Here is a 72,089-nt window from a genome sequence, read left to right as displayed (position 1 = left end):
GCAGGGTAGTGTGAAGATTAGAGGCGGTGCTCTCCTTTTGGAATTATAATGTATTATCCTTGGGCAGACAGGCTCATGCGCTTGCAGCATCGTATTCTTGGCAAGTTTGGGGACAAACGTTTTGATAACCTCATATATCCACACTTGTAAGGCTAGTACGAACCTAAATACGGTATAAGAAACATTGACATTCTTGTATTACTTCTTCTTCCCCGTGGCTTTCTTCTTGTCCAGATATATCGACCTAAAGTGTTTCAGGTCCCTATTCAAACCCTTCAGGGTTGCTCTGAAGGACAACTTTCCCCATGGAAATTGGAGGAAAGTGTCGATGTCCTCAACCATGCGGAGTAGTTTGATATTTATTATCCTCCTTGGGTCAAGGGCGAAGAGATAATGGCAAACCAGGTATATCAGCCCCAACTTCCATGCATCTTTTTTATTATAGTAGGACACAAATCTTGAGTGAAGGTCTCCTGTTCTAACAATCATATTAATTTTAAAATATTTTATAACCAAAGGTGGACATTCTTCAACTTGATTGAAAATGGTTTCCTCCATAGGGAATCTCCTAAAATTGAGGCATGTGGCCAAGACATATTCCTTCATCCCGAAGCACTGCTCCTCTCCATTCACGAGAAACTTCATCTGCGTAGAATTTGAGTTGTTATTCCTGAGGAGCATTTGATGGATTATCGTTCTTGAGAACCGTAGTGACGTGGCTCCTTTGAATAAAAATTGGAATTATGTTTGCTCTACCCTTTCCATTAGATCCAATGCAACAAACTTGGTTGCAATGTTTGAAAGATTGATTTTTCATGAGACCCTAGCAACAAACTCGGGAATTATGGTTGACTCCATCTACAAAAAAGGAACAACAATTAAGTAAAAAAACAAACAACATTGGAGTAAACATAACAACTCAAGTAAGAAACATCAGACAATACACAGAAATTGGATCAAACATAACAAACAATTTAAATCAAGTTGCAAGACACTGACATTTCAATATACAGATACGTACAATACTTGTGAAATAACAATGCGCGGATATTATAAACCCTAAACCATGCATGCATGCAGAATAAGAACATTACAATATGTTGATGTAGATATAATACGCGGATATTGATGGAACATCGGATAAACACCATCATATACACACATAAAACATAAAAGCTACATAAACCCTAAAATTTAAGGATTATCCATCAATATATATACACATAAACGCTAGAATAATAAGAACATTACATATAAACCCTAAAAGCTAAGGACTATCCATCAAAATATATACACATAAATGCCAGAATAATATGAACATTACATATAAACCCTAAAAGCTAAGGATTATCCACTAATATCCATCAATATATATGCATATAAGCACCATAATAATAATAACATTACACATAAACCCTAAACCCTAAATTCACCTGAATATAGGAACGAAGAGATGGACGACAAACGATGATGAGAGTCGATCGATGATGATGTTGAATTGATGTTGAACGAAGTTGAACTGAGTTGAACGAAGCTGGAGAGTCGTGAAAGTTGGAGAGTAGAGTCGTGGGTTGGAGGGAGAGAGAGTCGTGAATGGAAAGGATTTTTTTTAAATGGGGGCAAATTAAGTTTATATACTATGAGAGACGCGTTTTACCACATTCGCGCTTCATGTAAAATGCGTGAGTTATTATACGCGTTTTACATGAAACGCGAATGTGATAAAACACGTATAATAAAAATATGAATTTTATCATATCTGCGTTTCATGTAAAACACGTATAATCAACTCACGTGTTTTATATAAAGCACGGATGTGTTAAAACGCTTTAATGAGCAGTAAATGAGCGCGGGAGGGGTAAGACAGGCATTTTGTAGGGCGAAAATCCCATTTTTGCAAGGTTTATGAAGCGTGTGCCATTTTTCGAGGTCATTTTTGTCAAATTTCCCTTTAAATGTTGTTTGCAATCCCGAATGACCACCCATATTTGAATCATGTAGTGTGCCCAATATGTTGCGTCTTAATACCCCATTTTAGCCCACATAAATTCGCCTTTATGCTTATTGATATTGCTCACCACTTTCAAATTCGGCTGGTAAAAGGGACCTAGCTATTACTAGTATAGTTGTCTCGTAAACAAACTCATCCCAACATAAGATTCTTCAATTTCCTAATATCATTCGGTACGTACATTATGAAGGATACTCCATTATAGACAATGTATTAGCTGCCAGATTAGTGTTTTCCCTCTTGTAAGCTATGTATAAACCAAGGAGTTTAGTCAGCCATTTCTACTGTAAAACAGTGGTTACTTTTCGTTCCATAAGAAATTTAAACTCCGATGATAAGTGCGAATAATAAAAGTTTTTCATATAAATAATGTCGCCATTTGGTAACCTCCATTAATATTGCTAGTAATTCCTTCTCATATGTGGACAAGCCCAAATGAGGATTTGTTAAGGATTTTCTTAAGTATGCAATCAGACCACCCTTTTGCATTAACACGGTACCAATACCAGCATAACTAGCATTCGTCTCAAGCTCTAGTGGTTGCGTAAAATCAGGTAAGGTCAGGACTAGTGTAATGATAGAGCCTTCTTCAAACTAAGAAAATGCCTCTTCTGCTTTATTAGTCCACTGAAAACCACATTTCTATAAAAGATTATGTAAAGGCTTACTAATGACACCAATATTACAAACAAATCGTATGTAATACTCAGGCAAGCCTAAGAATCCCCTTAAAGCTTTAACCGATTTCGGAGTAGGCCACACCGATATGCATTCCATTTTTCTAGGATCAACTTCAATACTTTTTTCACTAACAAAATGACTCAAATACTCCAGTTTTTGTAGACCGAATTAGCACTTAGACAATTTGACTGATAATTGATTCTTTAACAGAGTTAACATTATAGATAATTGTGTAACATTTGAATCGAAAGATGAACTATAGATCAGAATATCATCAAAGAAAATCAGGACACCCTATCTCAACCACGGTTAAAATGTATCATTCATCAAAGCTTAAAAAGTTGTTGGAGCATTAGTTAAACCAAAAGGCATGAGTTTGAATTCATAAAGCCAGGAATGTGTTCTAAATGTTACTTTATGAATATCATTTTCTCTTACCCGAACTAGCATCAACTGTCATTAGAGAGAATTGTATTACTCGAATTCATTAAAGTTGGCAGCTAGGTATTTGGGTCCTTTTGCGGTGATCCAACGAGTGGGCAAAGTCTCTTATAAACTTCAATTACCAAATAGTTGTAAAATTCATCTGTTTTTTCATGTATCACTTTTCCGGGCAATGTTGGGTCCTTTGCAATCTGTATGTGTATTGTTGTCAATAGCAACTGATGGGGTGAAATTTTATTAACACTAGAGGAAATTCTGGAAAGACGCATGTTGCGGGACAACGACACAAACATGTTGTGGCTCAAGTATTAGTTCATTGGAAAAATTATACGGTTGAAGAAGCAACATGGGAGAATTGAAATTTTTTTGGCTCACAATTTCCAGAATTTTGTGCTAAATTTCCAGTACAAAAGGCTGGTACATAGAGGAATAGTGCTCGTGTAGACTGGGTTAGACATTCCTTAAGTGGTCAGGATTGTCGTGAACCCAGAGTGCTCAAAGAGATGATTAGTTATGAACTCAGACACTTAATTGGTAAGTCGCGATTCGAGCAGTGTGGTTGAGGTCTCTATCCATCACGGTTAATCTGAGCTTTATTTTACTAATAATGATCAACTATGGAGGAATTTTTGGGCATTTTGAAGACTCGTCTTGTTCTTGATGATTGAAATTAATTACTAAAAAATTTTCCAACTTCATACAGATGATTTGAAACTATTGCTTAGGAGGAACTAATATTGTCTAGCATACATAATTAGAAGAAAATACTATCAGTTCACCACTGATTTCCCCCATTGTAAATAAATCTTCTTCAATATCTTATACACATCATTATAGCCTCTCTCTCCTCAGACTCTCCAGTTCCTTCACCATTTGCCAGTGTTCATGTGAGAGACTAGTTTCTCCATAACTAATCGACATTAACCTACCCATTGTCAACCATCTGCAATAACATTCCCAATACCTATCACTACTTAAAGAGAGAATGTCTTAGTTAAAATGAGTAAACATCATATATTACTAAACCTGCTAAATTCCAGGCTGCCAATTGTCCTGTCCGCTTGCCTAGCGGCAACCAATTCATCTTCCAAAGTCTGCATTGTCAGTTTAAAGAATGCAGTCAATGCGGGTTTTAAACAAGTTCAAAAAGGCAATAGATTATAAGAAAAACCCATACCTTTTGCATTGCTGAATCAATAGAGTATGGCAAAGATCTTAGACTAGTCAAGTACCATCTCCACAAGTTAATATTTTCTCCATCAATATTCTTATAGGAACTCAAACAAGTTGGACGAAAAGGAAGAACTGTATCAGCTGGCAAAATGTTTGATTTCCCTTCCGAGATAATTAACAATTGCACATCTGCCTTCATCTCCATTTTGTAAAACTCAAAGTCGTACTCCACCTACAATAAAAGATGATTAATCGAAATTACAAACATACCAAATGGAATAAATAAGCCAAAAAAAAAAGAACTAGTACATTTTGGAACTCCATGAGATTCTTTAGCAGTCTTGCATTATCAACACCTGAAGGATTAAGCATGCCTGGTTCTAACTTAGTTTCATCAATTGTCATGTGGGTTCCTTCAGCTAGTTGCAAATCTCCCACCCTCAATCTACAAACCAGCAACCATGGCCATAAAATAACAGAAAGCAATAAAAAAAAGGCAAGATAAACATTAGGACAGATCAAATATCTTCATTACCGGTTTATCTCATAATCCTTCTTTGGAGTAAGTGAGACCGTGTTGAGATAGTCCACAGTAAGAGACATAGATTGGGTGTAAGGTAAAAGATTCCTCAACGTGAAGTTCAGGTGATTGCAGAAAACACTGGCACTTTCCTTGCTAAAAGAGGTCAGATTCAATGAAAACTTGCCTACCGCAAGTGAGTCTACCCTCGAATGAACCTGCTCAAGCCGGCAAAAAAAGAACTAAACGATTTAACAAACAGATCCAAGGAACTTATTCCACAAAACAACCAAGGACCTTAAATTATCACGAATTACAGGATGTGAAAAAGTTGAAATTTATATATACCATGGATAGTAGGTGCAACAACATGAAATGAGCAGCCACACCATCATTTCCAAGAATAGCAGTAAGATGATCTAGAAGTGCCGCTCTGATCTCTTTTACTAATTGAGGTTTTGGCTGTGGAAACAAAATCAACTGAGTAAAAAAGTAGTAGCATAAGAGTTGCAAAACACATAAGATAATTCTCAATACTATAGAAAGGACAACAAAAATCACCTCTTCTGCAACAGAAAAAGTTAGAAAGTCTTGAACTGCTAACTTCCTATGTGCAAGACAATGGAGCCGCGGCACCTGTAGTGTTACATCTTAGTTTTACAAGGCCCCAAATGAGAAATAACAATATCTGAAACCTTTATTTGAAAAAAAAAATTAAATGTGAATTTTCAGTGCAACAAATTATAAAAAAAATGTCACTTTCAATACCAGCATTTTAAAAGAGACGTAAGAGAATCCATAAAAATCCTTTGATGTTATCTGTTTAATGGATGACACGTATCCTTACAAATAGAGTTATAAAAGAATCTAATATTCATGTAACATAGGCTTGACTTGTTTCATCTTGATTAATAGCTGTCCTTATGTTGGGGAAAAGTATTAAATCATCTTGTTCATGGAGCTTTAATAATGAAATCACAAAACAGGATCCATTAAGAAGTGTTAATTCTTTCGCAATTGAAAAGAAACATGGTCTCGCAGTTAGAAGAAGTTCAGCAACTAAAAGAAGAAAGTAACCTTGCTAGGAGGCAAATGACCCGATGCATCATCGCAGAATATACCCATCAACTCATCATTATTACCCTCTTCCACAGGTGGTTCTGAATCAAATGTGAGGACACCAACAAACTCAAAAACATCATTCAGTTTCAAGTCACATTCTGCCGAGTCATATACCTGCATAAACAATCAAGAATGAGAAATCAATAACAGTAAGGAAATTGCTCAAATGCCCAAGTGTTTTCAACATGTAAAAAGATTAATAGAATCAAACAGACCTTCACCAAACAAGGAAGTGAATTCCTTTCTGAATCTATCTTTGAACTAGGCGACGATCCTTCAGGATGTGAAGAAAGGGGTCCATCTTCTCGCTTCAAAAATAATAGTTCAAGATGAAGACCAATTGAAAATGTATAAAAAATCAGATATGTTAATCAATGAACTGTCAGAAATTAAAGGAAAAAACAATTATTTGCAGGAGAAAAACCAACACATTTATTCTCTAAAGTACTAACAAGCAATATCTTGCTAAAACTTTCTGACAACTGGAATAAGATACATACTAGATCTCTTTGGTGAATCAACCTTGAAATTTTCCATTACTGATTTTTTTTCTTTGATATTCATTTATCGGACGAACCAATATAAGCAGGCACATGAAAATATTGTAGTATATTTTGGTTTTGCACATTGCAAATGTGTGATGTTGCTATTTCTTGATAACTAGTCTACAATTATTCAATATAGTTAGAAAGGTAAAAGTCGGCAATTATTCAATACATAAATTTTGTTTTTCCAAAAATTATAGACTAAAGACTTTTGGACAATATAAAAGTATAATTCAGGATTCATATCTAATATGTAGACAATTATATTAGCTGAGAGGCTTTCATTTTAGGTAACATAAACAAGATATGTAAATGCACTTGTATGTTTGTCTACCATTTTTTTTGTGGTTGGAAAATCATCATCATTGAGTTCCAAAACCTGCAAAAAATAAATTAGGTTAATCAAATGAAAAACAAAATTAAATAAGTCCTAGAATAGAGACCTTATAACCTCTAAGTTCACATAATAAAAAGTTAATTTCCACCATAGAAATCCTTAGAACAATACCAGACAACCGTAAGTTTTAGAAGTCATTGTTGGCATCGGTTCACAAAGCAACCAAAGCAATCAACATGCAAGACAAATCTTGACTTGATCACACTAAACTTTTGTCTTACATGAATAAAGATTGCATGTATAAATTGGAACGAAAAAATGTATATAGCATGGACTTTGTTGATCTGAGAAGAATATTTCCAATTTAAACATAATGATGTTCTGGACTTAGGTGATGTCATCTTTGTGTATACACATAAACCCATTTACTGCAGTTAGACTTAGGTGTTGAGAGTTTAGGCCTGTTTTATACTGTGCACATGGCTTCACGATGTTGAGGTTAGGGATTTTGTTATAATGGACTTTGTTTGTAGCTCATATGATTTGGATATTTAGAATTGTTTTCAAAGAAAGAAACACTATCCAATTATCCATCACTTTTCTCTACCAGATCACTTAAATCATCAACTAAAAATACAAAAACATCATTACTTTATTTTGTAGAATATTCAGGGTAATTTGGTTGCCAAAATGTTCATATAAACTATTTTTTTCTAAATAAAAACTACATCAAACAATGTTTTTAGAACCTAGATCACACGAGGCTTTGGAACCATCAAGCAATGTTTCCTCAATCTAGTGATTCAATGTAGATGTTAATGCAAGTGCAACACTATGATATACTATTTATTATTTGAAAGGAGTTAGCATCGCTCATAAAAGAGCAGGACACGTTGAGGAGAAGCTAAAAAAACATACTTGTACATCCATGGCTTCAAAATCTGCATTGTCTTCCCTCTGACGTTTCTCCCTTTGTGGAGATGTCAAGTTTGTGCATTGCTTATGCGAATTAGAACAAACTTCTGCCCAGGGATTTAGCCCAGGAACCTAAACATAACATAAGACAAAGATGAATGAAGAAAACCCTATTAACCTCCCTCATAAAACCAAGACATAATCGTTGTACAACACTTACAGGAATACAGTATAACAGATGGCGCTCCCATGGCGGGGTCTCCGATGATGATACTGGAAACTGGGTACTATCAGTAAATTTATTTGTTCTCCATCCCCCTTCATCCTTCACACAAAAACCACAACTTTTCAGAGATTCATAATAGGAGGAATTAATCTCCGCTACCATACTACATATGAACTTCAGTTACCTTCTGTATACCGATATAGAACTCATTACCCAACATATCTTGTACCATTCCTCGAAATTTAACTAAAGTGTTGGGTTTGATCCACTGAATATTTGTTGAATTTAATACTGGAACCTATCAAATGTAAAAATAAATCAATATAAGCTTGACCAAATTTCACGAAATAGCTACTAATTAATTAAAGGTGATTGTTGATGTTAAAGAAATGAAGAGATAGATGGATCGAACCTGAGAGATATTTCCATCTTCAAAAAGAAACTCCCGGAAAAGATCGCAAACACCCCAGTCTTTTCCGGTGAAGGTCCCTGGATCGGAGCCAGCAGCCACAGCCTTCTCGAAGGTCAAACGTATGGCGCCTAGAGGATTAGCTATAAGGTCGTAGAGTGGACCAACCATTGTTAAATCTGCTCTCTTTCTATATAAATATATCTCACTCCTCAAGAACTTCTATCGATCTAAGACTGCGTTGATTTAGGATACTAAGAGGATTTCCGGTATTAATAGGCTATGTAAGAGACGCCTTATTTTCCCGCCAAAAACAGATTGTGTTATATTCTCCCGCCAAATTGGGGATATGTTGTTTCCTTTCATGTACAATTTGATGAATTTGATGAAATAACCCTAATATAGAAATTCGAAAAATGACTTAGATTTGATAAATTTTGAAAAAATAACACTTTCCATCCGTGAAATGTCTCGCGTCTTTACCGCATAATATATAATGCGAGTATTGTCTATTAAGCTTACGTATGTAAGATATTATCACAATATTATAAATTGTGATAATATTATTATTATATTAGTTTTCTTATAAACTCAACGTAATATATATATAATAGACATAATTTATCTAACTCTATCATAACATTCAATACAACTTCTTTCTACAATCTAACATGGTATCATAGTCAAAATTTCGTTTTTAAGCTATAAAATATAATCTTCTGTTGTCTTCATCAATGGTTACTTTAACCATTGATTGAAGGCTCGAATAAACTCTATTAATTATTATTATATTTTTAATAATATTTTTTTTATTTCAAATAATTTTATTGATGTTCTTATTTTTTTCGGTAATCATATTCTCTTAAGTTTTGTTTTCAGTTATTACTTTATCCTAGTAATCAATGCATATATTTTTATTGGTCTTAATTCAATCATATGTGCTTATTTACTGGTTATTTAGTCAGCACACTGCCATCTTTTAATTATGATGGATTTTGTAGATGTCATTTAACTCTAGCATTATATATCCATGAGATTCTACATTTTTCACTAGTTTTCTTTTATGCAACACATTTTCATCCCGTCATTTGATGGATCTCGAGACTCACGAGTAACTTCGGAGTTTATTCGGTTATTATTTCATCTTAGCATTCAATGCCCATGGAATTCTACTTTTTCACTAGTTTATCAGTTAACACATTGTCATCTTGTAACTAGATGGAGGTAATGAGTTTCTGAAGTTTGATTAATACATTATCAACATTTCAACATCTCGTCTTCAACCCTAAGTTGTTCAAACGTTTTATTTGTCTTAATCCAATCATATATGCTTCTTTACTGGTTATTTAGTCAGCACACTGTCATCTTTTGATTATGATGGATTTTTTAGGTGTTGTTTAACTCTAGCATTCTATATCCATGAGATTCTACCTTTTTCACTGGTTTTCTTCTATGCAACACACTGTCATCCCGTTGTTTGATGGACCTCGAGACTCACGAGTAACTTCAGAGTTTATTCGATTATTATTTTATCTCAGCATTCAATGCCCATGGAATTCTACTTTTTACTAGTTTATCAGTTAACATACTGCCATCTTGTAACTAGATGGAGGTAATGAGTTTCTAAAGTTTGAATAATACATTATCAATATTTTAACATCTCGTCTTCAACCCTAAGTTGTTCAAACGTTTTCCATCTTGAGTTTGAGGAGGGATCTTAGAACATAAGATAATATATATGTAAGATATTAACACAATATTATAAATTGTGATAATATCATTACTATATTATATTATTATATTAGTTTTTTTATAAAATCAATATAATATTTATATAATAAACATAATCTATGTAACTCTATCTTAACATTCAATACAATTTCTCTTTAAAATTTAACATCTTTATAATCTAACAACGCGTATTATGTAATACGCATAATGTGTAATAAACGTATTACACATTACGCGTAATATGTAATACGCGTAATGTGAAATACGTGTAAACTCTAATTTATAATACGCGTAATGTGTAATATGTTACGCGTACTACATATTATAGTTCATTTAATATTATAGTTATTTGATTTGATGATTTTTTAGTTAGCGACAGTTTGAAGAAGAACGATGGGAAGACCACCTAGTAATGGAGGTGTATCCTTCCGCTTTAACGCTGCTGAGGTATCTTCCATCTTTCCGCGTCTTCATTTCTCTGCATATTGTTTAGCTGTTTCTTATTCTTCTAATCATATGTTTTTATATGTGAATTATAGTTCTTTAGTTACCCCTTCTGATTTTCTTCATTTACGTTTGTGATTTCTCTTCATGCTTTGAAGATATATAATAGCTAGAATGTTAGGAAAAGTTGAATCACAATAGAATAGTCTCTTTAGATTATGATTTCAAATGCAAATAATTGTACTACTTGGATGATTTAATAAAACCACTTTTGTCTCTTTTAGGTTGCAAAAATGGAAGCTATTCTACATGAACACCAGATGTCAATCCGTGAAGCACTTACAAATATTGCAGAGAAGTTTAGGTACACTAATCTTTTAATTAATCTAATGGAAATGGCCACTGTATTATCTTATGTTGGCAACCTTATTGTTCTCTATCCCTTCTATAGTACTAGAGTTGAAAGGTCAGGAAAGTTTGTGGTTCAAATGAGCAGGTAATGCACTTTTCTTTTGTTTGATCTCCTTATCACTTATCATCTTTTCTTCTCATGCGTTCACATATTCATGTCTATGACCCAAAAACATTATTGGCTGAGTGGTTTATGTAGGCGTAGAATTGGTTTCAAAATCGGAGATATGCTTTAAGGGCCAAGGGTGTTAGAATTGGTTGAGTGAAAAAATGACCTCTTTGACTACAAAAACAAATATGAAATGTATAACTTTAGAAAGATAATTTAAATTTTTTCTAATTTTTTAAAAATATTGTGAAAAATATTTTTTTTATTCATATGGTTTTTCTAGTATTAAAAGGTGTCTTATCTCTTTTTACACTATTAAGACTTGAAATTGTGTTATATTTTGTTCAATTTGGTACCATATTTAGTCTAATTGAATTTGTTGTCTCGACTTTTTATAGTCCGAATAATACTCCTAATTTTAGGTGGGTCGTTTGCTGGAAACGAAATTTATCACATATTAGAAAACACAAATAAAAGGCTTTAAACTACATCGTTTTAATGGTTTTTTTTCAAATGAAACATGTAAGGGCACAGTGAGGGAAACCATAAATCCCTCCCCGCCAAATTAGGGTTTTGATGGGTGATGTTTGTACTTACTGTAGTAACTTTTGTGCTGAAGGAAATTTTTTTATGTTTGACTAAAAACAAATATGAAATGTATAAATTGAGAAAGAAGATTTTTAATTTTTTTCTAAGAACATTCTAAATTATTGTGATTTTTTTTCTATTCCATATGTTTTTTCTAGTATTAACAGGTGTCTTATTTCCTTGTACACACTTGAAATTGTGCTATATATGTTCAATTTGGTACCATGTTTAATCTAATCAAATTTGTTGTCTTGAGTTTTTATAGTCCGTATAATACTCCTAGCCTTAGGTGGGTCGTTTGGAAACATGATTTATCATATATTAAAAAACACAAATAAAAGACTTTAAACTACATTGTTTTAATAATTTTTTTTTCAAATGAAATATGTAAGGGCACAGGAGGGAAACTGCAAATTCCTCCCCTGCCAAATTAGGGTTTTGATGGGCGAACGCTTGTAAAGTTAGTGCTGAAAAAAAAATGGTCTATTTGACTAAAATAACAAATAGGAAATGTATAAATTGAGAAAGATTTTTTTTTTCTAATATTAAAAAGTGTCTTATTTCCTTTTACACAATTAAGACTTGAAATTGTGTGATATTTTGTTAATTTGGTACTATAATTAGTCTAATCAAATTTGTTATCTCGAATTTTTATAATCTGAATAATACTCTTAACCTTAGGTGGGTCGTTTGCTGGAAAAATGATTTATCATATATTAAAGTACACCGATAAAAGACTTTAAACTACATCATTTTAATGATATTTCAAATGAAAATTTTAAGGGCACAGGGAGGGAAGTAGTAGATCTCTCCCCCGCTAAATTAGAGTTTTGATGAGTGATGTTTGTGCTTCCGGTATCAACTTTTGTGCAGAAATAAAAAATGGCTTGTTTGAATAAAAAAACAAATATGAAATGTATAAATTGAGAAAGAAGATTTTTATATTTTTTTTCTAAAATAGTGAAAATTCATTTTTTCAATTCTCTATGGTTTTCTAGTATTAAAAACTTTCTTATTTCCTTACATCATTAAGACTTGAAATTGTGTTATATTTTGTTCAATTTGGTACCATGTTTAGTCTAATCGAATTTGTTTTCTCGAATTTTTATAGTTTGAATAATAATCTTAGCCTTAGGTGGGTCGTTTGCTGGTTATATACTTGTCGATTCTCTTTTTCGGTAATCTTCTTTATTTTTATTCTTTCTCTTTCCTATAAAATGACAAATGTTAATTTTCAACTTTGACTAATGTGTTAATTTTCAACTTTGACTAATGTTTTAGTTTATCGTTGTTTTTACTCCAGTCTCTGCTTCTTTTTCAACCGAGACCAAATGAGTAGTATCCTTCGACTAATAAGAGAAACATAGTATTCTTCCTGACAGAATATGTAAACTTGAGAGAAGATTGAAAAATCACCGTGTGTGTTTGGTGAGAGTATATTCACATATATATACACATGTAGGATATTGTATTATTTCTATTACCTAAAATACAAGATATTATCTCTATTATCTAAAATACATGATCAAATCAATTAGTATCAAATCAACTAATTCAACTCAATTAGTATTATCTCTATTACCCTCGTCAAGCGCTGCGTGGGGTGAAGACACACGCAAAGCTTGGACCGGAGAAATTCAAAGGCCGGACGAGGAAGACTCTTCGTGAAAATATCTGCAAGCTGAAGATGAGAGGAAACGAACTTAGTGGAAATGCGCCCAAATGAGACCAATTCACGAAAAAAGTGATAATCGAGATCAATGTGTTTAGCTCGCTTATGTGCTACAGGATTCTGACTTAAGAAAATAGCACTCTTGTTATCACACAACAGAACTGGCCGAGTAGAAGGAAGAGCCCTCAATTCCCGAAGAAGATTAATAACCCAAACAAGTTTAGCAGCTGCATTGGCCATTGCCCGATACTCGGACTCATAGCTGGAACGAGCAACCATTGGTTGTTTCTTTGCACTCCAAGAAACAAGATTGCCCCCAAGAAATATAGAGTACCCATAAGCTAAGCGACGAGTCTCAACACAACGAACCCAATCCGCATCAGAGTATCCCAAGATGGAAGAGTCAGGACGCTTAGTGAACAAGAGACCAAAATGAAGAGTACCCTTCACATAGCGAAGGATACACTTAACAGCCAAAAAATGATCTTCAGTAGGCGACTAAAGAAACTGACTAACATAGCTGACAACATAAGATAGATCTGGTCTAGTGATGGTCAAGTACTACAGAGCACCAATTAGAGATCTGTATAATGTGGGGTTCTTGAAAGAAGGACCTGTACTGACAAGAGATTCACTTATCGTCAATGGGGTGGAAATAGGTTTCGCCTCAACCAAGTCTGCACGCTCAAGAATATCAAGTGCATACTTGGCCTGACCAACAAATAATCCAGTATCGGTGTGAGAGACCTCAAGACCAAGAAAATAGCTCAAGGAGCCCAGATCCTTGATGGCAAACTCATTTCCAGTATCAGTGACGAACCGACAAAGGGTAGCAAGATCATTGCTTGTGACAATAATATCGTCAACATACACGAGAAGATATATAATGGTCTTACCCTGATGTAGATGAAATAGAGACAGATTAGAACGGCTCTGTAAAAAACCTAGACTGAACAGAAACAAGTTAAAACGCTGGTACCAGGCAAGGGGAGCTTGGCGAAGACCATAAAGTGCCTTCTTCAGTCGACAAACATGATCAGGGTACCGAGGATCAACAAAGCCAGGGGGCTGGGCCATGAAGACAGGCTTGTGAAGAACCCCATTTAAGAAGGCATTCTTAACATCAAGTTGGTGAAGAGGCCATCCATGCTGAACAGATAAGGCCAGGACAATCCTAACTGTGTCTGCCTTCACAACAGGTTTGAATGTATGATGGAAATCCAAACCAAGAACCTGAGTAAATCCCTAAGCCACTAAACGAGCTTTGTGACGTTCGATTGACCCACCTGCAAGAAACTTTGTACAAAAGACCCACTTGGAGCCAACAACATTAGTGCCAAAAGGTCGAGGCACTAAATCCCAAGTTGAGTTTGAGCGAAGAGCATCAATTTCTTCTTGCATGGTAGCAAGCCACTAAGGAAGCTTAACAGTAGACTTGAAGCCACGGGGCTCAAAGGTGACCACAAGAGCTAAGAGAAGGGCAGAAGATGCTAAATCAACTAGATAACGTGGCTTGAAAATACCAGCACGAGCTTGAGTGATCATATGATGAGTAGGTCGAGGAGCCTGAGTTGGAGACTCAATGTCCTAGGGTGGTTCTGGTGCTGGAGGCTCAATGTCAGGAACATGAAGCACAATAGGATCAATAATAGGTGGCTCCAAAGGAGGTTCATCGAGAACCAAGGACGGTGAGCGAGCAACGTCATCAACCGAAACACAATGTATAGGGTGAACAGGAGCCAGAGAGGAGTCAGATGAGATATCGAGAAACGTCGAGATATCTAGGTCAGTGACTTTCGTAACAGATGGTACTCGTGAGAAAGGAAATTGGAGTTCATCGAATTGAGCATGGCGAGTGATAAAGACTCGAGAAGAGTCCGGATCAAAACAACGAAAGCCCTTCTGCGTGCTGCTATAACCTAGAAAGACGCAAGGCCGACTACGAGGTTCCAATTTATGAGCAGCATAGTCACGAAGATACGGATAGACACGCCAACCAAAAGGCTTAAAAGTATCATAACTAGACGATAACCAAATAACACCTGAAATGGAGAAATGTTATCAAGTATCACAAAGGGTAGCCTATTGATGACATAGGCGGCAGTGGCAAATGCATCAAACCAAAGAGAAGCCGACACCTGAGCATGAAATAACATAGATAGACCAGATTCAAAGATATGACAATGTTTATATTCGGCCCTGCCATTTTGTTGTGGTGTATAAGCACAAGAAATCTGGTGATGTATACCCTGCAGATGCATAAAATCACGAACCCTTCCATTTATAAACTCAGTACTCCCATCTGTCTGAAATGTTTTAATGGTTTGAGAAAATTGATTACAAACGAAAGCATGAAACCGAACAAGCACATTATAAAATTCGGACTTAGTACGCAAAAGATATATCCACGAAAAACGAGAGAAATCATCCACAAAAACCACATAATATTTGAACCCATCAGAAGTGGAAATAGGTGCAGGTCCCCACAAATCACAATGAATTAAGTCAAGAACAGTAGTAGCACGTTTGTCATTTAGTGAAAATGGTAAACGCTTGCTTTTGGCCAACTGGCAAGAAGAGCAGAGACTAGGATTTGGTAAAACTGAAGTAATAGATAAACAACCCTTCTTATTTAACAATGAAATAACAGAAACTGGGACATGCCCCAAGCGTAAATGCCACAGATCAAAGTTCGCTTTCAACCTCTTGACCCTAATAGTTGCAACCAAAGCTGAAATACCCCGATCAAGTAGATAAAGTCCCTAATTACGCATTCCCTGAGCCAGGATTTTCTTTGTGAGCCGGTTCTGAATCATGAAAAACTTGTCAGAGAAAAGAACATCCATAGGGTAATCCTTAGTTAATTTACTTATAGAAAGAAGGTTCTTTGTGATATGCGGGACGACAAGTACATCTAGTAATTGAATATCCCCAGAAATTTTAGTATTTCCAATATGGGAGATATTTAAAACATTTCCATTACCAACTATAACCGAACCATTACCAGAATAGGGCTCATGAGTGTCAAGAGATGAAAATTGGTTTGTCATATGAGCCGAGGCACCCGAATCAAGATACCAATTAGGGTTTTGATCTGAGACATTGCAAGAGGAAGTGAACGCCTAATCAAGGTGGGCAGCTGAGTTGGAGTTGAGAGCATTCAAGTATTTGGAGCACTTATCAGCGTAGTGCTCCCCACGACATAATTGGCATCTAGGCGTGCGACGAAACCCACTTCCACCAGAATTGTTACGACTACCAGAATTGTTACGACTACCAGAATTAAATGAAGCACTAGAACTTGAACCATTGTTACCATTTTAAAGTTTCCTCCTGAGCGAGAAGAGTACTGCTGCTGGGAGGTGCGAGACGATGGTTGAGACGACGACTTAGGGGTAACCGTCTGAAAATTCTGGCGAACAGCTGAGAAAGAAAGAGAGGGAGACAAACCCTCCATGGATTTAAGCATCATATTAAATTGTACAGCCTGGTGGAGAAGATCACGTAGAGACGGAACTGGAGAGATGGCCATCCTAGTGTCGACAAAACCTACAAATTGCACCCCTAACCCGCGGAGAAACCAGTGCCTTTTATCGTTGGCATCAATGGGACGGTCGATGGCATGCAGCTGATCACAGAGATGTTTAAACTTCTTTCCATAGTCTTCAACGGACAGATCTCCTCGACGAAGTGATAGCAACTCCTCCCGTAGTTGATGAGAACGGGACGCAGAGGCATAAACACTCTCAAGCGCCTCCCACACTTAATTGGCGGATGTACAATCGATAACCTTTGAGGCCGCGTCGGCAGAGAGAGAGGTATATATGACACTAAGGAGGCGTGTATCTTTCAGACGCTACGTCTTGTAAGCCGGGTTTGCAGTGGCATTGCCGTTAACTGCCGTGATCGTGTGAGATAGCGCCAGAGTCGTACCGTCGAGGTGGCCCAAAATGTCAAAACACTCGGCCATTTGTGTTGTTTGGCGACGCCACATCAAGTATGTGGAGGCTTCAAGTTTAAGTGACATCATATTTATCATTGTGGTAACAGGGAGAGGATCATTAACAGAGAATGACATGATGATGACGAAAGTGACCAATGTCACCAAGACAGAGGAAGAGGAGAACAGGATGTAAAGACAAGCGAGGTAGAATTTAGGGTTTAGGAACAAACTCGCTCTGATACCATGACATAATATGTAAACTTGAGAGAAGATTGAAAAAACACTGTGTGTTTGGTGAGAGTATATTCACATATATATACACCCGTAGGATATTGTATAATCTTTATTACCTAAAATACAGGATATTATCTCTATTACCTAAAATACGTGATCAAATCAATTAGTATCAAATCAACTAATTCAACTCAATTAGTATTATCTCTGTTACTTCCTAAACTCGCACGCCTAGAACCACAATTGTTGCTCACCTAATCAAAATCAAGAAGAAAGCATTCAAGTTTTACCAAGCTTTTTTTCTTTTTGAAAATGTAGTTGACAATGATATAATAGTTACAAGTTCTTTTTGAAAATAATACATTTCTTTCAATTTTATTTGGCTCATTGGATAGGAAAAAATATAGAATTATAGACACTTATTTTCCTATCTTAATTTATAATTTCAAAATAATTATGAACCAACAAATTTATTTTCACTTCAATTTATATCATTTTAATTGAGAATCGAATATGTGATCAATTATTGTCACTTAGTTAATTATTAATTTAATTATAATTATAAATAATAATATGATTTTTTTTTAATTTTAATTAGTAAAAAAAGCTTCTATATCGATCGGTAATACCTTAATTATCAATCGATATAGGGAAATACCAATTTGATTTAATTCGATCGTCACCGGTCGCTAGAAGCTCTCTCGATATTACAAACTTAAGATATTCCGATTAGACTTTAACCAATCGGTATAGGGTAATACTGATTGGAATCCAACCAATCAATATAGGGTAATATTGAAAAAAATAAATAAAAGCAGACTCAACCGGCAGCGACAACAATAAGAAACCCATTTCTTCTCACTAAAAGTTTATCAGTCATGGAATCGCAACCTCTACCTGCTAATGTGATAAGGTTGGCGGGTAAGTCACAACATAGCTAACCACAAACTACAGACAAGAAACATGATATTAAAGTTTTCATTTCCGATTATTATTCTTACTTTCCCTGATGCACCTTTCTACGAAAATACTAACCTAACAATTTCAAACAAAGAGAGAATACCTACAACAATAAAGATATCTTTGTCATTGTATCTTTCAACAAAGAGATCAATAGTGTCCTTGAAAGCCTTTGGATCGAGAGGCAAGGTTGTTATATCCTGTAACATAATTTCTACAAAGAGATACTCCAATTATAGCTTCTATAATACATAAATGTATAGAGAGAACAAGGATGAAGTAAAAAAGACATGACAGAACATACTAGGCTTGGTGAAATCGGAAATTACACGGATCGCGGAAGAAATACGGTCTATGTGGTCATCTTTGTGGTCGAGATCAGAAGTAACATCCATGATTTCGTGCAAGCTTTACGAGCTACTGCCTTCGAGGAGGATCGCAAAGGGTCGAAGATTGAACAAAACGGAGATCAAGAAGACTATTAATGGAAATAGTGATAGGGAAAGAAGAGAAGAAAGAAGGGTTTTAACAACTAATTAATTGAGAAATATTGATTGGTGGAAAAACCAATCGGTACTATGACTAATAAACGCGGAAAAATTGCCACCCATTTTTTGCGGTGATATTTTAAGGCTATACCGGTTGTTTTTTCTACCAATCAGTATTATTAATGGGTTTTTACCGATATAGTATAACACCAATATGTATTATTAGAATAATACCGATTGGTTATAATACCAATTAGTATCTATATATATTAATGCATAATTTCAAAGTGTTTGGATTGTCGGATCGAGATTTATGGTTAATTTGGATATATATGTGAGAGTAAATGGATACTTACGTCGAATTGTGGTTTCACCCACCCATAAACTTAAAACGGTTAAAAATTAAATAAAAAATGCTATATGTATGTTTCGAACTTACAATCTAACAAAAATAAGTAAAACCATTTAACCAACTAGGTTAATAAAACTTTATATTCTAAATTCAACACCAAATTTGATGAACGTTGGACATTTTTAACAATATAAGTTCAACTTTTTAAATAACTAATATATATATATATATAATAATGCTTAATTTCAAATTATTCGGCTTGTTGGGTCGAGAGTTGTGGTTAATTTGGATATATATGTGACAATAAATTAATATTTGGGTCGAATTGTGGGTCGACCCGCCCATAAACTTAAAAGAATTAAAATGTTATATGTATGTTTCGAACTTTAACATAACAAAACAAGTACAACCCTTTTAATTCATTAATATGTATATATTCCATATTTTTATCCACCTCAATTGACCCAGTCGACCTCTCATCGCGTGGCATACTCACTTCGACTAAGCATGACCTCTAATCTTGTGACCTTACACTTTCACTTCAACTAAACATGACCTCTAATCTCGTGACCTTACACTTTCACTTCGGTTAAATCAACAAACTATAAACAATCTTCTTCCATATCGTGAATGTCATTTACCCAACCACTAATTTCATCGCATATTTTAACCATCTATTCCAATCGACCTCTAATTTTGTGAATGACATTTACCCACCCACCAATTTCATCGCAAATTTTAACCAATATCATTTGCATCCAACCATCTCCTCACTTTGATAAACCAACGTTTTTTATTTCACATATTAACCATTAATGTTTTTTAATAGTTTAAAAATTATTTATAATAGGATTTGAACCATGGTCTTTATTATGTAGCATTAACACTTCAACTAGAAAACCACTTAAGATTGATGATTTATATTTATAATTTTATGTATGTATATATAATTTATATAACTAACAATTAAAAAATACTTATATATAATATTTGTATTGTTAAAATATTTAATAAATACTTATTATTTAATATATTTAAATTATTTTTTTTTTTAATTTATTAATTTTTCACTAAGGTTTATTATATATATATATGAATGAATTATTATTATACAATTAATCTTGTTTTTTTATTATTGTTGTAAATAAATTTTGAATTATTAATTTTATTTATTTAGATTTATTATTAAAATAAAAAATGAAATTTGTCAATTTTTTTTGTAATTAACTAAAATATCTTTTTCACTATTAAGGTTTATATATATATATATAGTTGAAGTGAGTATGTCACACGATGAGAGGTCGATTGGGGATTGGTGGGCCAAAGTGAAGGTAAAAGATATTGGTAATGTACCAAAGTGAAAGTTTAAGGTCATAGTATGACATGTCCGATTAGGGTGGATAAATTTGAAATAAGATGGACTGGTCAGTCGAAGTGATGATAAGTAAGTCGGGTTGTTTATTATAAAATATGTGAGAAGATGGATTATTTGACCAAAATGAAAGTAAAGTCTCGTGATGAGAGGCCGATTAAGATTAGTGGGATAAAATGTGGAATGAGATTTTTTTGGTTAATCGAATTGAGTAAGATCTATGAGAGGTCAATTGGGGGATTGATGGGTCAAAGTGAGGGTAAAAGAGATGGGTAACGTTGGAGATGCTTGATTTAATCAAAATGAAATTGTGTAAGGTCACACAATATGAGAAGTTGAGTAGAGTGTGAATAAATTTGAAATGAGGTGGTTAGTTATTCAAAATGATGATAAAAAATCAGGTTGTATATTGTAAAATATGTGAGTAGATGGGTCACGAGAGATAAAAGGTTAGTTGGGGATTGGTGATCAAAATGAAGAGTAAAAGAGATTGGTGATGTTGGATATAGTTGATTTGACCGATGTGAAAGTGTAAGGTCACATATGAGAGGTCGATGATTGGGGTGGATAAATGTGGAATGAGATTGATGGTTAGACAAATTGAGGATAAAGAAGGTTGGTTATATATTGCAAAATATGTTAGGAGATGAGTTGTTTAATTAACCTCGAGATGAGAGGTCGATTATGAATCGGTGGATAAATATGGAATGAGATATACGGTTAACCGAAGTGAGGATAAGAATGACGGGTTGTATATTATAAAATATGTGAAAAGATGAGTTGTTTGATGAAGTGAAAGTAAAGTTTTCGAGAGATTAAATGTCGATTGTGATTGGTGGATAAATATGAAATGAAATAATTTTTGATTAGTCGAAGTGAAAATAAGGTAAAGAGATAGAGGTCGATTGTGAAAGAAATTGATATTGTTGGTTAAAATATATGAGAAATTAGTTATTTGACCGAAGTAAAAGTTAAGGTCACGAGATGAAAAGTCCGATTTGAATTGGTAGATAAATGTGGAATGAGATGGTTGACCAGTTTGAGTGCTTTAAGGTCACGAGATGAGAGGTCGATTGAGCATTAATGGGCTAAAGTGAGGGTAAAAAAGAGATTGATAATGTTTGAGATTTTTTATTTGACTAAAATGAACGTGTAAGGTCACGAGATGAGAGGTTCATTGAGAAAAAATATATGATGAGATATGTGAGAAGATGAGTTGTTTTACCGAAGTTAATAAAATGTGGAATGATAGTGTTTTATTTTTTATTTTAATATATTAATAGTGATTTATTAAGAATTTTAAATATTAAAATACATATTATTATAATTTTTTTTAGTAATTTATTTTGTTTATATTTTTATCCGTGTGAATCGCACGAGAATCTTCCTAATTATTCTAATAATGACGATTGGTATTATAAGTACAACATAGTTTTGATGATGTGATTTGAATAAAACTAAGTTGTGTAATTTGTCTTTATGCAGATACAGCTCATAAGACGTATATCTTCAGACGTTATCTGAAGCATGTGCGAGCAGACGTTGTCTAATTTCATCCAACGTGGTCTAAAGAAGTGCGCGAGCAGACGTCGTCTAACTTCATCAGACGTGGTCTGAAGAAGTGCACGAGCAGACGTCGTCTAACTTCATCAAACATTGTTTGAAGAAGTGTGTGAGCAGACGTCGTCTAACTTCATCAGACCACTGCGTGAGAAGACGTCGTTTAACTTCATTAGACGTGGTCTGAAAAAGTGCACGTTTAGAAGCCTTGCTTCAGTAGCCGTCTGAAGAAACGCTTGATGCCTTGCTTCAACAGCTCTCTAAAGAAGCATCCGACTATATATTCAGCTCATCAATAGTGTTTGTTATCTACAGCATGACAAGTCAGCTCAAACAACAAATGAACAACTGCCACGCATGCCATTATTAAAATTGCACGCGCTGTACTCTCTAGTACAACATGATCTCAGAAAATATTCCGCGCACTATCAATCTGGTACGCCCACGATCCAAACAAACATATTCTTATGTACTATCCCGTACATCTGGCGTACATCCAACGAAAAGAGGACACGTGTTCATGAAGAAGATTTGACCGTTGGTGCAATTCAAGTATAAAAGGCAACTAGAGTACAACGACAAATCTCTCGGTTACTCTCACTTTCCGTCTCTCTTGCTCTCTAAAAAGCTCAAGTGCAAATTGCTCACATTGTGAACATTCTGTAATCAATCTACTGTATTTTCTGTGTGAAATTTCAGTGTTGTAAGTTGAACATAGGTTATTTTGTACAACAAAGAGTTAGCTAGAAGTTCAGAAACAGACTGTCACGTCCCAAAATTCTACTTTTCCCGACCAAGAGCGTTTGGTTCTAGCTAAGACTTAGGACCGAGTGGTCCAATCGATGATCCTACAAATGAAGGATTTATAAGGCATGTACTTTTTCTACTATTTTTTAAACCCACACAATGTTATTTATTCATGTATTTTATATAAACGATGCATAATGTTCTCAAAGCATGTTTTCATTGCAAGTCCATGTTTTCTAAAGAATGATGTTTTTAATTTAAGGGCTATGGAATCGAAGTGATAATCATGAAGGAATTGACGGATACGGGAGGATGGCTACCAGGATGAGCTTTGGTGGTCCGATGCTCCCAAAATATGGCTGACGATATTGACGGATGGATACCTACCTTGGAGGATCAGCTCTCCGGGCTAAGGGTCCCAATATGGCTCAGTATGTAACTGTACATGATTGACTGATGATATTCCCTTAAAAACTCTCATGGATGTAATGTAGTATAAATGTCTTTTAATGTCTTCTTTTAAATGCTTGTTGGTTTTATCGACACATTATGCTTGTGTGGTGTAGGTGGATCCAACCACGGATTTTATGACAGGTGAAGGAAGATTTGAAGTCGAACATGGTGCAAGAGATGCGTGTGGAAGGAGGGACCGAGACCGTAGACCGACTTTTAGATCACCATTTCAATGGTCAGCTTATAAAGGCACCCTAGAGCTTCCGCATTTATGATCGAATTTACGTTAATTTAGGTGTAGGAAATTAGGATTTTAGGGCCTTACACAGGTGGTTGTTAAGTCCTGTGTTTTCTGACCGAATTTGTGTAGTGTTTTATACTAATCAAAGTCTTCTAGTGAATATCCTTCATATTGAGGAAGAAGAGGTGACGTAGGAATTTTATCTCCGAACATCCATAAAACTCTGTGTGTTATTTACTTTCCGCACCTTGCATTCGTTTTCCTGTCGCTTCAAATCTAGTAAGCAATTTCGCACTTGAATCCGTTAAAGAGCTTGCGAAGATTTATGAAGAATAGAAACATATTTTAATCCCTCACAAGATTAACATCGAATCAAAAGTGTTAAGTTGTTAACTATATTCAGAACTCCCTCTCTATAGTCGACACCGATCCTAACAATTTTAATATATTATTCGTGATTTATTAAAATTTTAAATATTGAAATACATATTATTCTAATTTTTTTTAGTAATTTATTTTGTTTATATTTTTATCCGTGTGAATCGCACGAGTATCTTCCTAGTTATTCTAATAATGCAGATTGGTGTTATAACTAATCGGCGGAGATGGTCGTCATTTACACTTTTTTATTGTATTTATACTTTTAACTTATTAATTATTAATATCTTGTTTATAATTTTTTACATGTAATAAAAAAATGTATCAATTAAGTCAAAAACGTGTTAAACGAGTTAAAATATGTTAATTGATTAAAAACGTGTTAAATAAAGCAAAACGTATTGAATGAGTTAACCAAATTTAAACACATTAAAATGTGTTAAATAAATAAAAGATGTATTAAACATGTTAAATGGATTAAAAAGTGTTAAACGGGGTTGAAACGTATTAAATGAGTCAGCACGTAAGTGGGTCATATATGTTCATCAAGTCAAACAAAACAAAAACATGTTAACCATTAAAAACATGTTAATTAAGTCAAACAGATTACAAATTTGTTAAACGGATAAAAATGTAATAAAACTATTTGACAAAAATATTTGTTGAATAAATTTAATTTATCAAAATAAATAAAATGTAATTGGTTACCTAATCTAATCATAATAAAAATAATATGAGTTCAGTAATAGATTGAATAATTTACTTTGTTATATATGACTTGGATAATAGTTTACTACCCAACATTCAAGTCTATATCAAGAAAACTCCCATAAAATTTTAAAAACTAATTGGATGAAGCAAAAAAAACAATCCAAAGTTGAGTATAACCAATATCTTCTTGAAAAGAAAAAAAAACTTTGAACATTCATTGTATTCTGTAAGAAATAATTGATAAGAATATTCTACAAGATCAGTGTTAGAAAAAATTAATTGCTCTTATGAGAGATGAGGAAATTAAAGTATTTTTCTCAATGGGGATTTAAACCCTCTTGGTTTCTCTCTAAATGAATACTCATATTCATGCTTTATTATATTAACTTTTAAGGCTAAATAATTTTAAACTTCAAATTCAAACTTGTACCAAACAAGAGGATTCAACATGGAGCACATAACAAATGAGGTTATGTTAGGTATTTTTGTCCATAATTAAAAATATATATATATATATATATATATATATATATATAAATATATATATATATAAATACAATGTTCCAAACTAAACAAAGTAAAATATATGAAGAAACGAAAACACTAATTCAAGAAATGTGAAAAACACATTTTTCTTAAAATAATTATATCGTCTCTTTATTGTGCAAAAGTTTATCGTAGATGAGTGTCTCACTCTCACAAATACAATGAATCTTGTGACAAAGTATCTGAACTAGGTTAAAAAAAGACGTTGAGAGAATAATCATTTGAAATTCTAGAAAGATAATGAAATGGATGATATATATATATATATATGTTGGGAGTGGTGGGATACATATAACTGGAAATTAAAAAATAACAATAAATTTATTAATCAATTCATCTAGTAATTCTTTTCTTGACTCTTGCCATTTCATCTTATACATTTCATCTTATACATTTGTCATTTCATCTTGTCTTTTTGGCATTTAGCGAAAGGATGGCTTTGGCCTTATTTTCTTTGGTCTTTCGCCAAGAGGTGCGGGATTCTCTGATCCAACACCAAGTCCTAATTGATAAATATATACAAAGTGCTCTCGTGGGCGACGGCTCCTAACGCAGTCTTTGAAAAAAGACATGATATACGGGGATTTCTTTTTTATCCCCGTGGGACCGCGCTGTCTAAGACAACATATATAACTCATCTTAAACAAATGAAGAAAGATGGGAGGACATAAGACTGATTGGTCAAGCCAAAAAGATTGCCGACTGGATGCTCCTACCCCACCATGCCTGGCCCTTTACCTTTATTAGGATTAAAATTTCACCAGAAATTCACATTTGAATTTTATGTGAATTTATATTTATTTGGATTAAATTTCATTTAATTTATTTATCCAAATTCTAATTTCCATTTAATTAATGAAATTGGTTTAATTTCAAAAATCTCAGACATTAATGGAAATTGAAATATTAATCCGGTAAAAGTTCAAAAGTTGAACTCTACATTATTTATATGTAGGTGTAACACTTTGGACATTCCCTCATGATAGCATACAACTTTACTAGTTGATTAGTAGACTCGATATCATTGAATTATTTTGACTTGTGTGTAAATAATTACATATTCTTACATAAAATTATTTTTGATAAATGTCAAGCTCTCATGGTTGTGTCCGTTTTGGTCATGGAACACATGTCTTATTCTCTGAGAGGGTCTAGAATTGAGACATGTAATTTTTTCGAAGCGACTTCATTTCTCCCTCACATATGTGTTATCTTTGTTCACAAAAAAATCATTAAAAACGATATATTTATCCTCATCAAAATAAATATTGTTTAATTATATGATTAATCATCAACAATATTCTTTCAAGTTAGTACAATTAGGTTGTCCCATTAAACCTAGTTTTGAGGTCTCAAGTGTGCATATGTTGATACAAACTTATAGTACACTAATGTCTTAAAAAAATCTTCCAAATTAACTCTTTATTTAATAATTTAGTTAGTGGATTAGATGTGATTATTTTATTAGAGAATATTGTCTAATAAAATTATGTTTAAGATTTGTATATCTAGAATTGTCATTGACTCTAAGTTTGTCTAATTTCAAATTATGTTCACAATAATTAGAATTTTTCGTTTGGAATATCTTCTAATAGATTCATAATTATTCGTAAATGCTTACAATTTAAACATTTTTTTTTAAATATATTATTTACTAACTAGTAGACAAAATATATTTTAACTATTGTCTTCGTGTAAATCATTACATATTTTTCATACACAAAAAAAATTCAACACATGTCAAAAGATTATTAATACATTTTACATTGTTTAATCTAGTAATCATTTTTAGAAAATTTTCACACATACAGTTGCATTTTTAAGTATAAACATATCCATTTATAAACGTAAAGTCTTTCATATTTAATAACATCAATATATTATTTGATAACAAAATTATACATCGTTTAATGCAACTCACATCCTTAGTGAATTTAAAAAAAAAATAAACGATAAAATTATTATATACAAAAAGATCGTAATAAAATAACCACTTTTATTGTATTTAATATATACACAATTGTCACATTCATTGACTTAAATTCACTTAAAATCATAGTATGATCAACTAAAGACTTTATAAACTAAATTCTCTTTTCATTTTATTTCATAAAATCATTTTGAAAACATTAATTCTTTATATGGATGAAAATAATATCAAATAATAGACATTTTATATTTCAAACTCTCAAATTTGAAAAATCGAATTAAACACCAACTGAGCAAATAAAAACAAAATATTTTCATGTTATGTTATTATCTTTGTTAAGTTGCGCAATTTTATCTTTTATAGAGAACATACAAATTCATCTTTTTATTATACACAATAATAATTTGTGTTATTATTAACAAAATTATTTACTTCATATTCGTGTTGGTACCTTTTAAACCACACACATCTGTGTGAATTAATTCAAAATTTCTAATCAAGAAAGACCACAAAATTCTTTTACAAAATTATCTTTTGTTATATTTATTATACTATAAATACCATAATTATTATGGTGAATATTTAATTAAATAAATCATTCCTGCATTATTTCTATATAAGATATTATAATATTTATTCATATATAAATATTTTTCGCATAATTTATATATATAAAACTAACTTGTTAAATCAATTAAAATATTTATTTTAATACATTATTTTAATTAAAAAAAATAAAATATTTTAGAAAAAAATATTTATCATCCCGTCACATGATTTTTTATAAATAAAAAAATCATAACATTTCAAACATTTTTGGTCCAAATCGCTTAAACATTTATTTACGAGTGCACGTTTGCTTATTATCATGTCGACAAATATGTCATATTATTTCTCAAATCAATCAAGCATATTCTTAAGCCACGATATGCCAACACAATTAGTCTTGCTAGGACAAACAAGCTAAGGACAATATGTTTTTTTATTCCTTATTTTAAATCTGACATATTAATTGAGCTAAAGTTTGATTTAATGTGTTTCAATTGCAAGCTACTTTAATTGAGCTAAAGTTTGATTTAATGTGTTTCAATTGCAAGCTCCTAAAGTAGCTGCTTGCCTGCTTGCAACAATAGGAAGTGTAACAGACAACAACTCATTTTTTTTCTGGATTCAACCTAAAAAAGCAAACAATTTAGGCAACCACTCAATATATATATATATGGTTAATTTTAATTGAAATTAAATCATTTATTTTATTCAAAATAAATTAAATTATTATACAAATTAATTATCATAAATGACCATTAATTTTAAAATAAATTAAAACAGTTTTTTAATATTTATATTATAATTATATATATATATATATATATATATATATATATATATATATATATATATATATATATATATATAAGAAATATATATTGATTTGTCTTTTTCCTTTTACCCCCAAAGTAGCACAATCATAAAACTCGACTTAAGAAAACCAAAATGTCACGAGTTCGATTTTATCTGGAAATATTTTATGTTGATATTGAAGCGGGGACTATGACGGTGAGTGTGATACTAGTTCTCCTCAATTCAAACAAAAAATTAGTAGTATTATTCAACTATATCTAATGACCAATTGACCACTCTTTTTAACAATTCAGAGTTAGCCTCATCCTTGAGACAACATTTATTATCTCTTTTGTAACATCACAACTCGTATTTCTGAAACATAAATGACAAAGATTTTTAATATCGAAAACTACTAAATAACTTAACACACTGGAAACTGTTTTAAGATTGTTATGTATTTTGTTTTTAATTAAAAAAATAAAATATAATAATATAATATGAATGCGGACATCCTATTTTTACACCCAAATAATTAAAATAAACATATTCGGTCTAGTATAATGTTCGTACTGAAATACTAGACTAAAATATTTAAAATAAATGATTAATTTGCAAACAGACTCTTGTAGGCCTATTTTGGGTGATTCAAACATCACTTTTCAAAAATACTTAAAATTCGAAAAAACAGACACCTACATGAGAACTAACTCGAAAAATCGTGAAATTTGAATATAATATTGTTGTTGAACATTTTTTACAAAAAAGTTATTAGGACTATTCTTTAAAATTAAACGCAAATCTTTAATAAATGCAAAATTTATAAAAACTAACAGGTTAATGATGTCAAGAATATCAAAAATAATTTAATTAGACTAAAATATCAACTTTTTTTTTATTTTTCAAGAAAAATTGACTATATATCTAAAGATTTGGAGTGTGAAGATATATTAATTCTAAATTAAATCATTATGTATTAATCAACTATTAATTCATCCAACAATTGTCATTTCTTAACCTTCTATCTTATCTTTGGACTATTTTTTAATAAGTTTCACTCCTATAAAATTTTAAATTTTCATGCAACTTTTATTTGGTTGTAATATACTTTATTTAAAATATCATGTACTATATAGATTACCAGTGGTAGTCAATCATTTTAAACTTTTTTTTGTTTATTTTTTTTTCATGTCTGATTATTATAATATTTTTCTTATGTAAGCACTGTAAATTTCAATATACTTTTTTTTAGAATCTAAAAACTAAAACTATTTAATTGAGAGTCAGTGATATAATTTTTTAATTTTTTCTAATTTATGCCATTACTAGATATAAAATTGTATATCTAGCTAGTAACAAAATCAAATGCAATATCATATTCCATTGAACTCACCCATATATATATATATATATATATATATATATATATATATATATATATATATATATATATATATATATATATATATATATATATATATATATATATATATATATATATATATATATATATATATTAAATAATAACTTTTTTGAATAAATGAGATAATCGATTTGGATTTCAGATTATTCTGATAAAAACCTACCTATTTTCACATGCCCAAACATCAGTTAGTTGTGCTGACAAACAAAGTCATTAAATTATGTTTCACACACGTCCTCTAATAAATAAGAATACCCTTTATTAACAGTACACTAGAGTGGGGAGAGGTATGAAGCTAGCTTCCATTAATTTTAAAGAACCAGCCAGAGAACCAACCAACCTCATAAACAAGCCCTTACAACATGAATTTATATAAGCACAACAAACAAACAAAAATGTACTACTAGCTAGGGGGATGATGAATGAAAACATACCAGTTTTAATTAGTTAATATTATGCTCCTCAAGCACCCTTTTGTGGCAATGTTTCAAATGCGGAGACAGTGTTTTCAAACTTGATTCTGTGGAGAGGGGCACCACTTTGTTTAATAGCACATGCTTGTTTGTCTTCAAGGGGGCAACGTGCTTTCAACATTGAGAACACGTGACTGTTTAGTCGCCTAGCCTTCTTCATAGCTTCTAGTAGGATTGCCAAACCACCACCCTTTCCAAATATGGTATAAGAATCAAATTCAGGTATAAAAATAAGAAGGATATCAAAACTAAAACCAACATACATTTCATGCATGATATCCAGAATATCAGTTAAAGCAGTAGGATTTTCGCAGACAAAAGAGGATATGAAATAATACCTGAGAAGACGCATTCTTCTGGGCATGAATGATCGATGCAGATTCTGCTTCGGCAACATTAAGGATTTGACATGAGAAATCAAAGAGTTCAAAATGCAATTGTTGGCCAAGCAGGTATATAATGGTGCAACCCCCCCAAGCTACAGAATCTCCCAGCACTTCATGATTAGTTGACTGTACCTGTTCCTGCAGATTCTCCTGCAGTTAATTCACAATAGCCAGAGTTAGCCAACTTCACTCCACTTGAACTTTAAGGAAAATAACATCTATTGAGATTAATCTCTACACAGAACATACAAGAACATGTTGAAATACGAATTTGGTAATTTATATGTTCTGATTTTTCAATTTTCCTGTAACTTGTTAATTTCAGTAGTATAATGGCCAGAAATTTTTTTAATGGAGATTGCCTTACACCAGGTTAGGAACTTTTTAGTGGGCCTGTACAACAACTTTTTACTCTCTCCTTTAAGAGATTTTAGTAGAGCCACCCTTATTTGATTTCATAATTTAACAACATTTACAATTGGACATATATGCTATAACCACATTTTCACAAAGCATATGTTAAATCCTCTATGAGATAAAATTAGTGCATGGAAGATTGCAAATTTAATTTCAAGATCAACCCTATTGGATACCAGAAAGATGTGAAAACTAGAGAAAACCTAATTGATTAAATCAGGAGCAGGATTAAATACATTAAAGATGAGAGATATTAATCAATTGAATTAGATTCAAATATGTTCAATTTCTGGACCCACAATTTGGAGGCCGCTAAAAATGCGATAGAAGTCTTTTGAAGTTGTAATATCAATAAAACCCGTTTTCGGAGCTGCACTCCATTTACTGCAGTATTTATCAAGGGCTGCACTTGTAACAGCTAGGGCATATTCAAGCACGCTTCCGCTGTTCAAATTAGCTTTATACAACAGATCTGCAAAAACGATCAAATAGGCAATCTGTAAGATGATTAATGATTTTTTTTTTGTAAAATAGTTATGGCCAGATCTTGTCAGATTGGCATAACAAATGAAAATTAAATGCAAAGAAAGTTCCAAGCACAACAAAACATTAAATACTAGTAACACTACCTACTATCTATCCGTGAAACAAGTGTTGTACCGAACAGTTTATCTGTTAAGTAATATGTTATTAGGTTAAGTGTTAGACTTAACCTACCTATATAAGGTTCAACCCTCATTTTGAAATAACAAATATCCTTTTGACAAAAATCAACGTGGCATCAGAATACTTTCTACACCATGGTTTTTCGAAGTCTCCATGGGTGACAAATTCAATTTTTCTATTTTAAAAAATTATTATTTCGACCATCTAACTAGCTAAAATGATACTTGGTCACGAATCTCATAAAGTCGACCATTAACTGGCTAAAATGATAATTGGTTTAACCTTTATCAAATTATTCCCAACTCAAACTTTCAATATTATTAAACTGATGGGCACCACATAATGAACATATGGGTCAGACGGCCTAACTTCGTTCCAGATTTTGAAATAAATCTGAATCGTAAATAATTTGAAGAAATAGCATCAGATGTATAAAAGTGAAAAAAATATAATTTTCAGTACACACCAGCTGCTTCTGCCTGCTTTGATATGGTAGAAAACAATGCAGAATTTGACAGTCCAGGTGCTGAGACAGATGCAGCTGCGGCGGATTTAAAAAGAGTAACAATAGGACTATCTCCTCCTTCTTGAGACTGCAATATTTGACCATCTGCACCTGGAACCAACCCTAGCCAAGGTGCTGTTTGCATGAAATGGACAGTATCTACTTGCCTCTGTTGAATGTTGACATGAAAAAAAGTAAGGACATGTAAATAAGGTGTAGTAAATATTACCTAGACATATGCCACTCCAATATAATTGAATGAAAAAGTTTGCAACAGATATATACTTAATCTAACATTTAACCTGAAATATCCTCAAAACTTTCTTGTTTTTTTTGTCAAAGTTGTATATATTTCATAGCATTTACAAATACAACTTATAGAACTGCAAGTTTGCCTTGATTTTGTCATTGGTGGGTAGTATTAAGTTGTTTTTATTGGAAAAGTTTTGTATTCACTCATTCAATTTGGGAGGGAGCTGGAAAATCATTGAATTGTTACAAAAGGTCGATGTCCATATTCTCGAAGTGGTGTCATGGAAGGCCTTCAGAGTGGTGTCAACTGGATTGTCATAGTCTGAAGAGTTGCATAGAAGCGGTGCTGGAGTGTTGTGGAGCCAAAACTGTTTTACCTTTTCTCATATCTCCGTTGCCAAATGATGACAGATCTTGCCTTAACCCTTCTTCCCCTGATAATGGTTTAGTTCCTACATATTGACCAACAAACCACTTCTCTTAAACAACTCTTTCTTCACAATGTTTAGATTTCGTCGAAGAACGACGACTCTAATGTTTAGAATCCCATGAGCGTTCCTAGAAGGGAGACAAATTTGGAGATGATTGGAAAGAGAGGAAGGCGGATGCACTAGGTTACGACAAGGATGCACATGTTCCAGCCAATTTGTTATAAACCAACTCATGGTTTATATTTCAATCATGAAAACAGGGGCATATTGGTTAAGTAAACCGAAGACTGTTGTTGACGCAGAACAAGAATTTTTCGTTCCAGATGGAATTCATATTCCTTAACTATCAACAACAGGGGATAATTTCCGATTGGCCTGGTTTCTTCATCTTCTTAGAAATTGTCTTTTTAATCGACAACATGTTGTAAAGAGGAATTATTGGGTTCTGTTTGGTTTAAGTAAGGGAAAAAAATCGTACCCATTTTTGTTCTATTTGCAAGTCTGTGAACTTAAGAAGTTTTGATTAAAGTATAAATAAGGTGGACATGCCTATCAGAGCCCTGCATCAATGGCTGCTCCGGCCATGGCAGAGGAAGCGGAAGACATTGGTCGTGATTAAGAACAGAGAAAATACTCCAATACAATGTGGGTTTTTTAGGACGAAAGTATTAAGTAAGTTGCCATTAGGATTTCATCTCCAAAAAATGGTTTTGGTATATTTGTAGTGAATATGAGGGCTCTGGCTTATTTTTCCTTTTTGCATTCCCATTCTGTTGGGGTGTATTCACACAAGAACTGGGGAGGTAGGACTCAAGGTGGAGTTAAGGAATTCTCTGCCATTACCAATTTTTATAAAATGGATGGAGGTCTTGAATTAGATTTGTACTAGCAAATGAAATATTTTGAATACAATTGCCACCATTTTTTCAATAGATAAAACCCATGCAATGCTAGTATGATCATCAAGAAAAGAGACTAACCATCTAGATCCGGATGAAGTTAGGACTCTTGAAGTCCTCACACATCACTATGAATAAGAGAGAAAGGATGTGTAGGAAGATAGGATACATCCAGGTAAACAGTTTTAGTATGTTTAGCCTATTCACACATTTCACAATAAAAGAAATTATGATTTTATAATGAAACAAATTAGGTAATAGTTTGGCTAAATATAAAAAACTAGGATGAGCAAGTCAATAATACTAAGTTAAATGCTACTAATAGATTTCAAAATACTAAGTTAGAATGAGTTGAAAGGGTTGGGAAAAGATCTGGGATGTGGCTTCCAAGTGAGAATGTATAATCCAGACACTAGTTTAGCACTCCCAATCTTCCTCCTCGCAACCATCTCTTGAAAGACACACAACAGATTATTGAACTTAGTAACACATTTATAATCTGTACATAGTCCTCGATCTGCCGGAAGGAATCTCTCGGGACGAGGTAAATGCCTCCTAGTCGAACAAGCAAAATGGAATATACACCTCTGGATAACCAAAGCAAAATAAGACTCTCAATACAAAGTTATTAGCAGGAAACCCAACCATACTGGATCTGGAGTCTAAAACTCAATACAAGTGGACACCTATGAACAAGACCAGTTTTTAACAACTGTTGCATATTAGTTCACAAGTAATACTTATAGAATTGATTAGGAAATTTCAGTTAATACTTCCATCCAGATAGAACACGAAAAATATGACTAGGTCATAATGGTATCAAAAAGTCGGATCGAACAAAATAAAGGGATTGGAAAGAAGCTCGGCCGAACGACTTTCTTGTGGTAGTAATTTGTAATGGTTAAAAACAGATACGCAATAGATTCAAGAAGGAGGTAAGGAAGAGGAGTGTTAAAAAGTGATGATTAATGGAAGACTGAGGTGAGATAAGATTGAAAGGAGTGGGAAATATAATGTGCCTTACAAAGTTCATCATAGTCTAATCCTAACCTCTTTATCTCTTAAATACCCAGTTACCCACAATTTAATATCTAAGCGGGCTTTTAATGACCCAAATTAAAAAACATAAGATAATTACAATGACTCATTGGTCTTAATTAAAATAATAACATGTCACAATGGTTCCACCTCAACTTTTAGCATCCACGTGAGAATAAGTCACAACAGCAGTTGACACTTGTGTGTTATCGTTGACTTTAACACGAGCGAAGCAAATATTTTTAAAGGACTGGATAGCAGTGCCTGGGTCATGAGGCTTTGTAAGTTTAGCGTATTAGATTATCGCCTGCTTATCATCCCCTGTGTAGTAGGTAGTACTTATGTCACATGCTACTGCTCCTCCTTATGAAATCCTTGCTCCCAAGGATTGTGTAGATCTGAATAGTCATGTTGTTTGCCTCTATCAAATAGGGAACAAAATAATACATTTGTTGTTGTAGTGATAGAAAGAGGAGATGTGGTGTTGTATGTGCATATGATAGCAAGACATTGTGTTTCTTTGTTGAGTGAGGTTAAAAAAAAGTCACTTGAAAATCGTGGATTGACCGATGTTAACAAGGAATGGGTCCAGATACTCCCTGAAATAGACAACATAGGTTCATTTCGATAAAAAAAAAAACATCATGTATAGTAGTAGTGCTATTATCAGAATTGTCGAGATTAGAATCCTCAAATTCCGTAATAGTGTTGGACTTGGGTACATACTCCTCGAGAATAATCAAAGGGGACACTAATTGATCCTCATCATGAATAGTAGTGTAGGAAAGAGAATCTTCTCGACTTCAAGATCAACATGGACAACCAATTGGAATCTTGATTCTCAATCTTCTCAAGTGTAGTACCATGGGACATGAGGAGTATTACACATAATGATAAGGAGACGACAATCTAAACTTAAGAAGCCTTAAAAAATATAACCCGGACCCTACTCTACAGTCTTTTCAAATATTTTGCATCGCTCATGTTTCTATCAACGACACAAGTGTCAACTGCGGTTGATTCTCGCATGAATGCGAGAAGTTGAGGGGAAAGCATTGTCACGTGTTATTATTTTGTATTCCTAAGGCCATGGGCCACTTTGATATAATTATTTCATATGCTTTGGGTTTGGGTATTATAAGCCCACTTAGACTATTAAGGAGTGAGTATAAAAAGATAGAGATTAAGATTAGGAAAAGTTATGAATGAATGAATAGGAAGAATGAGTTTGGATCTCTCACATCCCCTTCACTTTCATCTAAGTCTCATCCCCATTCTTCTAATCAGTTGGCTTTCCATGGACTTTCCAACATTTCCCTTTGGTATGTCTTGCCATCTTGTAGCACCATTCTTTCTTTGTGATGCTCTTTGAGTCTCAAACTTTGGATATTGGGCTATTAGGGCAGTGGATTGAGTTTAGTTTGTCCCAAAATAATTAATTTCCTCATTTTTTACTTCAAGCACCACTTCTCTAAGACTTGGTAGGCATTCTCTTTCCTTTTATCATGTCATATACTTTGTTGATCCCTAGTAAGAATTTAAAATTTCTTCTTAGTTCAACTTCTTTCTTGTATGTCGGTGCATCATCTGCATGCTTCCATACAAAGATCTTCATCATGTGAAGTTGTTGCCAGAATCGATTCAGATTGTAGTAGAATTGAAACACTGTCATTTGTCCTTGTTTTAACACATGGAGGGGCTGCTTTAATCTAAGACACTTTTATTGTGTTTATCAGATTTAGAATGGACCTCTCTGACAACATCCCATAATTTTTTAGCAGTTACATATAGTAGGAAATCCTCTCATATCACAGTAGTCAATGAATTGACAACCCATGACATAATAGTGTGGTTGTGTCTATTTTCCACAACTTATACGTAAAATGTACTTTAACAGGGATCTTCATCTCCTCTAGCAGGCATTCGTCCTTGTCCTTTCCCATTCCAAACATGATAGGATTGCCTGGGACGATTGTAGCTGGTGATAGGGTTTTGGAATGAATCCATAGTGGATCGAGGAGTAGAGTGGACACACTTCAAACGTAAATTTTGAGATCTCTCCCCAAGTCCGGTCATATTTTCCCGTAGGCAAAGAATTAGGTTTAGATGAATTTAGGGTTTTCGCACAATTTTGGCTCAGATACCATTGGAAATTATGAGTAAAAAATGTGACAACTTTATTAAGGGTAATACCCTTTATATACTGTAATTACAATATAACCTATACTAGAAATCATAGGATATGTTAGGGACTGATTCTATTCTATAATCAAGGTATTTTACATAGTTATTATATCCTAGATTCAAGGTACTAAAGCCAAAGGATAATTATTAATTAGATAATTATCCTTTTATATTAAAATATACTGGTAATTCCTTTCCTTAATTCAATTCCCTTCCTTAAATCTATTAATGCATCACAGCTACTCATCACCAACGTTAGCAGAAAAAAGTATTTTAAACAGTAATATAATAAAATATATCTTATGCATATAGAAATCATGCCCTGCAGCAGTGAAGTTATGAGGTCAAATTGAAGAAAAAGAACATTGGGATGATTTATGCAAACAAAGGAGCAATTTATTTTATTATAGAAGTGCCTTCCTATCCTTTAGTCAGCATGGTTTTCAAGTTTATTTATTGCATTCCTCTTTATGACTAGATTGACTATATAATGAACTAAATTAACTAACCAGGACAATATCCAGAAGTCCCATCAAGTATAGTACACTCCCGATCTCCTTAATCCCACGTAGGACCTCTGTTCTGAGCTCTGTTTTTGATCCCCAGTTAAGCTGCTCTTTGATAAGCCTCAAACAACCTGACAACACAAGCAATAGGTCTTGTATCAATTGGATTAGAGCAACACAGTGTTTGATGGAAATAATGTAAACTTATTTTGAAGCCGAGTTCCACAAGTCATAAAAATATCTATAGAAGCAGAGAGCAAAATATTTATGACATGGACACTGTAACAATAAGTTTCATTAGAGAGACAGGCTCAAGACTCGTTCTGAAACTATGATATAATAGCAACAAAAAGATAGGAATTCCATAATAAGAAAAATGAATGACCATCTTTGAAGTTAAATAACGCTTCTGACTAATAATGCCATTCTTAACACAGTCCCTTGTCTATCAACCTCATTACCACTTTCTTTGTATTGAGGTGTAGCATATTCCACCCTAAGAATCCTCATAATTCAACAAAATACATCATTTGCATAGTAGTTTTGAAAGGATGGAATCTTTTCATTAATCCATAATTTTGCGATGACTGCAAAAGTGTGGTGGAAACAAAAAAAAACGTAGTTACAAGTTACAAAATGAGTTGCCATAAGTTATGAATCGAAGCAAAAGTACTCAAAAGCATGAACAGCAAAATGCAAAAACCTCAAGTGGAATAATAGCTCAAAATATACCTTAATCGAGTCAAAACATAAGTTAGGGGAAGCTAAATAAGAGTCAATTGTCTAAATAATAATGTACTAGAGGGTTGGAAAAGAGGAGCTAGACAACCACTTTGATGAGCTTCATAGGATTGGTAGATCCAATATCAGAATGCTAATCTAACAATTGACTAGCTAGCCCTCTAAATTAGTTAAGTAAACAAAAAATTTGCACCCTTCAACATATATTACATCTTTGTAGACATACAAAAAACTGGATGCTTAGAAGTTTAAAGAAGAAAATGTGAAGATTAAGGAAGCATAAATGACAAAGAAGAAATAAAAGGGTATGTGCTTTTGAGTACCCGCAACTCCACCATCAAAAGGAAGAAGCCCATTCGATTTGGGCAAGGCATCTTGTAATGCTGCAATCATTGATTCAAGGGAGTTAACCTGAAATAGAGCAAAGAGAGCATTATAAACATAACAAGGATTTAGTTGTTAGGTCCTCCTGAAAAAATAGTTTCAAAGCACAACAATATTAAAGCAAACAATCAACATTCAATATATACTTATATAAGTATCAATCGTTTCAAAGAACAACAATAAATTCTAAGAGAGCCTAAAAAATTGTTTTTTCTTCTTAGGATTGTCAACCAGCAGCATTTCTACAAGCATCGTGAGAAACCATTCATACACATAAATTAAATGCAGGAAAATGAGGTAATTATTGAAGGCTGAATCAAAATCTACACATGTACAAACAAATTATACAAAATTGAAGGCTGTGGAAAACTAAAGTACTCTTGAAGATACCTTGTTTGAAATATGATCGAGTAGGGCACGCAAAAGCCAAGGTAATGACTTAGATCCTATAAGCCTGACAATAGAGAACATGTGTGGTATGCCAAAGAATCCACTATGCAACTGAGCAAAGCTTTGGTGTGCTGAATTCAAATCCTTTATATCATTTCAAATGAGCAAATGAGTTAGCCAAACTTGAATTAATAGATAACGATAATAAGTACAATTTATAAGTTATCTTATTTATTTTTAAAGTTCCTTTAGCTTCTCTCTCCATCTCTCAAACTTTAATCAATGACCACTTACATGGCAATTTATCTTTTTTCGCAATTATAGAATATAATGCATTACTATTATAATGTAAAATATACATTACAAAACACTTAAAATAAGCTTATCAACCATCAAAACATAGAATATGGCACCATATGTAGTATGTCTAACATGAGCTAACCATGAACAATAGGTTGGTTCACCATTGATACTTCTCAGCACGAATTTCTGTTTATTTCTCAAAATTGCAATAAATCACACTGAGAATATTATGATGATAATTCCTTAACTCCATTTCCGAACCTCCAGAAAAATAAAAATAAATTTATTCAAAAGAGGAACTCATAAATGAATTCTGCTGATCCTATAGACTTAAATGATGAAACTATGTTTATTGATATAATTATGAACAACAAATTTTAAATGATGAAACTATGTTTACTGATATAATTATGAACACCAAATTTTTCTTTTATTTTTTTCATCTTTCCTGTGATTGGATTTTTCAAACTTTAATTTCTTTTTTTTTGAATAAAGGGTAAACTTTTCATTAATGAGAAAAATGTTGTGAAGCGAGAAACATTCAAAAGAAAACAAAAACAAAAACAAAAACACTGGAAAAGAAAAAATGGAACACAATTACAGAAAATTATATTCCAATAAGCTCAAAAAAGTCCCATCCGTTGCATATTCCTTTCTTCTTGATAGTTGCAAGAGTAAGAAGAATGAAGCCTTTGATCTTAGCAATGCCATGTTTTTTCCTTTGAGTTTATTGGAATCTAATTTTCTTTGATTTTGTTCCCTTTTTTTTTCAGTTTTTTTTTTTCTCAATCACTTTAATGAGAATTTCTAATATTTGTCATGATATTGATAATATTGACTAGTTGGAGGAAGATCATTCTCTCTTCGACTCTCATGGAACGCCTCAACATTCTTTACAAATAGGAGGATAATGTTAGACAAAGATCCCGTTGTATATGGCTCAAGGAAGGAGATTCAAATAGCCGGTTCATTCATAATTTGCTAATTCTTGAAGAAGATTCAACCAAATTTATATCCTTAAGGCTAGCGGGGCTGAGACGATTGATCCTAGTATAATCAGAGACCTCATTCTCACTTTTCTATATAGACCTTCTTAAAGAGAAGGCAAGCGAGAGACCTATTCTCGGTGGGATTGATTTTCAACAAAAGATTTCTAAAATCTGGGATTCCATTTTGAATTGCGATGGAGACAGCCCATGGCACCGACGGTTATACTATTACTTTCATCAAGGAGTTCTTTGACTTACTTAAGGATGATTACTTGAGATCTTTCAAGCACTTCTACGAAGCAACCACCTTTGAATAAAGTTGGAATTCAAGCTTCATTGTTCGAAGATCCAAGGGGCTAGGGAACCTCAAGCACTTCAGCCTTTCAATGGTTCTCAAGAAAAGCAAACTTCTCTCTAAAGGTGGTGGTGGGTTGATTCTCATTAAGAATTCACTTGCGACTATTCCAATTTTCACCATGTCCCTCTTTCCTATGCCAATGTCGGTGGCTAACAGAATTGAATTTATAATGAGGAATTTTCTTTGGGGTAGCTCCACCTCTTTAAAGGTCTCTCACCTGGTCAAACGGGACATTACGAAACTGAGCATTGCCGATGGTGGCCTCGGGATCAGGGACTTCACTCTCTTTGACACTTCTTTGCTTTCCAAGTGATGGTGGTGGAGGTTCATCAATGAAAACGACAGCCTCTGGAAGAACATGATCATTGCCAAATATAGCTTTCGTGACACTGATGACCCTTTTATTGTTGGGATGCTTGTACATGAACAATGGGCAATTTTAGTATTTTATCTCTTGATTCACAACTTTCTCCCAATAAGGGTGTTTAAGAACCTCATAAATAGAATTTGATACATGTAGTTTAACAAAACCAGCAGTACATGCACTGTAATTTCTAATAACCCTTTGTATATGATAAAGTTAGATATAGGATACATGGTGCATGATCTGATTTCTTTTCTGAAAGCAATTGGGATGTGAAGAGTATCATCCAAAGGAATTTCAGAATTTGGTGCCATACCTGATGCAATTTGTTGAGCACGGATCCTATTTGAATTCATGAGCCGTTGAATTTATCTTTCCTTGTGTTTAGTGATGGTCAATGAAAAGAGAAGGATAAAGGTTGAGTTGATGGAATGATGTCAAGATAAATACCATAATATTGAATTTCACTCAAATTCTCACCCTAAACATCGTGGTCGAATAGTTGATCTTTAAATTATGAGACGACCATAGTATTGAATTGTTTTTTTTTATTTGGAGCAATATCATTTGTATCCCTTTGTAAATGGATAGTTGCTTAGAAAAATACACATGATATATCTAGAATCAAGTTTTCCTTCAACTTTGCAACTGCACAATAAAAGGAATACATTCCAATAAAAAAAGACAACTCGAATAGATGACGAAGCGGGCGACGAATAGATGAGCGACATCAGCACTGGAAGTTTAGCAACGTCTTCAGTAAACAAAGTTTATGGTTGCAAGATCCCTTAGATCTAGAAAATGCGATATGAAGTGACAGAAGCCTGATCTGAAGCTTGAAAATCTTTGATTCAGTAGGGCACAACTAGTCTGGAGTGTGCTAAAGGGGAGAAAATTGAGAGTCTTCAACTTGCAGATTTTACTGAAACCCGTTCTGATACCAAGAAGAATTTTCTATTCAACGCAGTGGGTGAGATAGAGACACATTCCTTATGAGATTAGCTAACTATAATTCTTCATATTTGGTATGGCAGTAGTAATGTGTATTGTTCATGTTTGCTTGTTTTCTTTTTTTGGGTTTTTGTACCTCTTTTGATGTTAGGTACAAAGCTTTTGTATGTGTCATTGGGCTTGGGCTCTTTTCTTTTAGCATGGCACAATTGCGCCTTCCCCAAGAAAAGATGAATTCTAGTAGTTAACTCAAAAACATTTAAGAGAAAAATTGTCCCGTCTGAATTCCTCATCAAATTAAGAATTTCAAACAGCATTAGCCTCATGTAAGCAATCGAAATCTCCTAGCCAAAGAAAAAATAAAAGGAATCAGCTTTCATTTTCTCAATGTTTTTTTAAAAAGCAATACTATCAAGAACAAGAGACGACTTACTCTATATAGCTAGTATTCATTTGCTGATACTAGTTTAAAGATTGAGCTCCGTATCAATTATCAACAAACATATTATCATTTATAGGCAAAATACTGAAAATATGTGTAAAATAGATAGGAATTTTCAAGCAAGAAATACTAATGTATAGACTAAATATATCACAAAAACAGAAACAAATCTTCCAGGAGAAAGAAAAAACAAGAGTAACCATCTAAATAAAAGAATAGTAACACAGAAATATTTCTATTCAGGAATATTAGCTATAGTTTACCTCAGTCCCACACAAGAAATTTGCCTTTGTTGTAGGAACTGAAGGCTTCTGAACGGAGGAAAGAGGGGCCTTCAGTGATCTAACAAATCTTTGGGTCGTGTTGCAAAGAACAAAGTTTGGTAGAAAGTCATTTTGCATCTCAGCCCAAATCTGTTACATAGAAAATAATTAATATTATTTTCCCAAAAAACAATAATTAATATTAGGTTATAAGAAACATATACCGAAACTGACTGTACCGGAGCAATATACAACATAACATAAAGGAAACATAGTCTAAGACCTAATTTAGCTCTCCTATTTTTTTTAGTCTGTAAAATGACTGTTATAGTTTATAAATAAGTATACCAATTAGCATCTTCAACATACAATAACAAAACGTGATAAGAAAAGAAGTAAAACATTGTTAGAGGAATCTGATTCAAGACAAAAATTACCCCTTTAAAGACCAATCACACAAGCATAGCGGCCCGGAGAGTTGGGGTGCCTATGCAACTTATATTTATTTTTAATTCATTCTTGCATTTATTTTAAGAAAGACTGGTGATATATAATATGTTAACGTTAAATTAACAAATATCATTTAGCTTCATTGGTTAAGTATCTTCTTAATAGGCAATAGTAGTCTAGTATATATATATACTAGACTAACCCATTATTTTACAAAATTTTGGGTGGGTCATGCATAGGTTGCATAACCCAATGGCCGGCCCTGCACGCAAGGAGACATATCTCAAAGAAAAAGATAACTGTTAGTTTAGATAAACATGTTAAACATATAATTTTGATCATAGATAATTAACAGTTAGGATATTTCATTTAGATAGAGTCCTATTTAGATTATGTTAGTTAATTCTATATAAAGGAATATCTTGTTACACTGGAGCATCTCCCTCACCCGATGATTTCGAATAGGGATCCGAGTTCTTTATCATGCTCTGCTAGGGGTGATCATGGATCGGTTCAGTTTTTCATTGTTTATTATTGCAATAAACTAGCATAAACATTGACGACTACTTCACTGCAATATAACAACTCGGTACCAAAAGATCAGTTGTAAAAGTTTAAAAAGTTCAATGTTAATGTGAGGAACAAGGTTTAACATGATATCGAATGTTCCTTGGTATATGCGGAAAGTAGCGATTGTCCTTGGTATATGCAAAAAGTAGTGATTGAGGAAAAAGTATGCTATGTGATTCTAGTTAATGTTTTCCACAAGTACATGTTCTATCTCTTGTGGAATGAATCAAGTCCTTACAAACTAGGATTTAAAGTTGAGGACAGATGCAAGTAATTGGAGATAAATATTAATTTAATATTTAACTTACTATTTATCCATTGAATTAATTAGTTTGGTCTCATTCAACTTGTAACATGTAACTAGGTTGAAAAGTGACACATGTGTGGTGTTTGAAGATGAATGATGAACAATGATGAAGTTTGATAAGATCCTCCATTAGTAGTCATGATGATTGATGAGGCTTCGATTTGAACAGAAAAACTACTCCAAAAATATTGAGATGGGGATTGGTTTTTTGTCACAAGAGACTTTGATAACATGCCGAAAATAGTGATTGAGAAACAAAGTATGTTATTTTTCCCCATCAAGGGTTTGTATAAATACAAGTCACATCTCTTAGGATAGAATCAAGTCCCTACGAACTTGGATTTAAAACTAAGGATGGATACAAGTAATTAGGGATAAATATAAACCTATTTTTTAGCCCTCTAATTAATTAATTACAAATATGATAATTATCATAAATAACAACTAACTAATCTGGAGATTACTAAAGCATTATTATAGTATACAAGATATAGTTGTTCCACCATTTTGAGGAGATCTATATTCATGCTCCTACTACTATTGAGACAAATTATGGCACTACAATTGGGAGGAAAATTGAAGATTCAATCGTCAACGTTTGTGTTAATCTGCCAAGATAATAGTGTTAATCTGCCAACATACAATTATCACATGAATGAAAGATATTAGTCTCTTTTTTTTGTTTGAAAAACATATTATATATTCTTTAACACTACTTTTCTTTGGTCTCGCAACAATAACTGTCTATTGTCAACTCAACCCTAGGAAACAGTATCTATCAAAATCATACTGCAATTCTTTACCATAATCATAATGAGAATGCACATTTAATAAGGGATGGTGTGATATAACCGGCCAATCAACAATCTAAATGAACTAACCAAGTTACGAAATCAGAATAGGAAGCTCATGGTTCAATCTCCAAACCTGTGATGCCAGTCGGCTTGAATATGAAATTAAAGATATATTCTCTTGCATTTCATTCAACATGAGACTGAAAGAGTCTATTCTGATATCTTTTGATAATAACTCTTGAGAAAGTTGCAAAATATTCAATTGTCTTTCCAACTCCTGAAACCAAAAAACATCAATTTAAAATACAAATATGTGTAAACATCCAAAAGAACTTAACTGCACAAACACATTGCTTACCACAATAGCACATAGGTCCTGAGACTCAAACCGATCAAAAAGAAATTCAATGTTATCTCTAAATGATTTGTTCATCCTTTCAGCAATCAAACTTCTTAAATTAATTGTCCGTCCAAGCAACTGCAAAGGCATTGAAACTGCAGTGAGCAAGAGGTAGTGTATATCCACCAGAACCAGGTTAAGAGGAAGGGGGCGGCAATGGGGAAAGCTGATAGATCTCAAGCAATGATCATTAAGCATGCACCAGATTGTTTATCAGAAAGAAAAAAGAAAGAGAAGATTTAGTTGAGCAAGGACATCAATATAAAGTAATTTTAAAAATAGAAAGCAGATAAGAAGATTTAGCTGATAGATCTCTAGTAACTTTTGTGCTGACTAAAATAAAGCACACACCCACGAACTGATTTTAAGTGAATGCAAAAGTTACTACAATGTCTAATAGGTCAGTAGACACTAAGAAGATTTTGCAAGCTCCCAAACACGAAGGAAATGATCCCAACATCCATAAACGTAAAACCAGATGCAGCACCAAGCTTATTGACTTATCTGACCACAAAATTACACTACAACTATGAATCTACTCGCATCTCTATCAGTAGTGCATAAAACATTACCATTAAAAAATGCAAAGATAACAATAATCAGGTGTGAGAATCAAAAGATCCTATTCCTGAAACAGCTGCTAAATTACAAAGCTCTAAACACTTCAGATTACATAACAGTAATAAAGAAATCGGATCAGAGTTTACTGGAGGTCAATCATTCATCCACAAAGATCGCGAAGAAGATTATGTTGAAATCTAGTAAACAATAAATTAGCCCAATCACTCTAGCCTTAACAGTGTGTAATCATTTTGATTAGCTGGGAAGAAAGCCCCATGTTCACTTTGTCTTGGTAATTTGAAGATTAATCAAACAAGAAACCAAATTTGAGAGGACTACTAGACCCTCTGAATCAGTTTATACACATGGGATTAATGTCTTCCATTTAAAAAAATCAGAGGGATGAATCAGTGCCATGTGATTCTCCTAATTGATTCACACTAAGATTGAAGCTAATTCTACATGCAAAATGAATATAGCGGAAAGATGGAGCATCATGTAAAATTATCAGCTTTTGCAAAAAAGAAGACCATGTGTTCACCTTTACACGTGTTGTCTTTAGCAAGGCAGTAAATCTCATAGACTGGAGGGAGAACTTTTGTCCATTGTCCAAAGCAAAAAGAAATGATGCATCCAGAAGTTCGCTGCAGAAGCCAGAACCAGTAAAGATGAATAAGCAGCTTTAACAGGAATAGGTGCAAGTTAGTAAGAAAAGAGGTGTACCTTGCTGCCCAGCTTTTGTAGTGTGTAAAAATAGTCTCACACAACTTTGAAACAAATATATCAAAACAATGATCAACCTGGCAAATTCAGAAACCAAACAATAAGCCTGGATAAGAGATCCACAGCAGAAGCAAAACCACTACATAAAGTTAAGAGCTACAAATTTCTGTTATAATTATAACAAATTAATCACAAATGTGACTACTGGGAAACTCTGTCTTATACTAACCACACTGATTAATCAAAAAGACAAATAATCCTTATCCTGAATCAAACCTAATCACACTTTCAACCCTAAAAATAACAATTTTATCACTCCTCAGGCCCAAGTTGGTATTGGCCTCCAAACAACTAGAGAGGTTCAACGTAATACAATTGTCAAGATCTTGAATGCAATGTCGTGGATGGTACACATCAATGGCAATAAATGGAAAGAAACCATTGGTGAACACTTATATATGGGATGACTAGATAGAAACCTAAAAAACAAAATAAAAACAGTATATACCAGGGACAACAAAGAAAAGTTGGACTTAACACAAAGGATAAAGAACAAACTATTCAAGAAGTAACAGAGTCTCATCAGAGAGAGGATTCAGGAGAAAATGACCAAATTAAGGCGAGTTACAGTCAGGTAGAAGTCAGAGATGGGGGAGAGAAAGAAAATACATTCTATAAAAAGACCAGGAGGACCACTAAAACTACAGGAAACAGAAACCAATTAACATACACCTTATAGAAGATCATTAACAGACGTTGCCTTTGTCTTGTTCCCCTTTTTAATCTGGATTCTTAAGACAGCATAGTCTGATGCTTCACTCTTTTTCAAAACTTTGAGGTCTTTTTAGGCAGTGTTTTTATGTCTTCTGCCATGGCCATGACACAGACATGGAAAGATTGTCCAAATTGGACTTGGGGGTTTTAGTTTAGGGCCTACAGTCACTTCTTGTAGGACACAGAAAGGAGAATATTCAATAATGTAAGTATAAAGAGGCAAAAGAAGTCTGGGCTGGGGAACAAAGTGACAGTATAAATAGGCAAAAGAAGTCTGGGCTGGGGAACAATGTGACTTACAAGATTAAATAAAGTGAGCTTAAGTTATCTTGCTTGCCCGACAATGAGATATAGAGATTCGCGTGCAAAGGGAAGAGTGAAAGGCTTCCTAGTAGTAAGCCTTGGTTCCTGGTACAAGTAAGAAAGTAAAGCTAGGCTTCTAAGAGTGAACGAGACGAGGATTGAGGCAGTTCTCCAAGGGTAGATGCCTTCTTTGCGACTATGTCTGTTGATGGTGTTGTGTCCTATCTGTCCTGGAATACTTTCCACACCTACAGAATCTTTTCACTTCCTATAAATTTGTACAGAAAAACTATCACCATAAATAAAGTATTATACTTCTGTTAGATTCATCTAAAGTGTAGAAAATGTACATAAGTTGGTAATTGGAGAATGTAGAAAATGTAAGAAAGTTAAGGTTTAACACTCCTTCAGCTAAAATCAAAATTTTGAAATGTAATAAGCGTATTTCCGTTTCACTATTTATTTCTCGCGTAGAAACATCCACATGCTTTTGAGAACAACAAACTTATACAAACATATCAAGGAAAACTGTGATATGAACCGGATCACGATCAAGATGAGAAACTCAAAAGATACTTATTTCCAAGTAGGCTTAAATCACATTCAACAACAACCTACATGTGAGACTTTCAAAAAGTATGCAACAACTTAAACTTGTTTCCTAAGTCCTAGGAAGGGTGTTTACAACATGTTTACCTCTGCTTCAATTTCATCATAGAGGAATCGTTGCTTAAGAATGACTAATGCTTGTTGTGAAGAATCATTATAGATGTCAAATGGCATTAAAGCACTCTCCAGAAGGCCTGCATTCTGATACTCAATTATATAATCTACTAGCATCCATGGAAGAGAGCATTCAATGGGAAACTGCACATTATAAAAAAATGAATTTCTTTCAGTACATATGATACGGCAAACATTTACAAGACCGAGAACAATTAAAATATTACATGAAAAGAACAATAACAATATTAATAACAAAAAGAATATTAGAAAACAAATTATTTAATTTTGGTCAATATCAATTTAACATGCCTATCTGATACTAAACAAGTAACAAAAGAAACATGAGTCATCATAAAAGCATAAATCCACAAAACTGAAGCCTCAAGTTGACATCCCAAGATGTATAAATTAGTTACTTTACTTACCTCAATGTAGCTTTACAAACTTCTGTTGAAGCTATTGAGTTTTGATGTTAACATATGTGAGCTTTTTAGAATAGTTGCTTTGTTTGATAATCAGTATATCATAAATGGTGTTGACATATGAGCCTTTCCTAACATTTGAATGAACTAATTATAGCAGATATTACTGACCATATTCAGGAATATATCTATATTTAAGACCAGCATTGTCTATATATCATTATAGTATTGTTCATCTACTGTGGACCTTAAAATCAAAAGAAAAAAATTGTTTAGTTTTTGTCATCTTTTATTTCAGATAAATGTTCGCAACGCTTTAGTACACTAGTAATAATGAAACATCAAACACATATTGACGTCTTGATGTTTTATTTTAGTGCATGAAGTACAGCTTATGTCCATTGAGTGAATTTCTACAACTAGGTTGTGGATATGGTACTGATCTCAGGAAAAAAGGTAATAGAATATAAAATACTTAGGTTGGAAGAAAAAGGCAAAGCCATGCTTGGCAGTCACATGAACTCCAGTGCCAAGGTTTAGTGAACATTCATTTCCAAATACAGGTAAATTTGAAACGAATTTTAGTGAATTTTCACATAAAACAGTTGTTGTTAGGCATTATGGATTAATCAAAATTAAGTATTTCCCACTCAATGACATAGATGTAGACTGGCTGTAGATATCAAATCAAAGTGACATTTAGTCCAAAATGATATCACTGGTCCCATCTTTTACCTGAATAACACGTGAAGATTCTAAATAGAACTCTCTGAACCAAAGAAACCCAAGATCCGTTAAAGTCGCAATTGTTTCTGCAAAAATCATTCAAGTATTTTTAGGAAGCATGTAGAAAGATAAAATAACCTGGCACAATTTGACATGATTTGCTCCCTTTGCATAATGAATAATGCCAGATAAAACACATTTAGCGTACTTCCAATGAAATTTAAACCAGTGCATTAAGAGGTATAGTTTCAACCAGCCAAGATGAATTAATAAGTGTTTAAATGGCAAAGGTAGCTCACAAATTTCACTGTTTCATTTTCATAAATAAACAAGTAGATCATGTGGATCCCAAGGATGAAATAATCATTAATTCTCCTCCTAAATCTGAGTCCCAGAGAAGAAAGTGACATCCAATGAGTAGTATGTCATTTAGTTAGTAGACAATAGCATTTGTACCTTTTGATTGGGTGAGTGTTCCAAGAATAAGCATTTAATAGATGGGCGAATATCCAAGGAATACACATTTAATAGCTCTAGGATCAAGTTTGAAAATATTTAGTGAGTGGTTGTAAACAATGGCCGATCAACCAAACACCTTGGAAGAGATGCTAGATGACAGAAACTTAGTGTCAGGAAAGGCTTGGAACAAGGTAATGAAAGGAGTTTGAAATTTTTGAACTCTTGAAGGTAGTCTAATAAATATTTTTGGCACATGAATGGTGATGAGGGATCTGACAACTACAAAAAGATTTCTATTTTTTCTTTCTACATCACCATTATGTTGGGGGTGTTCAGGTAGGACTCAATGTAGGAGTTGAAGAATTCTCTAGCATTATAGTTTTAAAATCTAAATCTAGGATCTGAAATAGTTTTGTACTAGCAAATTAAATTTTTTGAATATGTTGGTCATACTTTTCTTTTAATAGAAAAACTCATAGTTATTCTCTCTATGTGGTGTTTCTTTCAAATGTTCTTATATACCTTACCATCCAAATAATCGACCAAATAACCATCGACATCCATCTCCTATCAAGACCCAGTTGGATACACATCCCGACCCAAGCTTCACAACATTCCATTAACGTCCCTGGAAAACCCATTGTGTTCCGATAACGTTCCTTAACAATCCCCAAATATCCTCACGATCAGTCAATGTATCCAGATGTGAGACGTCTCCATTTCCTTAAATCATAATATGCATCTACTCATAATAATGGACCTTTTCTCCTATTGCATCGATCATTTGTAAGAATGTCTCCTTGCAGGCACTTGGATAAGACCCCTGGACTCCACACCTGGTGAAACATTGATTAACATTAATGAATTTTTCCATATTCTCTCAACGCATTTCATCCTCTCTTTTGTGACATGTGACTGTTTGCTTCGAATGAAACTAGGCTACTATCGTACATTTCTTTAACTGTGTCCTTTTTACCTATTGCAAGGTATTCTGATCCCATGCTCTTATCTCTGCAATATTTATCATCTCACAAACTAATCGAGATCAATCCCCATTTTGAATGTTCAGTTTCTTACGAAACCTTCCCACAAAACCTGGATTTCGTACAACATTGCACCCTGCAACCCGATTTCCTTTTTGGGTGAACCATCTCGACCGACCAATTCACCTTATAATTCACACAAATCACTGTGGTTCATAAAACATTCAGAGACGTCAGCATTTAAAAATGAGAGCTTTGTTAGAGATCATAAGATCCCTAATCACAAGACCTCCTTTATATTTGCTCATTTTCCTCTGTAGAATTATCTCCATCTCATATTTTGTGCAACTTACTTGCACTCAACATGTTGCTTTGTTTATACTCAACACATTATTTATTGTCATTTCTTTACTTGTGTGGTACTCAATATTCTTTATATACCAGTACCACATCTTTCATGTAAATAATAAGTCAATAGTTTAATAATATTATCATTTTTCACTTCAAAAACTGCACTATATATCTCAGCAAAATCTGTCCATCTCCGTTTCTTGACAGATTTTTCCCGACATAATCTGCCCAAAAATCGTCACTTTCGCTTCCGACCAGCGACACTCCGGCGATTCAAAGCCACTTGCTGAAATGAAAAAATGTCATCAACATTTCATCCCCTCGGCAGCATCCTCTACGCTCTCATAGCTGCCCATGGCTCTTCCTCTTACACTTTCGTTGCTGCTCCTTCGTTGTCGCTGCTACCACGACTGCTGCTGCAACCATCTCTGCTTCCGGCTGACACCCTGTCTCGTCCGATGTCCAGTAAGAAGCGCCACGACAACTTCTCGCAGCTAACTCCAGGCTGTTAAGCGCCTCTAAAATTAGCGGTAACAGCCACGCTGCCGCAACTCCAGCTACCCAAAAACGTTTAACGCTCATTTAGGTACATTTAACCCAAAAGATTGGATTGTCGATTCAGGGGCATCAGAGAACATGGCAGGAAACCTATCTCTGCTACATTATTTTCATATACAAAATCATTTGTCTACCGTTCGTGTGGCTAACAGTGCATCCGCAAGAGTTCTAGGAACCGGGTCTCCATGTCTAATCCCCTCGAGCTCTAAAAATACAGTGGTAGATCCATTAATGATTAGAACTTAGATGATGAAATGCACACTCTAAGCCAGTTGATCCATCAATCTCCCATTCCATATGTCTCATAAGATTAATCAAAACTCTCATTTCACACAGCCATATGCCTTTTCATTGTCCAATTTTATAACGTCTTTGTGCTATTTTCAGAGTCCACACATTCGTTGGCAATCAAGGATGCATCAAATATATGCCTTCCTGGATAAAAACCATATCCAGGAAGTCTTTTTGGAAAACCTTTTGCAGTACGTGTACTCTATGTAAGAAACCTTTGGTCTCACATTATGAACATTTTTCCAAATTCAAGCTCTAAACAGGACATGCAGAGGCAGTAATATACCAATAAACAGAAGAGATCACAGTTTAGAGAGGAAATGCACTGGCTAAAGATACAAAAGCTATCTAGAACTATTAGCACAAAATATATTTCTTCTTACCACCATCAAATCATCTATATCAATTAACTTCACAAATGCACAAAGACAAATTCAAATATTTATGCTAGTAAAATTGGGAATTTAGAAGCACAGCAAACTAACCCAATTCCATCATCTGCATATATAATAATGCAATAAAGTTGAAAGTAGTCTATGCTTGACTACTGTCGAAACAAATGAAACTACATAACACTCCCAATACAAATACAATAGGCAGCGATTGAGAACAGAACAAAGATTATTTTTAGGTCCGTTGTCTGTCAGCAAGATAATGTGTGGGAACAACAAAATAATATTAGAAATTGTATAAGGCGGAAAGAATATGTTGAAAAGAGTATCATATTTAATCAAAGTTTGTCAAAACATCAATTCAGTACCCTTATGCAAGGTATAAGAATGTTGGCATTCAAATACCTGAAAAGAGCTTGATTTGATTATTGACACTTATGTCAAGAATAAGAATGCTGAAATTAATACCAGCAAAGACATAGAGATATCAACCTGAGTAATCTAATATATGAAGGAAGAAACTGAGCTTGTAGAAGAATGTTTCCAATTGTTTCAACTCATTAATAGGAATCTCAGAGCTAGTATTCCCGAAGAGGCCTCCAGGCTTCCTAAGATTACCCCCTGACACAATCTCATATATAAGGAACTGCAAGCAATGGACCTGGAAAAAGATGTTACTAGACCATTATGGTTCCATGTAGACAATGTTTTGTCCCAAAGAAATTAAAATTAAAATAGTTGAGAGTATAGGAATGAGAGTATATATAGATCTTGCAAGCATCCAATAGACGTACAACGGAAACATGATGCTTTTTTTTCTAGTTGAGTCTAGATTTTAAATTGCTAAATCGGTAAGTGCTTGAATTTAAAATAAAAGACCACATTATAGATGTGTTTGACAGATATCTTAAGTTCTATTTAGAAAATAAAGAAGCACTCCCAAATGAGCTCTTCTTTCATGCTAAATATCCAATATAAAGCCAAGAACAAAGACACTTCTAGGATCATATTTTCACTTTATTTTATATACAGTGTCATGATCATCCACTAAAAAACAGACCGGTAATTGTATTTGAGAAGATAGGTTTGACTGTCAGAGGTTATGGAGATTAAACTATAAAATAGGGGGATCCAATTTAATATTAGAAAAGGAGTCCCCTTGATGACTACAAAAAAGCCCACAAAAAATGTCTCCCATATTTTGACTGATTTCTTATGTTTCTCCAAGAAAGGAATCTCTCCATCACACTTTAGTAAGGAAATGGAGCTTTCCATCACATTTTAGTATGGAAATAGAGCTTGAGAAATTCTTCTTATAATTATAATTTAAGTTAGCATCATGTCCATTATCTTACACTATTCAAAATATTTGAGCAGTTTGAATTAATCATTACATTTTCTCAACAAAGTTACTATGGAACCCTCTTTTTATCCACTTTATCATCTATCCCATAAAATACTCCCAATTCCCTATTTTATGTGGGAACATTAATCATTCCATCTTAAATAACCTCAACAACTTCCTTGGTGTTTAATCGTTCTACATCTCACATCTTCACCAACATATAAAGTTTACCCTACTGTTCATGTTTTCAAAAAAAGAAACACACAGGGAAAAATATATATGGAAGCCACATTTTCATTTTTTACTAAGACATCAGATAGTGTTTTCCATAAGCTAAATGACTCCGAATTTTATAAGGAAGGAACAACAATCAAAACCATGTGGCAAAATTAAATGGAAATATTGATTTTTAAAAATTGGAAATATTGGTTTTAAGAAAATGGAATTTTTTGTTTTTTATTTAAGGAAACAATGGCCACTTATGGAAACACTTTTTATTTTATGTTTTTGTATTGTATCCATATATCAAGAAACAACAAATAAATATCTAAATATGTCGCTGACTAAGACTAATTTCCAAAGGACATAAATAAAGGTGTTTCCAAATGGGCCAATAAGTTTATATATAGGATTCAAAATCGATGATAAGTAGAACACTTTTACTCAATTTTATTCAACAAACTTCGGTTGGGCTAAAGAACCATCTTATAACTCAAACAATCGTGGCCCTCCATTTACGTGACTCATCCCGGCCACACATTAAGTCTTTAAAGGAGGATTTAAGCTTCCTTAGTTGAAAAGACTTTCTTGCATTTGTAGTCATACCTTTTTCCATATGTAATTTGTTTTCGTGAGGTGACTTCACCTATGCATGCCTTCTGTTTATTCATATTTTTTAAGCCATCCTATGTACTACTTAACAATCAAAAGAGCTTATCATGATTAGCATTATAGGAAAAATGGAATAAAATCAAACAAAGACAAAACATGAAATAAGCCTATGATGTTGCGGTATATCCTAAATAGTAAATATTTATTGCATTTATGAGAATCCCAAACCTAAGAGAATTGGCAATTAAAATAACTTTTCGGCTTGCTTGTAATATATGAACAATGGAAACTATAGGTTGTAGTTGTAGATATAGTTAAGGTAGCACAATGAACAAAAATACATGACAAACAACAAATTAATATGTATCGAAAGGAACCTGGGCGGCAGTTGGTGCAACTGGTCTTGGATAAAAGAAGTTTTCCTTGTTTTCTTCAACTCCATGTTGTGAAGTTTGTAACTCAGATTCTGGTCTGCTTGTATTGGCCATCCAGTCTGCTGAAAGAGTCCTCATATCAGACAGAATCCTGAAAATCCAACCACCAATAAACATATGAAACAAAGCACCCAGAAACATCTGTCAACATGATGTACATGTCAAGTAAGTCACTTAAGAGTATTGATTGCGATGTAGTGTAAGATGCAATGAAGTTGTTAACACATGAAATATGATTATGACTCCACCTTTGTACATACAAAACAAGAGAAAAGGGCGCGTATTGCTCCAATCATAAAAATTTGATTTCAACTTTTCACTATTGAACAACCCCACCCTTCCCTCCCTACCCTACCCTACCCTCCCCCAAAAGCCGAACTCATATTCTCCCAACCGCACCTCTAGTCTCACCCTTTCACCCCACACCGCTCCCCACAACCCTTTCGACCCCCATACGCTTATTATATAACCCCAGCCGCCTTCTCTTACTCAAGAAGACATAATCGATCATCTAAACCCCGAAGACCAACTCAAAATTACCCACTAGCTCCCATCAACCCTTACCTCTTCCTTAACACACTTCCATCTTCTACTCACACACCCAACTCTGCTCAGCAAGTCCAACCTACACTTTCAGCCCCAAACCAGCCCTATCCTCCTCACCAGAACCCCGGCCTCGTGTCACATCCTCCCCACCCTCTCTCAACCCCTACCCATATTTATGTATATGCCCAAGAGGAAGGCAATAGCTCCGAAAGAGAGCTCAAAGAGGATTATGCTTCCACAGTTAAATTTGGTAATCTTATTGGGCTTGACGTGGTGCCTCAGTCATCCTAAACCAAGTCTGTAAGGAATGGAAAAACGCCTCCTATTAATCACGTCATCCATGTGATGATGGAACAACTACATCCGACTAAGCATTATCCCCCAGCGGAGGTGCGGAGGCACAAGGGAACATAACCTCTCTTGTTAATCATGTTAACCAGAATCATCTCATGGAATGTTCGTGGGCTTAATAACCCTGGGAAAAGAAACGATTTATTTTCATTCATCAATTCTTGTAAATGTGACATTGTTGCCATTCAAAAAAACTCTCATCTCGAATCTTGAAGAGACCATTCTCATCAGTCTTGTTAGAAGGAATAATCTTAAATGGGCTAATCTTAATGCTCATGGACACTCAGGGGGTCCTTGTACTGTGGAATGAAGCCCTCTTTCAAGCTGAGGAAACCCTTATGGGAACTTTCTCTATATTCATTAAATTTTGTTTCCTCTCTAGTGGCAACATATGGGCTTTTAGTGTTGTTTATGGACCAGTGGACTACAATAAAAAACCACGTTTCATTAACCTAGTGAGTCACCAAGTGAAAGGAGTAACTCGAACGGATTCACTCAAGAGATGGATTTGTTTAACTCATTCATTAATAACTCCTTTCTCATTGACCCCATTCTGGTAGGAGGAAAATTTTCCATGGGAGACTTAATATACAGGACAGATTGTAAAAATTTATGGCTATGAAAGGTATTAATTGTGTCTCTGTAGACAGGAGGAAATTGTGAACCATTTATTTTCCAATGTCCCCATTCCTTCTCTAGTTATGCAAACTTAACAATGCATGATGATTGAGTGCGCTCCAAGACACTGGTTTAGCATTAAGGATTGGATTATTCATACATACAAAGGGAAAGAGACTTGGAGGCATGTCTTCTAAAATGCACATCTGCTGCAGTGATCTATCAAATATGGAGAGAATGAAATGAGAGAAATTTCAATAATTCAAGAAGGAAATATGAAGAAATTTGGAAAGAAATCATGAAATGCGGTCGCTTCAAAGTACCATTTGGAAAAAGTTTCCTAATACTCAAGAACATGGCTAATTTCCAAGGAATGGGGGCTTAATGGTGATAAGCTCCTAGGATGAAATGAATTGTGGACCTGAAAGTTAATCTTGTGTAGAATTTGTTCTATTTGTTTGTTTTATGTTTGTGACTCATTTGAGATGATGGATTGATCTAACAGTCGTCTATCTGGTTCTATTAACTAAAGACTGCCTTTTCACAAAAATCAATCAATCAATCAATAAAAATAAGGAGAAGTGATCTCCAATAAGATTCTTAATGTAAAACATGAAACATTGCAAGTATACAAACAATTAAGGTAAATATATATTCAGAAAAGAGATTTTAGAGCTGAAAATTTTGAGAAGATTAAAGGGTATTGGCAACTACCAACCTGGAAATGTCTTTCTTCTTCCTGAATGTTGTTCTCAACATACTAGCTAACGTGTTTTGCACAAAATCTTGTACTTCAGCATGAATTGTTTCCCATAAGGCATCAGATACTAATGTATCACACAGCTGCATCAGGGATCCAATACTCTTGATGTAGCTCACAAGCTCAACCAGAGCTTTCCTCTCATCAGGACCGTAATTATAACGCACTACCTGTTAAGTATGTCCAAGCAATACACTCAGATTCTTTGTGAAACCTTATCAAGTCTCGCAAACACATCCTAAAACATCAAAGTAGAAATAATGAAATGAATTCTAGATTATAAAGTAGGCACAATAATATTGGAATTGGTCTTTGGATTAGCCAATGAGTATGTTTTTGTTACACAATGTTATCTTGTGCATGTCATCCTTCATATTTATGGAAAACTGAATCCTATTATTTAGGAATAGATGGAATTGAGTGGGATCTTATTATATCCTTTTAAGTAGGAACCGATTTAGTAATGGTAAATACCCACTTGTATAACTGTGTGTGATACATTTCATTAATAAACATCACAAAATATAGGTCCCCTCAAAAAAACTCTTTGTAATCTTACATGATATCAGAGCCAAAAGCTCCTAAAAATTCGGCAATCCCCAATTTTGTTCATCTTTGGTCCATTCACTTCAGCAACAACCTCTGACATAAAGCTTCATTCTGTGAAGAAATAAGCTAGCAGCACCTTCGGGAATAGAAGGTGTGATAGTTTGGGCTTTATGTGTTGTTTGGTTCATCAGATAGGGATGAGAACAAATAAAAAACAATTGTTTGGACTAACGGAGTCCTCCATCAATGGCTACTTCGGCCATGACGATGGCAACAGTTTTTGTGAAGTGGTGCCTTCAAGAGCAAGGGACTTGCTCTTATACAAGTGGATTTTTAGAGAGTGATTTTGAGATTGATTAAAGTCCTCTCTTATTTGTGTATTATTGAATGAAATTATACATGAATATTTATAGAAAGAAATATAAAGATGGGGCAACCAACAGGGACTTTAGTTGATTCCACTAATATCTAACCACTACTTAGTCGGTTCCACTAAACAGGGTATAATACCTACTTATCAAATTCCCAAGGACTATTTGATTATTTCCACATTGTTATAAAGGGTCAAAATTGAGGACCTAAGTAACAAGTTGCGCATGCACAATACGTACAACCCAGCTAGAGGAGAGTTTAGAAATATCACTTCAATATTATCAAGATATGCCATTTTTTTATTTATCTAGATGAATTTCTATACTAATTAATTTGTGTAACTATCTCCTAGTTTCTCTATTACTAGTAGATAGACTGACAATTTATTAGAGGTAGTAGTTATCTAAACATATGTCTAACAACATAAATAAGCATGTTATGTCAACTCTAAAAACATCGCATAAGCAAATGAAAGATCTACTTCTTAATTCTCTCAAATCCAGCATAAATCAAACAAACTATAATAAACCACACAAAAAATAGTATTAGAATAACCACCAAGAAAATGGAAAATAAGGGCACTTTTTTCTTTGAATGTATGAACAAATTTTCTGGAAAATAAGACAGGAGACAAACCTTTTCATAATCTGAATACAGTGTCGATGTATCTGACTCTGTAGGAAATGGGTCCTTGCAGGGGCGAGAAAATTTCCACGCACATTGCTCCCAGATGCGTGAAGTCCACCGACTGAGAAGCTGAAAACCTTCAACAACCATGTCATACATGCTTCCTTTGACCTCTTGGGCCCACTCGATATCAGCATCGTCCATTGATTTCAATAACAATAGCTATAGCAAGGACATCAACAAATACATGCAGGAGAAACTTAGATACTACAATTGTCAAGGAGATGATAATAAAAGAAGGTATTTAATAGAAAATAAAATGAGAAGAGTCACTAGTGAAATTGATAGGTTTATCGTGCATATGCCTAGGCCAGAATATTTTTACATAGCAAGTTCTTGTAAGAGTGATAGAATAAGGGTCTACCTGATTCTTAGAGGATGCAAAACGAATAGCAAAATCATCATGTTCTGCTCGAATTGCTGCAATGTGATTGATGATGAGGTAATGTCGCTGATAAGTTATCAATGTCAAGGTCTTCAATAAAAGCATACATGTGAAAGGTTGTCTCCTTTTGCAGGGAAAAGGCTAATGATAGTACAGGAAAAAATATGCTTAAAGAATAAGAAGCAGTAGATACAAAATGTTAAATAGCTATGAGTGATAACCACAGAAATGTGATGAAGAGAGTGCAGCTTAGATTGAAACAGAGTCTCACTTTGTAAAAAGAATGCAGCTTAGAAAGAGCAAAACATCTCACCAATTGGAAGGCAATTGACTTCAGACTACATGGAAAAAATTTGCATGCAAGACCTAAAACACTCATGAGAAGAACCATTCAACCAGATTATTCTCAAGAACTTTTGGGAATGAAGGCAATAGATTCTACCTGAAAATTGTTCTGCTAAACTAATCCAGTAAAAGCACAGTTTTAATCTACAGTAATTCTATGCACGTGGTTGTTTTAATTAGTTATATTAAAATCAATACAAGCTTTTATCTATATTTATTGTTTATGCACATAACAGTATGGACAGTACTTGTATAGCTGAAAAGGGTGGAAGAGTGGCCGTTATTATTCAATAGTGTAATTATTATCATTCACAAAGACAACTATTCAACACAATGCTCAACAAGAACTGAAAATCAAACTAATTAATGATAAATAAGTGAGGGAAGAGGACAGAAAGCTATCACCACAAATAGTAAGAAGCTGAAAAGGGTGATGCAATTTACAAGAGAGAAATATATATATATATATATAACAAAGACAGATACAAGGATATTCTTGTGCTTCACGAGTTGGGAGCTCATGAGTTGCTGGAAGAGTTAGAAGTCGAGTTTGAGCAGAGAATTTTGGGAAGTAAATTGACAACTCTTTCAAAATTGCAGCAGGAGACAAATGAAGATCAGGAAATGCAGGTATAACTGGATCATTCTGCAAGTCAAGAGCAAGCCTGAGATAAATTTGCCAGAAACAATTTTTTGTAGACAGGTCTTCCGTAAACCAGATGTAATGTACCTTGAATATATTGATTAATCTGTTTAACTTCACCCTTTTAAAAAGTGATTCACTGTCTTTTTCTGATGATGTTGCTAGGACAGTAAGAACAGGCAAAACTCTAAGTAGAATATGCCTTTCTGGAAAAAGAAGGGCAAAGTCCAGCTCTAACGATTCAACCGCAAAGACTATGAGGACCTGAAGAATATCTTCAACACTAAATTAACATAAATTAAGGATCACCATGGCCCAAAGAATGTGATATGACTAACATAAAAGGAAGATCCATACTTTCTTCAACTACCCAACTACTGAAATATCAAAAGAAATGAACACTACAGCTCAAAAGAGGGAATACAGTCCAGCCAAGGGAAAGAGGCGTTAAATTAAGGATACTTGTTCACACGGAACATCTCAACATGCAAATGCAACAAAATTGCCCACCTTGTGCTTAAAAAGATCTGCAAAAGATAAACATGTCTAAAATTAATGTCCCTCTAACATCTAATATAGTCTGACAAACTCAGAAGATCCCAGGAGCAGCCAGCATAAATTTGGCACATTTGCATAAAAGATGAGAATAAAATGGAGTACCTGTAAATCATCTAACTCTTCCCTCACTGTATCAGTGTCTTGCCATTGAGCACTTACTTGGGTGAAGGTCCTAACATTACAGAATTGATTTGAGAGCTAAATTAAAAAGTCATGAAAGGGATATGTAGTTAGATTTTGCAACACATTTCATTGGTTATCTATGATCTCATTTGGAAACGGTTGATAATGTGTGGCGCAGAGGGATACACTTGTATGTTAGTGATTTAATTTTAATTTGAAAATATTTTTATGTATATGATAGACATATAATAGAGCTTTAATTTGAATTTTAAGAAACAAAGGCGACATTTTTTGTGTTCAAACTGGGATTATGTTGCATTTTAAGCTTTTGCAATAGACGTTTTTTATTTTATTTTTAAATGGTCGGTAGACTTGAATGGTTATTTATGTCGTCCTCAATTATTTGGCATCCGAATGAATATTTAAAATATATATTCCCAGATTGCCATTTCTTCTACTTAACATTGATGTTTTAAGTAAACAAGTGCAGCAATCTGAAGAGACTAGTTAAAGGATAAATGAGAAACAATTAAAGAGAATTTGGTTTACTAATCACATAGTTTTTAAATATGAATCAGTTTAGCTAACTGAAAGTTTATTCCCTCGTATAATTGTTGCGGACATAAATTAATATTGTGTTTTACAAGAATTATGTGAGCTACTCAACTTCAAGTCTTCAACCAACATTAAACAAGACATTGAAGAGATTGTATAAAACATAACCCTAAACCCTGAAAACTGTTCAGATATCTGTGACTGAAGTTAATATTTATGTGTTCATAGTATAATAATGTATTTCTGGTAAGGTGTTCTTAAGCTTTAAATAATCTTTTCTAGTTACAAAACATAGGCAATTAATTAGATTAAATCTCCACATATGGAAAAGTGACAAAAAAAAAGGCACATAACATTTGTTGAATGACAAATACGCTCTGAAAAGGTACAAAATAGTTGAAAACATCATAAAGATGATACAATCAATCCCAAGTTAAGCAAGTATCACCACAAAGCATCCTCTATTTGTAGTTTCTAGTAAACAGCTAAAATATCAGCTTCCAACACTTAAAAGAGAGGCGTTACTTTCGTTGTTCGCCAGAAAGGAACCCTTTAGATGGAAGCCTATAGTGCATATTTACGACCCACAAATGCATTTATTACCTATTCAGTCATCCGTCATGTGCTCAAATCTCATGCATAAATTCACAAGTGATGGTTAAGATAGTTTTCATAAATCCTAAGATATTTATTTGGAGTTATAATTCCAAATACTTGAAAACCCAAACTGGTGCCCTCGTTTGAACAGCAAAGGGTCCTCAACTAACACAGACTTAATCAAAATATTTCAAAAGTTGAAGGGGAAAAATTAAAAGAAGATGGGTTTGAGGGACAAAATTCTGGAGGCCAAAATAACCAACTATCTCAAAACTAAATCCAACTATATTATACTTCATCCTTCCATATTATGCAACATACGCCAATCACTCATCCTTTTGATATGACGAGCATATCATATCTATTACTTTTTCAATCAAGCAAACGCTTCATCTCCATCTGCACACACACACACTACACAATGCCTAAAGTTACATGTTTTAACTCCCAAAATAAGGGAAAGATGGAGTATCACAAAAGACATGAAATGGACTACTGATCTCCCATGAGAGAGAGAGAGAGAGACCAAGTTGCAACTTCTTGACCAAGTCCATAGTTCATCAAGATATCATATAGAAATGTCTTTAGACTTATAAAAAAAAGTCAACCTAGAATAATTTATGACAGGACATTTAAATATTGCTCAAGGTTACATAGCACAGACACAATAAACTTACCTCTTATACCAAGAGAAATCGTTGGGTATGCTTGCTTTTGCATTTTTAAGATGGTCAAGTTGCACTAAAACATCAAATAACTTTAGCATGGACCTGTCATCAACAAACTAGTTAGACAAAGAAAAAGCAATGAAGACGTATATGGATAATATCATCAGATTAAAGTTCCCAAATCTTACCCTAGGAGACCTATGGACTTGACTGTTTTCAGAAGAAAATCCTTTTCCAATAACAAGAATTCAATGGACAAATACATGCAATTTTTGTCTCTATCATGTCTTGGCAGATCTATAATTATATTTTACCCTCAAATTTATTGCTACATTATCTACAGAGCAGTTGAAATATATTTCCTATTAATTAAATGCAGCAATGAGATAGAGATGCCACCAAAGATCAGCACAGACATTATTCTTCTGTTAGTGTGTAGTAAAGTGAATACTGTACCAGAGATGAGTTACGGTAGGGCCATTGATACGTCTCTCCGGCCTGGAGAAGCGTTGCATATCAGCTGCTAGCTGCATAAGTAAAAATCCAGTTTGAGCTCTCAAATGTTGTGATTTGACTACAAGGAGTTAGAGATGAAAGCAAACAAAGTCAAGTCATACTTTAGCTGATGCTGATACTTGCCATCGCTGAATTTCACGTAGACGACTCATTTCCAGGTCCAGAACTTGATATGTTTCTAGATATAAGTCAGCCTGACTGTGCTTCATGGAATCAGGAAGCTGCCAAAATTGTGTTTACCTCTTATACTAACCAACAAAGAAGGAGAAAAGTATAAACTAAAACCTCCAGTAATGTAGTAAATATAGCTTGTCTAATGGACTATAGTCATTTTTCATGGAATCAATACAGCAGAATCAAACAAATTACTATAAACTACTTATTTTAAGAGACGGAAGAGATCATTAAATTGTTTCAGATTAGAGAGTGGACACTTCTTAAGACCATTAGCCTTTTATTACTGTTCAGATCCAAAGTTGGAAAATGAATACATAATCAATAAACAAAGAAGGCAATAGTCCATAAAGTTGATGTAAAAATAAGAATTTAGACACATGGGATGGATGGGATGCCAAATAAGCATGTTCTCTATTATGGACTTCGGAGATTTAGAAGAACACACCTGAGGAAGTGCTTTGACGCAACTCCTGTATGTGTAGAGCACAGATGTCATATCTTTTCCTTCTTGAATAAGAGCATTCTGGTAATGTTACGAAGTTTGCAAATCCATAGTCACATTCAAAAAATTAGAACATAAACCAAATTATAATAAAGATATCTAGCATTAATGTATATAAGAACTCTAATGAGACTAGATAAAAGGTTATATAGAAGGGCTACTGAAAATCTACTTTGTAATTTTCTCCAGATATTTGTAAAGCTAGAATGAAAAATACAAAAAATACTGCTAACAAAATCATAAACAATTTCCTTGGTTCAACAAATAACTCCCAAAAGTAGGTGACTTAACAAAGTTAAGGCTGGAATTGCAGGTTTTTGAAGCATCTGGAATCCCATCAATGACATACTCTCATTCATGTTAAAGAAGACAGTTTCATACTACATATAACTCTGATCCGAGAGAGAGAAGAATGCCTACTAAAGGAAAATATACACACCAGCTGAGTCAAGGCTTTTGTGTCTTCTGATAAAGATAGCCGATATGCAGAAACATCAGTATACTCTGCAAATAAAAGAAGCAATCTTTTATGTAAAGTAGAGAGAGTATTATCACTAAGTTGCACTCCATGCAGGTAATTAATTGTTTCCCAAGGATATATATAATATATATATACTATGATCAAAATGCCCTCACTATTATAGGAAGTTACATGTTGGGCCCCCATTATTTTCTATATGAAGAAATTAAATGTGCACCCCCATTTGTTAAAGTGTGGGACATTAATAGAGTAATTATAATACTAAAAAAGTGTTAATGTAACTCACAAAACATATATAACTTGGGACAACTCTTCGAATGAAACTACTAATATCGAATGGGTCAAAGGGAGTGCAAGTAAGTTAGTATATGATTGACAAGAAGATTTTTACAAAGAATGAAAGGAGGAAAAATAGTGAATGTTGTTGAAGAAATAGAAGCACCAATATTTATGTGGTTGAATGAAGCATTATTTTATATTAGGTTTAACCAAGATGAATAAACTTGTAAAGTGATACGGTAAGTACTTAGAATTATAGAAGAATATAAGCTTTGTTCCTGAAATTAAGTAATGCATAACATTTTCAATAGTTTTACAGACCTCGCGATTGGCGGGTTGGATTGGGCTCAGGTTTCACGGCATGACATGCACGGGCATGACTATGGCGTGAGACATCACATTATTATATTTGCAGTTTATAATATTTTAGTCCATTACATTCATTATGATTTTTTTATCAGCATCAATATTTAAATCATTTCCAACTCTAACTAGCTTATGTAATAAAATACATATTAATACATCAAGACAAAATTTGCACATCCATTCAACTAAGTTCAATAAAAGTCCTTGAAGGAGAAAATTGTCCCACACAAAAGTTAATAGATAAATAATGACCATAGCCAATGTACCTATTTTGTAGGAAATTGAATAGTTTTCTAGAAAAACGAAAATGCATACCCTGAGAATTTTATATAAATTTTATATATTTCCTTGAACTGTGGGTCATTTTGATATAATATGCCAGAACTGATTTTTTGCTTTGAAAATCTCCCAGTTCTAACGGGGAATGATATATAACCCAAATACACACCAGCGTCAGCGGATCCATATTTGTAAAAAAAGACAATGATGTGGCTGTTCGGTCAAGCATAATATACCATTGGTTTTTTTTTAATATTTGGTTATATGCCCTACAACATTTTAGAGTTTGGAGACCTGCCTCCAAAAAAATTGTACATGATCTTGTTTGAGAGGTTTATTGGAGAAGGGAGGATAATGGAGGACAGGTAATGCCTACTTGTTTAATAAGACAAAATGCCAAGAAGGAAAATATATATTATGTTCTCGTTTGGTTTACAAGTTTAACATCATCTTCTTCAAAGCTTTTCTCCATAAATGGAAAGGACACATAACTGTCAGTGAGAATTTTTATTGCATGCAGACATTCAGTTGTTCGGTCAAAAAAATTGGCATGTACTAGTCAGTAAGAATTATACAAAAGATCTCTTATATGACTGACCAATATCAATTAAAATTCCATGCAGTATATTGATGCAGATACATACCAATTGGACTATTAGTTGCACCCCTTTCAGTTGATATCCAAACTCCAGGTCCTTGAACTTCTGCCTGATCATCCTGCAAAGGTCACAGGTTGAAAATGTGCAAAAGGACACCATTCTTCAGAACAAAAAGATAACATAAAAACCTAATTAAGCCAACCTCAAATTATACATGTATTAACATTCCCAAAAATGTTGCAGCTCGCTTTTACTAATTCAAGGCACTCCAACTCTAGTAGGCAAGAATATTTGATTACATAATTTCATCGCTGCCCTCATCCCTCCTTATTATTAGTTGTAACATACTTAGTTGCACGCAACGACTTGCCTTTACAAAGGTATTATTGTTTAGATCACCCACAAGATATTTTCTTCTTACTTTTTATATAAACATAATACAACTACTAATAACTAATTACTAAGTTAACCGAACTGCAAGTACAAATAATAGCCTATTAAGCTTATCTTCTATCTAAATAAAAGTGATGGTTGTTGGGAAGATGAACTATAGGGACAGTTTTAGGTTGCCCTGATCTTTCAGCCACCAGTGGACGAGATCAGATCTTGGCCTTTGATTCTAGGAATAAACCCTTCTCCCTTGTCTCATAACTTGTCATGAGAACATGTCTGGGAAGTATAACATTTTCTATGATGTTGTTTTCTTTGAGTCTACTCCATATATCATTTACACTCTCTCTTCAATGGTTCAACGTTAATACAAGCCTATTATCACCTTCGTTTTTATGTCACCTTATAACTCGCCCATGCCTAGTTGTTACGACCATAACTAGCCTCGATCTTGGCATGATTGTGGATTGTCAGGACCGAGAGGTGCCTAAAAACAGTCGCGGGTGTGCGACATGGCACCGGAGATAAGAAGTGCTAATTAACCAAAGCTTTTGTTCTGGCACAAGTGCGAAGTGCCAGGACCGAGAAGAAGTGTGCCGAAGGAGGAGTCGTGTACGTGCGATTTAGGCGCAAGGTGTTAGCCGAGTTGTCTTGACATGATTGTGGAAAGTCAGGACCGAGAAGGTGCTTAAAAAGTGTCGCGGGTGGGCGACATGGACACCAGAGATGCGAAGTGCTAAAGCAACCGAGCTTCTGTTGTGGCATGAGTGTGGAGTGACAGGACCGAGAGAAGTGTGCTGAAGAGGAGTCGTGTGCGTGCGACAAAGGCACAAGGTGCTAGCAAAGCGTTTTGCGTGGCTTGATTGCGGAAGGCCAGGACGGAGTGAATGCCTAAGAGGAGTCGTGTGCGTGCGACGTGGGCATAAGAGTGGCAACGTCTAGCGCATTGAGAGAATGTGTGCATGGAGTGCGGAAAAAACGGAGCCGACTGGTGACGGTTAGATGAGGACTGGTGGTGACCAGATAGGGGACCTGGAAATGTAGGCATGATGAGTTGAGGACCCGGAAATGTCGGCATGATAGGTTGAGGACCGGAAATGTCGGCATGATGGCGAAGAGGACCGTAAATGTCGGCATGATGGCAGAGAGAACCGTAAATGTCGGCATGATGGCGGAGAGGACCGGAAATGTCGGCATGATGGGCATAGAGGCAGAAAAAGTCAGCGTCAGTTGAGAGAACGTGGGCATAGTGGACGGTTACGACCCACTACGGGCAGTTAAGACCCACGTCCAACAGCTGATGCGCAGCTGGGACCGATGGAGAACGTGGGGCTGCAATATTGGACGGTTGAGACCCACGACTAACAGTTGAAACCCACGTTCAGCAGCAACTGCCCGGCAGTTAGACCCACGTTCAGCAGCAACTGTCTGACGGTTTTTCTCCACACCCTAGATCAGTTATTTTCCTAGGCAGCTTGTTATTCTTTTGTTATAAATATTCTTGAGCTGCACAAGACAAATTGTTGGATTTCGGATAGAAAAATATCCCCCACAGTGAGAGACATTTTGTGTGCAGCCTTGAGTGTTTATAGCCTCTTTGTAATCGTTATTTGTGAGTGAATATAATTATAAAGTTGGGTGTGGCCCGTAATCGATGTGTGTTTCTCTTTGTTGTATGTTTTATTGACTATTGTGGTGATTGGCTGTTTGTTGAGTTGGGTTGATTGTTTTGGTGTGCGAAACAAGCCGCACAAGGGCAAAAAAATAAGTAAAAATTCGTTGCGTTACTTTCCCTTGTGACACTAGTCCACCTAATTTACGTTGTAACGGGTCTGTTCCAACAAGTTTTGACAAAGTTCTTTCCAAATTGTTACCCTCCTTTGCAGTTCCATAGTCATCAAAAATCCAAGTTATCTTCTTGCTTTGTTTCTCCAGAACAATTTGTTGCCCTTGAAAATCACATAGTTGTTTCCTAGTTCATCCTATTGCATTTCGGAAAAGTAAACTCTAAGCCACCTCTCATCTTTCATCTAATTTTATTTCTTATACACATTCATTGCGTAAGATATTATCATTTTATCTTGTTCATCTCTTATTAGTTCATTCCATGTACATCCAATTAGCCCTTATCTATTGTTGTGTGAAAGTAGACATGGATTTATATTATAAGGACTCCATGAATTCTTCTGCTTACAGTTGATGTAGATGGCATTCTTCTCACATTAAATTATGTGCAGAATATTACAATGTGAAGAAAAAGTAGACAACACTTTGTGACCAAAGATTTGGGAAGTCATCAATATTTAGTGCTGAAATTTTCTACAGAGCTGAGCATATCCCAATGAGAATATGATCTTGCTTTGTTACACCAAACAGGGATTACTTGGAGATAAACAAGCTAGAACTCCCATGGAAATTAACACTCATTTGTTGTCACAAAATGATTCGTATTTGACAAGCATCCGCAATATAAAGACTTGAAAGAAAGCTTATTTATCACTTAGTGAGATATATTACATGTGAATATGTGATATGAACTTGGTAAGTCAATTTATGAAATCTCCTAGACTCCTACATTCAAGGCTCATCATCGAATACTTGATATGAAAAGGGATATCCCGTAAAGGGTTTGTTATACAAAATTTGTTTATACATGTAATTAACTTGAAATCAAGTCAACTTTTAAACTAAAATTACAGCTATTTTCTTTATATTTAGCTACAAGATTAAGAACGCACTTCCAACTTTGATCCAATAAACGATTTCATTGATAAAACAAAATTAAATCGCCAATCGGATGCCATGTCAAGGGCTTCTCATAATTCCCAAACAAATAGCAGAGGAATTAAATACTTAGAAAAACCTAAAAATAAAACTACCAAACAATGTTGTTCCAGTTCCTTATATTCCATTAGGCAACACATTATTGTTAATGTTAGAAGGGAATAAAAGCAACTGATCCAATATAAATAGAATATACAAGTACTTAGTATGTTGTGGGAAACAGATTCTCAATAAAGTGTTGTTCATGGTCCCTATAAGCCTAAGGAAATCAATTACTACTAACACACAAGTTGTGAATCAAACAAGTAAGAAATTCTAAGCATACCCATTTCAAATCTTTCTTCAAAAGCACCACATTTCTTTCTCTAAGACACATTACAAGATATAACACATGGTCTAGAAGATCAACAATTACCTCCAAGGAAAACGTGGACAAAGCTGCAATGGCTTCTTCGACGGGAACAGACATTGCATGTAGGGATAAATTGGTGAAGAATACAGTGCCAATAGGGAATCTAGATCAGCCTTATGCTTGGGGTTTATTGGCGAAATCTGGGTTTTGGCCAACTGCGAAGAAAAGACGAGATTGGAGCTGGGTTTCTTTGTTCGATAGCGTAGGTTTTAGTAGATTGCCAACTGCAAAGCACATTCGAAGATGAGAAGTAAGAATTACCCTTTGCAGTATTAAATATTAGTAAGTGCTTACTGTAGAAATGCTAGTCTTACTATAGACATTCTTTCAGTTTTTTTTTAATGTTTTTGTTTTTAAAAAAAAAAAAAATCTCATTTTATTGACTGCTAAATCAGCCATTTTGAAGGTCAAATTTGATTGACCAAACGACTGCTCTAAAATTTTCAGACGAAATTATCTATCGTCTCACGAAGGAAAAGCATGTGAACAGTCTAGAATGATCATACCCTTCGCGTGATGATCGTGTCTTTCCCGTTAGAACGAGAGTAGTTCGTTGTGCAAATAAATTTATGGGAGGATCACTAATACATTTAAAACCCTTTTAGGGTCATTTTGTCAAATTTCCCTTTTGAAAAAGGTCTGAAATTTTATTTTTTTTTATAGTGTTTCACCAAAAGTAAAAGATGAGTGACTAATATTTGTGAGAGTCAAAATTTAAAAAGATCCTCTTTTTTAATTTAAAGACACACTTGTTTCTAATGTTGGACTTTTTATTAAAATTCTTTTGTAAACTTTCTTATTATTATTTAATTACTTAATTTATTAATTAAATACATTTTATTTTAATTTTTTCATATTTTTGTTTTAATTGAAAAGTCATTTGCAATAAAAAAATTTATTTCCAATTTATTTATTAAGGACCTGTTTCACTTATTTCTAATGAGATCTATAAGGATCTGTTTACTTATTTGTTTTATTGCACTTTATTTTATAAATTGCATTAGTTTGAATGTTTTATTTAAAAAAATAAATATTTACTTTAGTTGAGTAAAACAAAAAAATAATTTCATAATCTATAAAACTATAATAATTATTAAAGAATTACACGGTTACATATGTAACATTTAACATATAAAGTGTTCAAATAGATATTCATAATGAAACTATAGTTTACCAAGTTTTTTTACATTTTGTTTGTATTATCATTTATAATATCATCCTAAAAGGTGGGAAATTTGACGAAATAACCCTGATAATAGGCTTATTTCCAAATTTAGCATAGGCATGATAAATTTTATAAAATTAATCTTTTGTCATGGGTAAAAGACAATTCTACCCTTAATTAAAAATTTGGGTTATTTATGTTTCTTTTTCTCTCTCTTCATTCCCTTTCAGTTTCTTCTCGACCGACCTTTGGTTTTCCTTTCACTCCTTTCAGTTTCTCCCATTTCAGTTTCTCCCCCGACGATCTAAGCGAAGCAACGAAACGAATGAAGCCGATAGATCAACTCCCCGAAAATTGCGCATCTGTCGCCTGCTTCATTCGTTTCGTTGCTTCGCTTAGATCGTCGAGGGAGAAACTGAAATGGGAGAAACTGAAAGGAGAGAAAAGAAAACCAAAGGTCGGTCGAGGAAAAACTGAAAGGGAACGAGGAGAGAGAGGAAATGAAATAGAAATAACCCAAATTTTTAATTAAGGGTAGAATTGTCTTTTACCCATGGCAAAAGGTTAATTTTGCAAAATTTATTTTGCCTATGCTAAATTTGGAAATAAGCCTATTATTAGGGTTATTTCGTCAAATTTTCCTAAAAGGTTAATCTCAATAATAATTTATTTCATTTCTAGGCAAAACATTAAAGCAATAAAATATCATCTATCATAGTTGTCACACTAAAACATATAGGATTCTCATACATATGGTTTTTATATTATTTATTTTAACAAATTTATGTAAACTTGTGGTAGATTGATTATTCGAAATTCTTCTTAAAACTGAATCTATATAATGTAATGATCTTTCATTTCATACAATGCGCTACTTATTTTTCCAAATCTCAAACATCGACTCTATTATCAGTTTCGGCGAAGATAATTGTATGTTGAACATAAGTTTTCTTGTAAATAGACTGACCTTGAAAATAGTGGGGATGGTAATTTGTTGGAGGATATAGTACCAGATACTCTATA

General features: G+C 33.9%; 3 protein-coding genes across 4 annotated transcripts in view; all 3 read right to left on the bottom strand.

Moving 5' to 3' along the window:
• The window catches only part of LOC124939072 (high mobility group nucleosome-binding domain-containing protein 5-like), a 5,183-nt gene extending 4,841 nt beyond the window's left edge, over positions 1-342 (bottom strand). Inside the window, exon 1 of the mRNA XM_047479582.1 lies at positions 203-342. Within this exon, the coding sequence (XP_047335538.1) occupies positions 203-342 (140 nt within the window). The remainder of the gene's footprint in view (positions 1-202) is intronic.
• Positions 343-3,833: 3,491 nt separating this feature from the next.
• On the bottom strand, positions 3,834-8,638 carry LOC124938335 (mini-chromosome maintenance complex-binding protein). Its single transcript, XM_047478757.1, has 14 exons — positions 8,387-8,638; positions 8,159-8,272; positions 7,969-8,073; positions 7,752-7,880; positions 6,831-6,875; positions 6,167-6,259; positions 5,907-6,065; positions 5,391-5,465; positions 5,178-5,291; positions 4,845-5,047; positions 4,619-4,754; positions 4,314-4,541; positions 4,163-4,230; positions 3,834-4,079 (listed from the first exon to the last, which is right to left on the bottom strand). Exons 1-14 carry the CDS (start codon positions 8,552-8,554, stop codon positions 3,968-3,970), a joined length of 1,749 nt encoding a protein of 582 aa, XP_047334713.1. The 5' UTR covers positions 8,555-8,638; the 3' UTR covers positions 3,834-3,967.
• A 21,619-nt stretch (positions 8,639-30,257) lies between these two features.
• On the bottom strand, positions 30,258-70,139 carry LOC124937569 (protein PIR). Of its 2 annotated transcripts, none has more exons than XM_047477853.1 (30): positions 69,905-70,139; positions 66,361-66,433; positions 64,751-64,815; positions 64,255-64,332; positions 63,734-63,853; positions 63,573-63,643; positions 63,126-63,218; positions 61,276-61,345; positions 61,078-61,142; positions 60,703-60,898; positions 60,467-60,618; positions 59,607-59,700; positions 59,192-59,404; positions 57,593-57,804; positions 55,303-55,450; positions 53,242-53,410; positions 49,725-49,801; positions 48,538-48,708; positions 46,765-46,841; positions 46,583-46,685; positions 45,439-45,558; positions 45,214-45,357; positions 42,960-43,109; positions 39,290-39,433; positions 38,839-38,926; positions 37,778-37,905; positions 32,426-32,633; positions 31,593-31,765; positions 30,829-31,026; positions 30,258-30,680 (listed from the first exon to the last, which is right to left on the bottom strand). In XM_047477853.1, exons 1-30 carry the CDS (start codon positions 69,956-69,958, stop codon positions 30,480-30,482), a joined length of 3,855 nt encoding a protein of 1,284 aa, XP_047333809.1. In that variant the 5' UTR covers positions 69,959-70,139; the 3' UTR covers positions 30,258-30,479. The 2 variants fall into 2 exon arrangements, with proteins under 2 accessions (XP_047333809.1, XP_047333810.1); XM_047477854.1 differs by having other exon boundaries at positions 30,829-31,014.
• Between the last annotated feature and the right edge of the window lie 1,950 nt (positions 70,140-72,089).

This window comes from Impatiens glandulifera, chromosome 5, assembly GCF_907164915.1.
Source record: "Impatiens glandulifera chromosome 5, dImpGla2.1, whole genome shotgun sequence".
NCBI lineage: Eukaryota > Viridiplantae > Streptophyta > Magnoliopsida > Ericales > Balsaminaceae > Impatiens > Impatiens glandulifera.
This window is presented reverse-complemented; position numbering and strand designations above follow the sequence as displayed.

Bases quoted from the DNA above. Each gene is read 5' to 3' on its own strand.
- LOC124937569 (XM_047477853.1), bottom strand. From the start codon at position 69,958: ATGTCTGTTCCCGTCGAAGAAGCCATTGCAGCTTTGTCCACGTTTTCC. The intron at 64,333-64,750 runs GTGTGTATATTT...TAACATTACCAG, and splicing joins CAAAAGCCTTGACTCAGCTG to AATGCTCTTATTCAAGAAGG. The intron at 45,358-45,438 runs GTAAGCAATGTG...TTTTGGTTTCAG, and splicing joins AGGACCTATGTGCTATTGTG to GAGTTGGAAAGACAATTGAA.
- LOC124938335 (XM_047478757.1), bottom strand. From the start codon at position 8,554: ATGGTTGGTCCACTCTACGACCTTATAGCTAATCCTCTAGGCGCCATA. The intron at 6,260-6,830 runs GTAGACAAACAT...TTATTTTTGAAG, and splicing joins TTCCAACCACAAAAAAAATG to CGAGAAGATGGACCCCTTTC. The intron at 5,466-5,906 runs GTTACTTTCTTC...GTAACACTACAG, and splicing joins GTCATTTGCCTCCTAGCAAG to GTGCCGCGGCTCCATTGTCT.